This window comes from Scyliorhinus canicula, chromosome 3 (assembly GCF_902713615.1).
Source record: "Scyliorhinus canicula chromosome 3, sScyCan1.1, whole genome shotgun sequence".
Lineage (NCBI taxonomy): Eukaryota > Metazoa > Chordata > Chondrichthyes > Carcharhiniformes > Scyliorhinidae > Scyliorhinus > Scyliorhinus canicula.
In genome coordinates, this window is record NC_052148.1 from 3832269 (window position 1) to 3904357 (window position 72089).

Genomic DNA, 72089 nt, shown 5'->3' on the forward strand with positions numbered 1-72089 from the left:
TCTTTCTCTGCAATTTGGAGTTCTAATTCAAATTTCAGGGTCCTGGACGGTGTGGGGTTTCCACTTACAACCGTGTCCCGCCAGGAAGTCGCCACTAAATGTTGCACTAAACACAGTTCCTCAACGTCACAAGTATTCCAAAGTCAAGTTCAAAGTAATAAAGACGATACACCGATTAGTAAAGTTCAAACGATCAATATTTATTATACAGTTATAATAAATACTCATGCACACACTAAGAGACTAAGCTATAACTAAACTTAAGTGAACAGAATACTTATCTAACAGGAACAGGCAAGGTCAGAGAACGAGGCCTTCGTCCTGGTCTTGTACTGCAGCCTTCAGCAAGCGTTCTGGTACTTGGGAGTCTAGTGGGCTTGGATCGCGTAGCGAGCGTTGAACTTACGGTTTCGGCGGCTGGTGCTCAACGGCTGGAGTCAGGATGCAAGATGTCAGTCAGAGCCGGAGCACGAGTTTAACAGACCGGGCTCTGTGGGGAATTTGCTTTTATACCCCTCTCTAATGTCCTTGCCCCCTTCTAGGCGGGCTCTACCTTTCGGTACCGATTGGAACGTTTCCAAACGGCTACCTTCGAAATCCTCCAATGCGGGGGCTTCCCTCGATGTTGGGGGGTGGTTTCGATATTCGTTACTCTGGTGCCATCCTGTCTGCTCCACCAATTAAGTGCTACATTGAGATGGAAATGTTGCCATTGTGTGTGCCTGGATCTGGGCTGCCTCATCAGAATGTTAAGCGCTTTGCCATTAACACCTTTGGCTTGGAGATCTGCACCTGGCCAGAAAACTGGTTTGCTGCTTGCAAAATGCTAATTAGTTGAGAGCAGGCTGTCTGTTCTCACTAAACAGGCTTTCCCTGCTGTCTTCCATTTTAGTTTGGCTCAGTGTCCATTTTGCGTGGCCAGCATGGCTACAAGTAACTCTGCTGCCGATCTACCATGTGACTATGGTTACGCTTTGTGATGTGATTTGGCGAGATATGAATCAGATTGGCTGTCCATTGCCTTCTGTAATGATTGTTTCACACTATGTACTTCTTTGTTAAGATCTTTGGGATCCATCCCCATCCAAGCATCACCATTTTTATTGTTTCACACATACCATGGAATTTACCCCATTGGTAGGTTCTTCTATCTTCTTGATAACTTGTGGCTTCATATTGGTACGGGTGGTAGTGTAGAAATCAGATTGACACGCAGATCTACATCTTCAGCAATATCACTACAATTAGTTTGTATCGGTGCTTTAGATAATGTATCTTCTTTAAATTGTATCTCATTGGCGAATGGCAGCGCACTAAAATCGGTGAACACATCGCTGAATTTGCTGATAATGTTCTCTGAATCGTTGGAGTGCTGGTCCAATCCTTTGTGGATGCTACATACCAACTGCACTGGACCTAATTATTCACAGGACTGACAACCTAACAATGAATCCTAGCCTTTGGACACGATACAGAATGATGTGGAGATGCCGGCGTTGGACTGGGGTGAGCACAGTAAGAAGTCTTACAACACCAGGTTAAAGTCCAACAGGTTTGTTTCAAACACTCGCTTTCGGAGCGCAGCTCCTTCCTCAGGTGAATGAGGATTTCATAGATTTCACAGAATTTACAGTACAGAAGGACACCATTCAGCCCATCAAATCTGCACCGGCTCTTGGAAAGAGCACCCTACCCAAGGTCAACACTTCCACCCTATCCCCATAACCCAGTAACCCCACCCAACACTAAGGGCAATTTTGGACACTAAGGGCAATTTATCATGGCCAATCCACCTAACCTGCACATCTTTGGACTGTGGGAGGAAACCGGAGCACCTGGAGGAAACCCACGCACACACGGGGAGGATGTGCAGACTCCGCACAGACAGTGACTCAAGCCGGAATCGAACCTGGGACCCTGGAGCTGTGAAGCAATTGTGCTATCCACAATGCTACCGTGCTGCCCTCGCAGTGCTCCGAAAGCTAGTGTTTGAAACAAACATGTTGAACTTTAACCTGGTGTCGTAAGACTTCTTACCGTACAATACAAAATGGGATGGAATACACTGTGTTCTTCACTACCACAATCAGGTCACACGCACCAGAATATTTAATGCGTGAACTAGGATAATCTCTCAAAGGTAATTTGTGATTTCTTCTAATCGGCTGAATTTTTAGATTTGTAAATCAGTCATGCTGATTAAATTGACTTTGGAACCAGTGTCTAACTTCAATTGGATACCAGTGTCTAAGTTCAATTGGGGCTGGTTTAGCACAGTGAGCTAAATAGTTGGCTTGTAATACAGAACAATGCCAGCAGCGTGGGTTCAATTCCCGTACCGGCCTCCCCGAACAAGCGCCGGAATGTGGCGACTAGGGGCTTTTCACAGTAACTTCATTGAAGCTTACTTGTGACAATAAGCGATTGTTATTGTTATTACCATTCACTTCAAGTGGTAGCAGCCATTTGTCCTCATCAACCACATTTATTTTAAATGGAGTATCAGTTTGCATTTTTAAGCATTGGAGAATTTTTTGACGTCTCCAAAAAATGATCCTTCTCTGTTATTACTCCAACAAACAGCGATGTTTCATCACTGAAGACTGTGTCGTCCCCGGTGCTGACTGATCTGGGGTTGGGCTCAGAGTGACAATTCTGAGCAAAGTGATTTTTTCCTTTGCACCTGGAACAAAACTTGCCAAACGCTGGACACTGCCTTAATTTGTGCCTTTGACCACAACTGTTACACAGAAATACTTTGTCCTGATCTTTATCCTGTTTGTTGGTGAGTGAGGAGCTGCAGGAACTTTCCCGCCTTTTTTTGGAAGTTTCCCGCCTTTTTGGGGAAAGGGCGATAACCGGAATGCTTTCCTCCAAGAGGTCGCCGCCATTACTGAGAAACATTTCAGAATGCTGTGCTGCTGGCTCGGGAACCTGACAAATCCTAACTGTTTGTTCTAAAGAACAGCTCCGGTTCCCTCGGCAACCGTTACCTCAGCTGATTTTCATTCACACGCAACACAATCTGGCCCCGAATTAGGGCGAATCCACCGCAGAGAAATTACAGGTTTTAGCTTTTACCTTTAAATCAATGATGAAATGATCGATGGAGTTTTCTGTCTTCTGTAAACATGATCTAACCACACAGCATTCATCAATGTCATTCTTTCTGGGACTACAATGGGCATCAATCTTCAAATTACTTTGTTAAGAATTTTACTATCTTCATTGTTGCAAATTTAAACATATTAAACACAGCAATTGCTTCAGCCCGGCTGCTGTTAGGAGTATCGCTACCTTACGCTACTCTGATTGATCTCCTACATTTATTGCAGTTATCAATGATGTGTTAGGCAGGCTGGTTCGATGTGGATTGCGCTCGATGCAGGGAAGCTAGAAACAGACGTCTACCACTGGAGAAAATCCAACACTGTTTTATTCAGCGATAGAACTGCTATACATATTCAGCTGTGGGTCGACACTATACTGAATTGACTGGAGACCTTGTACTAGCCTGACCAGACTTACTAGCTACCGCATGGTGTTTGCACTGGCTAGCTCGTGGACTCTGACTGACTCTGTGGCTGGGTCCAGAGAGAGCGGGAAACCTAGTGACCTCTGGCTTTATAGTGGTAGTGTCCTGTCTGGTGATTGGCTGCTGTGTTCTGTGTGCTTACTGGTCATCCTGTGTGTCAATCAGTGCCTGTCTGCATCTCATTATATACATGCGTGGATATTATGACAAGAAACAGATTAAATTATTGTTTAAACACACGCCAGCTGCTATCCACATTACCATGAAATCTGAGACTCATTGGTGGCTTCTCTGTAGTTCATTCATGCAGTCTGCAAAATCTTTAGAGTTATGTGCACCTCGTGGCAAAGTAATAGTTTTTTTTCGGTGTTTAATACCATCCAAGCCTGATACCATGTAATGTTCTTGTTGGATGGCCTGATTTATATCACATGAACACTTGTAGCTCAAGCTACAACGATTTATGAACATTAAATGTGGGTCATATATATACGAAACAACAGATGAATAACAGTATGAATATGCACTGGCAACCTCTCTCCCAGCTCCCTCATCAGTCTGAGGTCACCTGACTCTAACATTCACTTATGTACTAATGAGACTCCAAGTGGTCAGCCGGTGAATTACAACATTTCAAGGGGTGCGGAGATGGGGAGGGGGTAATATGCAGGGGCAACCGGGGACACCATATAGCCTATTGGACCTGGTTGGGCACGGGGGGGGGGGGGGGAGTTACGCACCATGTTACCATGTCGGCCATCCACCCCCTGCAGACAATGGATATTGGAATTCAACCAGCAATGGTGGCCCTCCTGCTGGTTGCTGCAGCCCTGGGGGATGCCCTGTGGCTGTACGCGGTGGCGCTGCTCGAGGAGGAAGCTGCAGTAGCGAAGCGTGTCCCAGAGAAACAGGAGGCAGCTGCCAAGGATGTAGATCCAGACACCCAACAGGCCATGGAGGAGGTGCCAAGGAGGCACCGTCTGAGGCCTCGTGTGTACTGGCAGCGTCTGTCATTCAAGGACCAATTTAAATTTATTATGGACAAGGAAATAGACAAATTGCAGGAAACAGTCTTGGATTGGGAGAGAGCAGACATTTGTAAAATAAGGAAGGATCTGGCTAATGTATTTTGGAACAAGTTACTGATGGGGAGCTCTGCAGAAAAGCAGTAGGGGGAGTGGTGGTGTTCAAAGAGGAAATGGGGAAGGTACAGGTCCAACATGTTCCCCCCAGGGTAATAGGAAGCAGTAACAAGCCCAGAGAACAATGAATGGCCAGAGATATTCAGGATACAATGAGAAGGAAGACAGAGGCTTTTAATAAGTACACGGGGAGCAAATCAACAGAGGTATTAGTGAAGTACAGAAAGTGCAGGATGGAGCTTCAGAAAGTAATTAGGAGAGAAAAGAGGGGACGTGAGAAAGCTCCAGCTGGTGAACGGAAGGCAAATCCCATGATATTCAACAAGAATATCAATGGGAAGAGGATCACTAGGGAAAGAGTTGGGCCCATTAGGGACCAAGGGGGGGGGGGGGAATCTGTGGGTGGAGCCAGAGGACATTGGGAGGGTGGGAAATGAATATTTCACATCTGTCTTCACCCAAGCTGATGAGGAGGCAGATATGGAACCCGGGGAGAGAGACTGTGAGGTTATTGAGAAAGTTGTCATCGGGAGGTGTTGGCAGGTTGAAAAGTGGACAATTCTCCAGGTCCGGATGGACTGTGTCCCAGGATGCTGTGGGAGGCGAGGGAGGAGATCGCAGGGATCTGACCCAAATTTTTTATTCTTCTCTGGCCACGGGAGAGGTTCCAGAGAATTGGAGAACCGCGAGTGTGGCCCCACTATTTAAGAAAGGCTGTGGGGATAAGCCAGGGAACTGCAGACCAGTGAGTCTCACGTCAGTGGTGGGGAAACTAATGGAGAGAATTCTGAAGGAGAGAATCTATCTCCAGTTGGAGAGGCAAGGTTTGATCATGAATAGCATGGCTTTGTCACAGGGAGGTCACGCCTAAGAAATTTCATTGAATTTTCTGAGCAAGTAATCAAGTGTGGAGATGAGGATAGGGCAGTTGATGTAGTTTACATGGATTTCAGCAAATACTTTGATAAGGTCCCACATGGGAAACTTTTAAAGAAGGCAAATGCATATGGGCTACAGGGAACTTGATGAGGTGGATTCAAAGCTGGCTGAGCTGTGGGAGACAGAGGGTGATGACAGACGGCTGCTTTAGTGACAGGAAGCCAGTGTACAGTGACGTAGCACAGGGATCTGTGCTTGGGCCCGTATTATTCACCATTTATATAAACAACATAGATGACTATGTGGGGGTAGGATCAGTAAGTTTGTGGATGACACTAAGATTGGTCGGGTGGTTTACAGTGAGGCTGAGTGTCTTGGGTTACAGGAAGCTATAGACGGGATGGTCAAATGGGCAGATGGAATTTAATCCTGCAAAATGTGAAGTGTTATACTTTGGAAGGAGTAATTTGACGAGGAAATATTCAAAGAATGGCCCCACACAGGGAAGTCCTGGTGCGTTTGGAAATAGATCTCTGATGGCAGAAGGGCAGGTTGATAGGGAGGTGAAAAAGGCAGATTGGGCATTATCACTTTATCAATCAGGGCATAGATTACAAACGCAGGAAGGCCATGTTGGAGTTGTGGAGAACATTGGTGAGGCCACAGCGGGAGTATTGGGTGCAGTTCTGGTCACCACCTTATAGGAAGGATGTGGTTGGACTGGAGGGGCGATGTGCTGGAGGAGGAGGAGGGACACCAGGCCTCCTCCGCAGAGGAGGATGTGGGGGGAGGGCGAGGATGGACAGGACATGGAGCCCAAGCAAGCCCCTCCGTGATACATACCAGTCACACTACAGGGTCCGGGCCCTGGGTTGGCAGTAACAGCGGGTATAGTCCTTTGGATGGAGGATGATGCCAACCCGCTCTGAGCTCTGGTGCTCCACATCGTTTGACAATGTCTGACTCCTGCCCGCGGTAATACTTTCCACCGTCCACCTTGGTGATCACTGCACGCGAGCTGACCATTTCATCACATGGTCCCATTGGATCCCTCGGGTGATGGTAATGAAATGAAATGAAATGAAAATCGCTTATTGTCACGAGTAGGCTTCAATGAAGTTACTGTGAAAAGCCCCTAGTCGCCACATTCTGGCGCCTGTCCGGGGAGGCTAGTACGGGAATCGAACCGTGCTACTGGCCTGCTTGGTCTGCTTTCAAAGCCAGCGATTTAGCCCAGTGAGCTAAACCAGCCCCTAGTGGGGATGATTGGGAAGGGCTGGGGAGGAGCCCAGGCCAGCCCATCCCTCACTCCCATCTAACAGAGCACAGAGGCAGATTGAAACAATTTAAACATGTGTTTAATGTAACTATGTATATACAGATTTGTGCCCTCACCCCTATAACTAAACTATCTAGCGTCTAACTTCCTGGAGTATGGGCCCTAATGCTGTGTCCAGGTGAATCCCCAAACGGTACAGCAGTGGAGGTGGCCTGCTGTGATCCCTGCCCTGTGACCTGGCTCCCCCGTTGGCAGGCATCGTCTGGGCCGACCGGGTTTGGGTGGTCCCGGCTGCTGCTCGGATGTCCCTGGTGGCGTGGTGCTGCCCTGTTCTGCCCGCTGCCCACAAGATTCACCAGGGACAGGAAGGGGGTAACCGAGGTGCTGCAGTGTTCCAGCACCTCACCTGCAGGAGTCACCGACCCAACCCCATCTCCTCCCCCTCCCTCGGAGTGCCGTATTGGCCTCCGGGACACTCCATGGGATGGGGGTGTGAGCAGCGCTAAAACTTGAGGTTCCCCTGACACCTGACGCAACCCGTTCTGGAGGCCCGTTCTGGAGGCCCGTTCTGGTCTCGACCAGGGCCTGCATGTTCGCAGCCATGGAGCACAGGGAGTGGACCATCTCCCTCTGGGACTGGGACACCTCCCTCTGGGACTGGGCCATCTCCCTCTGGGACTGGGCCACCTCCCTCTGGGACTGGGCCACCTCCCTCTGGGACTGCACCATCTCCCTCTGGGACTGGGCCACCTCCCTCTGGGACTGCACCATCTCCCTCTGGGACTGCACCACCTCCCTCTGGGACTGGGCCACCTCCCTCTGTGACTGGGCCACCTCCCTCTGGGACTGCGCCATCCCCCTCTGGGACTGGGCCACCTCCCTCTGGGACTGGGCCACCTCCCTCTGGGACTGGGCCACCTCCCTCTGTGACTGGGCCACCTCCCTCTGGGACTGGGCCACCTCCCTCTGTGACTGGGCCACCTCTTTCTGGGACTGGGCCACCTCCCTCTGGGACTGCACCATCTCCCTCTGGGACTGCACCATCTCCCTCTGGGACTGGGCCACCTCCCTCTGGGACTGGGGCACCTCCCTCTGTGACTGGGCCACCTCCCTCTGGGACTGGGCCACCTCCCTCTGGGACTGGGCCACCTCCCTCTGGGACTGGGCCACCTCCCTCTGGGACTGGGCCACCTCTTTCTGGGACTGGGCCACCTCCCTCTGGGACTGCACCATCTCCCTCTGTGACTACACCATCTCCCTCTGTCACTGGGCCACCTCCCTCTGGGACTGGGCCACCTCCCTCTGGGACTGGGCCATCTCCGTCTGGGACTGGGCCACCTCCCTCTGAGACTGCACCATCTCCCTCTGTCACTGGGCCACCTCCCTCTGGGACTGCACCATCTCCCTCTGGGACTGCACCATCTCCCTCTGGGACTGGGCCACCTCCCTCTGTGTCTGCGCCATGTCAGCCAGCGCCTGGGCAATGCTGCCGATGCTCTCAGCCAAGGCCTGCTGTGATTGGGCCACGCTCAGGAATGCTGCTGCGATATCCAGGTGGTGCTTGGACATGACTGCCTGTGAGGCAGTAACCTTTCCCTGGTCCTTGGCCAGTGCCTGCACAGAATGACCCAGGCCTTGGACATGCTGATCCATGTGATGATATGCATAAGCAATCATGTATATAATGGTGTACACAACCTCCGACCAGCAGGTGGCTGTGTAAATCTGCACCTCGAGGAGTTGGGAGATAGTCGTGTTGGTGGATAGTCATACTTGCAGTAGCTCTCGGATAATTTATTCGTATCAGTAGTTTGTAATATATTTCTCACATTTATATTTACCACGCATTTATTTTATAATAAAATATTTGATTTTATTTGAGATATTGTCACATGTTCCAAAGCACAGTGAAAAGTTTCTGCGGCTGAGGAATGTACACAGTACATACATCGTCGACAGGGAATATTGACAAATTGACAAATGGTACATCGGCAAAACAGTGATTGGTTAGAGTGTGGAACAAGGGGACAGGGGACAAAAGAAAACGGACAGGGGGAGAGAGCTCGCAGAGTCGCCATGCTCCAGATTCAAATACGCCAACTCGTCAAGAACTAGATGTTCTGTTGTGCATCAGTCCTACCTGCCGTAGCACAATAACATAACATGGTACCAGGCCTGAAGATCGTCTGAGAGAAAGAAGATTCTTTCAAGATCTAAACAATTTTTAAAGACTCCGAAGAAGCTCAAGGTACAAAAAGAAAGAAATTTCATCTAACCTCGTGAACTACTGGTAACTAGTACTCAACGCACTGTAAGACTTCGAGTCCAGGGTGGAAGGTTTGAAGGCACCTCACCAGCACCTCACCAGCACGTCACTAGCTTCGAGTCACTGGTAATGGAGATGAGAATTGGCATGTGTTCAGACAGCAATTCATACTCTATGTTGCAGGTACATAGGTCTACAGGAATAACCTGATGAGAGACATATTGCATTGCTTCTCACTGTAACAGGTCCCCAGCAACAGAAATATTTAATACATTTTGATAATGAGGCGAATAGCAAGAACTTCAAGGAAATTATAAAGCACTTTGATCAGTATTGCTCTACAAAACAAAATGAGACGTTTGAGTGCTGCATATTTCGCATGCGCACCCAGAAGGCAGGCAAATCATTTGGATTGGATTGGATTGGATTGGATTGGTTTATTGTCACGTGTACCGAGGTACAGTGAAAAGTATTTTTCTACAAGCAGCTCAACAGATCATTCAGTACACGGGAAGAAAAGGGAATTAAACAGAATTCAAGAAAATACATGAGAATACATAATAGGGCAACACAAGATATACAATGTAACTACATAAGCATTGGCATCGGATGAAGCATACAAATCATTTGATAGTTTCCTGGCCGATTGAAGGTGCAGTCATGTAAGTTTGCTACCCTACAGTCGTCGATGAACCGCGCTCAGATCGTGTTCTTGATTTCGAACGTCAAAGTCCGCGAGAGGCTGTTAAGAAAATGAGCTTCAGCTTGATGTTCTATCAAACTTTGCCACGCTAGCGAGCTAGCAGCACAGCAGACTAGCAGTTGGAATCTGAAACATTTTGCAGCAAAGATAGAAGAGGCAGCCAACGCTATGAATGTAGTGACGCACACGAGTAAAAAAAACTTGATCCCAGTTTGGCGGCCATTTAAACGCCGACCCAATCCTCCATTTGCATTCCCACGATGCAGAAAACGACATTTGCCATGACAATATCCAGCGTTTGGAAAGATACTCTCCAAATGTAACAGCAAAAATCAAATTGCTAAGAAATGCTTTTCCAGTAAAAGTGAGGGACAACAAAATCAATCAACTTTGTTGATGAATAGGGTAGCACGGTGGCCTAGTGGTTAGCACAGCTGCCTCACGGCACTGAGGTCCCAGGTTCGATCCCGGCTCTGGGTCACTGTCCGTGTGGGGTTTGCACATTCTCCCCGTGTCTGCGTGGGTTTCACCCCCACAACCCAAAGATGTGCAGAGTAGGTGGATTGGCCACACTAAATTGCCCCTTAATTGGAAAAAATAATTGGGTACTCTAAATTTATTTTTAAAAACTTTGTTGATGAATTATGCCTCAAAGACAAGTTCTTCGTTGGCACGATTTCGAGTGAGGTCAAGCATAGTCAATATATGCAGAAAGACAATTCTTTCATGATGATTCGCAGCAATGGTGAGGTAAATACAATACTCCAAAAGACAAAAGGACAGTTCCATTAATGATTATTAACACATTAATTAACCGATAAGCTTGACCCGTGGTCCTGTGTCGAGTTTGAACACATTAATTAACTTCAAACTCGACACAGGAGCGCGGGTCAAGCTTACATAGAACATAGAACATAGAACAGTACAGCACAGAACAGGCCCTTCGGCCCTCGATGTTGTGCCGAGCAATGATCACCCTACTCAAACCCACGTAACCTGTATACCCGTAACCCAACAATCCCCCCATTAACCTTACACTACGGGCAATTTAGCATGGCCAATCCACCTAACCCACACATCTTTGGACTGTGGGAGGAAACCGGAGCACCCGGAGGAAACCCACGCACACACAGGGAGGACGTGCAGACTCCACACAGACAGTGACCCAGCCGGGAATCGAACCTGGGACCCTGGAGCTGTGAAGCATTGATGCTAACCACCATGCTACCGTGAGGCCCCAATTGGGAAAAAGCTGAGAATTAAACTGCAAGTATTAAATAAAGCAGTATTACTTAAAGACTATAACAGAAATAAAATTATCATGCAAAGAGTATGCATGCTCAATGTGAATGTGAAAAACAGAGTTCACACAATAACATTTTCCCTGCAGAGGTGCAACGCGAATCACTCCTCGGAGTTGAAGCTTGTGAAGCACTTGAGCTAGATAAGCAGGTTTACAGTGCAGGCAGATGTTCTATTGTGTATCATTCATCCTGGCCACAGCACAAGAACAATCAATAACCAAAACCATCACCCCCTGGTGCCTCCACCATGGACACCACCTGTGGGGTGTTGGCCTGGGTGGCACGCATGGTTGGCACCAGCTCCGGCTCCTGCACGAGGTTGGACTCCCCCAACTGCACCAGCAGGTATTGGATACTCGCCGACAACCCCTCATGGAGTCCCTGGTTCTGTGACTGCATCTCCACAATCGATGGGAGTGTCTGTCCCAGAAGGCCAAATCCCGTCTGGTTGGCAGCCAGTCCCTGGGATCGCCCTGCCCTCTGACAGACCACCCCCTTGGGAGTTCCTACCTCCACCTGCTGTACCGGACCGACTGTGTGGTGCGAACCAGATAGGGCCCAGGACCCATTTCACTGAAGTGCCCGACCGAGGTGAGTGTCTCTGGGAGTGTGGAGGGTGTTGGAGACAACTGTGATGGGAAGTCTCTGTCATCCTCCGACCCGAGCTCCGGGGTGTCCTCAGTCTCAGGCAGAGACCTCACGCCCAGGTTCCTCTCAGTGTAGGTGCTCTGCTCTGGGGGGGCTCTAGCCATTGTACTAGCTGGAAGAGCGGGGGGGGGGGGGGAACCAGATGGGTCCACCTCATCTCCAGCAGGTCCTGAAAGACACAAGACAAGACGCAGGATTACACCACGGGCCGGCAGGGACTGGGGGTGGCAGGGGTGAGCGTGGGGGTGAGCGAGCGGTGAAGGTGGGGGTGGTGTATGGTGGTGTGGGAATGGGCGCAGTGTGGGGATCAGAGTGTGGGTGGTCTGAGGGTCAGGATGGGGGTGGTGTGAGGTCAGGGTGGGGGTGGTATGGGGTCAGGGTGGGGGTGGTATGGGGTCAGGGTGGGGGTGGTCTGAGGGTCAGGGTGGGGGTGGTGTGGGGTCAGGGTGGAGGTGGTCTGAGGGTCAGGGTGGGGATGGTGTGGGTCAGGGTGGGGGTGGTCTGAGGGTCAGGGTGGGGATGGTGTGGGGTCAGGGTGGGGGTGGTGTGGGGTCAGGGTGGGGATGGTGTGGGGTCAGGGTGGGGATGGTGTGGGGTCAGGGTGGGGATGGTGTGGGGTCAGGGTGGGGATGGTGTGGGGTCAGGGTGGGGATGGTGTGGGGTCAGGGTGGGGGTGGTGTGGGGTCAGGGTGGGGATGGTGTGGGGTCAGGGTGGGGATGGTGTGGGGTCAGGGTGGGGGTGTTGTGGGGTCAGGGTGGGGATGGTGTGGGGTCAGGGTGGGGATGGTGTGGGGTCAGGGTGGGGATGGTGTGGGGTCAGGGTGGGGATGGTGTGGGGTCAGGGTGGGGATGGTGTGGGGTCAGGGTGGGGGTGGTGTGGGGTCAGGGTGGGGATGGTGTGGGGTCAGGGTGGGGATGGTGTGGGGTCAGGGTGGGGATGGTGTGGGGTCAGGCTGTAGGTGGTATGGGGTCAGGGTGGGGATGGTATGGGGTCAGGGTGGGGATGGTGTGGGGTCAGGGTGGGGATGGTGTGGGGTCAGGGTGGAGGTGGTCTTAGGGTCAGGCTGGGGGTGGTGTGGGGTCAGGGTGGAGGTGGTGTGGGGTCAGGGTGGGGATGGTGTGGGGTCAGGCTGTAGGTGGTATGGGGTCAGGGTGGGGATGGTATGGGGTCAGGGTGGGGATGGTGTGGGGTCAGGGTGGGGATGGTGTGGGGTCAGGGTGGAGGTGGTCTTAGGGTCAGGCTGGGGGTGGTGTGGGGTCAGGGTGGAGGTGGTGTGGGGTCAGGGTGGGGGTGGTATGGGGTCAGGGTGGGGGTGGTGTGGGGTCAGGGTGGGGATGGTGTGCGGTCTGGGTGGGGATGGTGTGGGGTCAGGGTGGGGATGGTGTGGGGTCAGGGTGGGGATGGTGTGGGGTCAGGGTGGGGATGGTGTGGGGTCAGGGTGGAGGTGGTGTTGGGTCAGGGTGGGTGTGGTGTGGGGTCAGGGTGGGGGTGGTGTGGGGTCAGGGTGGGGGTGGTGTGGGGTCTGGGTGGGGGTGGTCTGAGGGTCAGGCTGGGGATGGTGTGGGGTCAGGGTGGGGATGGTGTGAGGTCAGGGTGGGGATGGTGTGGGGTCAGGGTGGGGTCAGGGTGGAGGAGATGTGGGGTCAGGGTGGGGATGGTGTGGGTTCAGGGTGGGGATGGTGTGGGGTCAGGGTGGGGATGGTGTGGGGTCAGGGTGGAGGTGGTGTGGGGTCTGGGTGGGGGTGGTGTGGGGTTAGGGTGGGGATGGTGTGGGGTCAGGGTGGAGGTGGTGTGGGGTCTGGGTGGGGGTGGTGTTGGGTTAGGGTGGGGATGGTGTGGGGTCAGGGTGGGGGTGGTGTGGGGTCAGGGTGGAGGTGGTGTGGGGTCAGGGTGGGGGTGGTATGGGGTCAGGGTGGGGGTGGTCTGAGGGTCAGGGTGGGGGTGGTGTGGGGTCAGGGTGGGGATGGTGTGGGGTCAGGGTGGAGGTGGTATGGGGTCAGGGTGGAGGTGGTCTGAGGGTCAGGGTGGAGGTGGTGTGGGGTCAGGGTGGGGGTGGTATGGGGTCAGGGTGGGGGTGGTCTGAGGGTCAGGGTGGGGGTGGTGTGGGGTCAGGGTGGAGGTGGTCTGAGGGTCAGGGTGGGGATGGTGTGGGTCAGGGTGGGGATGGTGTGGGGTCAGGGTGGGGATGGTGTGGGGTCAGGGTGGGGATGGTACGGGGTCAGGGTGGGGATGGTGTGGGGTCAGGGTGGGGATGGTGTGGGGTCAGGGTGGGGATGGTGTGGGGTCAGGGTGGGGGTGGTGTGGGGTCAGGGTGGGGATGGTGTGGGGTCAGGGTGGGGATGGTGTGGGGTCAGGGTGGGGGTGTTGTGGGGTCAGGGTGGGGATGGTGTGGGGTCAGGCTGTAGGTGGTATGGGGTCAGGGTGGGGATGGTATGGGGTCAGGGTGGGGATGGTGTGGGGTCAGGGTGGGGATGGTGTGGGGTCAGGGTGGAGGTGGTCTTAGGGTCAGGCTGGGGGTGGTGTGGGGTCAGGGTGGAGGTGGTGTGGGGTCAGGGTGGGGATGGTGTGGGGTCAGGCTGTAGGTGGTATGGGGTCAGGGTGGGGATGGTATGGGGTCAGGGTGGGGATGGTGTGGGGTCAGGGTGGGGATGGTGTGGGGTCAGGGTGGAGGTGGTCTTAGGGTCAGGCTGGGGGTGGTGTGGGGTCAGGGTGGAGGTGGTGTGGGGTCAGGGTGGGGGTGGTATGGGGTCAGGGTGGGGGTGGTGTGGGGTCAGGGTGGGGATGGTGTGCGGTCTGGGTGGGGATGGTGTGGGGTCAGGGTGGGGATGGTGTGGGGTCAGGGTGGGGATGGTGTGGGGTCAGGGTGGGGATGGTGTGGGGTCAGGGTGGAGGTGGTGTTGGGTCAGGGTGGGTGTGGTGTGGGGTCAGGGTGGGGGTGGTGTGGGGTCAGGGTGGGGGTGGTGTGGGGTCTGGGTGGGGGTGGTCTGAGGGTCAGGCTGGGGATGGTGTGGGGTCAGGGTGGGGATGGTGTGAGGTCAGGGTGGGGATGGTGTGGGGTCAGGGTGGGGTCAGGGTGGAGGAGATGTGGGGTCAGGGTGGGGATGGTGTGGGTTCAGGGTGGGGATGGTGTGGGGTCAGGGTGGGGATGGTGTGGGGTCAGGGTGGAGGTGGTGTGGGGTCTGGGTGGGGGTGGTGTGGGGTTAGGGTGGGGATGGTGTGGGGTCAGGGTGGAGGTGGTGTGGGGTCTGGGTGGGGGTGGTGTTGGGTTAGGGTGGGGATGGTGTGGGGTCAGGGTGGGGGTGGTGTGGGGTCAGGGTGGAGGTGGTGTGGGGTCAGGGTGGGGGTGGTATGGGGTCAGGGTGGGGGTGGTCTGAGGGTCAGGGTGGGGGTGGTGTGGGGTCAGGGTGGGGATGGTGTGGGGTCAGGGTGGGGGTGGTGTGGGGTCAGGGTGGGGGTGGTGTGGGGTCAGGGTGGAGGTGGTGTGGGGTCAGGGTGGGGGTGGTGTGGGGTCAGGGTGGGGGTGGTGTGGGGTCAGGGTGGGGGTGGTGTGGGGTCAGGGTGGGGATGGTGTGGGGTCAGGGTGGGGGTGGTGTGGAGTCAGGGTGGGGGTGGTGTGGGGTCAGGGTGGGGATGGTGCGGGGTCAGGGTGGGGATGGTGTGGGGTCAGGGTGGGGGTGGTGTGGGGTCAGGGTGGGGATGGTGTGGGGTCAGGGTGGGGATGGTGTGGGGTCAGGGTGGGGGTGGTGTGGGGTCAGGGTGGGATGGTATGGGGTCAGGGTGGGATGGTGTGGGGTCAGGGTGGAGGTGGTATGGGGTCAGGGTGGGGGTTGTGTGGGGTCAGGGTGGGGGTGGTGTGGGGTCAGGGTAGGGATGGTGTGGGGTCAGGGTTGGGATGGTGTGGGGTCAGGGTGGGGGTGGTGTGGGGTCAGGGTGGGGATGGTGTGGGGTCAGGGTGGGGGTGGTGTGGGGTCAGGGTGGGGGTGGTATGGGGTCAGTGTGGAGGTGGTGTGGGGTCAGGGTGGGGATGGTGTGCGGTCAGGGTGGGGATGGTGTGGGGTCAGGGTGGGGGTGGTATGGGGTCAGGGTGGGGATGGTGTGGGGTCAGGGTGGGGATGGTGTGGGGTTAGGGTGGGGGTGGTGTGGGGTCAGGGTGGGGATGGTGTGGGGTCAGGGTGGGGATGGTGTGGGGTCAGGGTGGGGATGGTGTGGGGTCAGGGTGGGGGTGGTGTGGGGTCAGGGTGGGATGGTATGGGGTCAGGGTGGGAATGGTGTGGGGTCAGGGTGGGATGGTATGGGGTCAGGGTGGGAATGGTGTGGGGTCAGGGTGGAGGTGGTGTGGGGTCAGGGTGGGGGTGGTGTGGGGTCAGGGTGGGATGGTATGGGGTCAGGGTGGGAATGGTGTGGGGTCAGGGTGGGGATGGTGTGGGGTCAGGGTGGGGATGGTGTGGGGTCAGGGTGGGGGTGGTGTGGGGTCAGGGTGGGGATGGTGTGGGGTCAGGGTGGGGATGGTGTGGGGTCAGGGTGGGGGTGGTGTGGGGTCAGGGTGGGATGGTATGGGGTCAGGGTGGGAATGGTGTGGGGTCAGGGTGGGGATGGTGTGGGGTCAGGGTGGGGATGGTGTGGGGTTAGGGTGGGGATGGTGTGGGGTTAGGGTGGGGGTGGTGTGGGGTCAGGGTGGGGGTTGTGTGGGGTCAGGGTGGGGGTGGTGTGGGGTCAGGGTAGGGATGGTGTGGGGTCAGCGTTGGGATGGTGTGGGGTCAGGGTGGGGGTGGTGTGGGGTCAGGGTGGGGGTGGTGTGGGGTCAGGGTGGGGATGGTGTGGGGTCAGGGTGAGGGTGGTGTGGGGTTAGGGTGGGGGTGGTGTGGGGTCAGGGTGAGGGTGGTGTGGGGTTAGGGTGGGGATGGTGTGGGGTCAGGGTGGGGATGGTGTGGGGTCAGGGTGGGGGTGGTGTGGGGTCAGGGTGGGGGTGGTATGGGGTTAGCGTGGGGGTGGTGTGGGGTTAGGGTGGGGGTGGTGTCGGGTCAGGGTGGGGATGGTGTGGGGTCAGGGTGGGGATGGTGTGGGGTCAGGGTGGGGGTGGTGTGGGGTCAGAGTGGAGGTGGTGTGGGGTCAGGGTGGGGATGGTGCGGGGTCAGGGTGGGGGTGGTGTGGGGTCAGGGTGGGGGTGGTGTGGGGTCAGTGTGGGGGTGGTGTGGGGTCAGGGTGGGGATGGTGTGGGGTCAGGGTGGGGGTGGTGTGGGGTCAGAGTGGAGGTGGTGTGGGGTCAGGGTGGGGATGGTGCGGGGTCAGGGTGGGGGTGGTGTGGGGTCAGGGTGGGGGTGGTGTGGGGTCAGGGTGGGGGTGGTGTGGGGTCAGTGTGGGGGTGGTGTGGGGTCAGGGTGGGGGTGGTGTGGGGTCAGGGTGGTGTTCGGGGGGGTTGATACACGTGTCACGGGGAACTGCAACTCAGCAGGGTCTCAGTTCCTCGCCAGCCGACCACCTTCATGGCCCTCTGCTCCGCCATAAGACTGTAAGACATAGGAGCAGAATTAGGCCACTCGGCCCATCGAGTCTGCTCCGCCATTCAATCATGGCTGATATTTTCTCATCCCTATTCTCCTGCCTTCTCCCCATAACCCCTGATCCCCTTATTGATCAGGAACCTATCTATCTCTGTCTTAAAGACACTCAGTGATTTGGCCTCCACAGCCTTCTGCGGAAAAGAGTTCCACAGATTCACCACCCTCTGGCTGAAAAAATTCCTCCTCACCTCAGTCCTAAAAGGTTTACCCCTGATCCTAAAACTAAGACCATTAATTGTGGATTCTCCCACCATCGGGAACATTCTTTCTGAATCTACCCTGTCTTAGCCTGTTTCCCCTCTCAATCTTCTAAACTCCAATGAATATAATTTTCCAATGAATATAATTTAGTCTCTCCTCATATGACAGTCCCGCCATCCCAGGAATCAGCCTGGTAAACCTTTGCTGCACTCCCTCCATAGCAAGAACATCCTTCCTCAGATATGGAGACCATAAATGCAGACAATACTCCAGGTGTGGCCTCCCCAATGCTCGATACAATTGCAGTAAAACACCCATTCCTGTACTCAAATCCTCTCGTTATGAAGGCCAACATACCATTTGCCTTCTTTACTGCCTGCTGTACCTGCACGCTGTTGTGAATGTAATTCCGTAATTCACACTGTATTGTATACATGACACCATGCATTTGTAAGCGCAGTTGCGTTGCCCGACCACTAGGGGGAGTAGCGCTGGGAATGCTTAGGAGTTTGTACAGGGCTCCACCCTTGGCTCCGCCCATGACTCCTCCCCCTGGACTGCTTTATAAATACCAATGCTCAGAGCCAGTCGTTCAGTTCATCGAGAGTTCAACGCGGAACAGGCTGGCTCTGGTGTAAGTAGATTAAAACCACTGTTCATATCTTAAAGCACGTGCCGAGAGAATTGATGGTTCCATCACACGCTTCCTTTCGGCAACTGATGCACGAGGGCACCAAGATGTCGCTGAGTATCCACCTCTCTCAATTTACACCTATTCAAATAATAATCTGCCTTCCTACTTTTGTTACTGAAGTGGATAACGTCACATTTACCCACATTATACTGCATCTGTCATGTACGTACCCACTCACATATCCTGTCCGAATCACAGTGAAGCATCTCTGCATCCTCCTCACAGCTCACCCTCCCTCCCAACTGTGTATCATCTGCGAATTTGGAGATAATACATTTAGTTCCCTCGTCCAAATCATTAATATACAATGTGAACAGTTGGGGTCCTAGCAATGTGAACAGTTGGGATCCTAGCACAGATCCCTGCGGTATCCCCACTAATCACTGCCTGCCAATCAGAAAAATAACCATTGATCCCAACTTTTTGCTTCCTGCCTACGAGCCTGCTTTCTATCCATCTCAAGTCACTATTTGTCATCCGATGCACTTTAACTTTACATTAATCTGCTGTGTGAGACCTTGTCGAAAGCCTCTGAAAGTCTAAATAAACCACATCCACTGGTTCTCCCTGGTCAACTCAACTAGTTACATCTTCAAAGAATTCTGGTAGATTTGTCAAGCATGATTTTCCTTTCATAAAACCATGCTGACTTTCTCTGATTACACCACTGCTTTCTAAATGCTGTGCTGTGAAAACATTGATAATGGACTCCAGCAACTTCCCTCCTATCGAGGCTCACTGCTCTATAATTCCCTGTTTTTTCACTACCTCCCTTTTAGATTAGCGGGATTACATTCACTAACCTTCCAACCTGTAGGAACTATTCCAAAGTCCAAATAATTTTGGAAAATGACCAACAATGGATCTACTATTTCTCGGGCCACTTCCTTAAGTATTCTGGGATGAAGATTATTAGGCCCTGGAGAATTATCTGCCTTCAATCCCATTAATCTCCCCCATTCCCATTTCTTTACGAATACTTTCCTTCAGCTCCTAGCTAAAACCTGTGTTTCTCAGAATCTCCAGTACATTATTCATGTCTCCCTTTGTGAAGAGAGAAGCAAAGTATGAATTTAATTCCTCAGCCATTTCTTTATTCCCGGTTATGAATTCCCCCATCTCTGACGGTAAAGGACCTGCATCAGTTGTCAATATTTTTCTCTTTACATAGCGACAGAAACTTTTACAGTTAGTTTTGATGTTTCCCACTAGTTTAGATTATAAATTGTATGTTGCCCTTCGTAATCAATCCTTTGCCCTGCCTTTGCTGTTTTTTTCTTGCTAATTTTTTGCCTCTTCTTTGAATCTAACACTATCTCTAATTTTCCTTGTAAGCCATGGCTTGGCCGCAGTTCCCTTTCTACTCTTGCGTCAAATCAAAATAAACAACTTTTGGAGTTCATCTTTTTGTTCCTTGAATGTCGCCATTGCCTGTCCACTGTCCTTCATTTCAGTAATGTTTCCCAGTCCGTCACAGCCAGATCATGCCTCATACCATCATTATTCAGGCCATCTCAGAATCAACTACCTCACTATTCACCTTGATAATAATTCCACCATATTATGGTCACTCATCCCCAACGGTTCTCTCACAGTGAGATCGGCAACTATTCCCTGATCATTACTAATCACCCAGTCTAAGATGGACTGTTGGTTCCTCAACATACTGGTTCGGAAAACCATCCCGTACACACACCAGACATTCCTCCTCCATTGTACTGTGACTAACTTAACTCACCCACTCTATATGCAGATTCTAGTCACCCATAATCACAGATGTTTCTTTAACACATGCATCTCTGATTTCCTGTCTACTGCTATTCCCAACATTACCGCTGCAGTTTGGTGGTCTGTATACCACACTTACTGATGTTTTTTTGCTCCTTGATGTTTGCTATCTTGACCCAGACAAATTCCACACCATCTGTGCTAATATCTTCCCTCAATATTGTATCAGTATCTTTTTTAATCAACAAAGCAACTCCACCACCTTTTCCTTTCTGACTGTCCTTCCTAAATACTGAACAACCCTCAATGTTTAGTTCCCATAACTTATCTCTGCAATCCCAACTACATCACATCTATCTACACCACTAATTCATCCATTTTATTTTGAATGCTCCACGTGTTCAGGTACAAAACCTTCAGACTTGTCCTTTTAAAGCACCTAGTCCCATCCCTACTATTTTTAAAGAGTCATTATCTGATACAGGCCCTTCATATCTCTGCATATCGCTTTCCTTATTCACCTTTCTGTCTTTTTCTCTTGTTCTTGATTCCCCCGGCTCTGAATCCTTACATAGATTACCATCCACGCAGTGATTGGCGTTGTTGCTTCACAGCGCCAGGGTCCCAGGTTCGATTCCCGGCTTGGGTCACTGTCTGTGCGGAGTCTGCACGTTCTCCCCGTGTCCGCGTGGGTTTCCTCCGGTTTCCTCCCACAAGTCCCGAAAGATGTGCTGTTAGGTGAATTGGACATTCTGAATTCCCCCCTCAGTGTACCCGAACAGGCGCCGGAATGTGGCGACTAGGGGCTTTTCACAGTAACTTCATTGCAGTGTTAATGTAAGCCTACTTGTGACAATAAAGATTATTACCATTATCCTCCTGACATATTAGTTTAAAACCTCCCCAACCGCTCTCGCATGTACCTCACCCAAGGACTCAGTCCCGGTTCAGGCGTAACTCACCCAGACTGTTCAGGTCCCACCACCCCTAAAACCAGTCTCAATGCCCCAGGAATCTGAAACCCTCTCCCTCACACCATCTCTTCTGTATTTTTTTATACCTATGTCGTTGATATCGACGTGTACCACGAGCACTGGCTGTTCACCCTCCCCTTCGAGAATATCAGTAACCGCTCCGAGATATCCTTGACCCTAGCACCAGGGGGGCAACGTACTATCCTGGAGTCTCATTTGCAGTCACAGAAATGCCTGTCTATTCCCTTTACAATCTAATCCCTATAACGGTGGCTTTTCCACACATTTTACCCCTCCCCGCTGTAGCAGATCCAACCGTGGTGCAGCGAATGTATCCGATGTTGCTTTCCCCTGAGAGTTCATTCCCCTCAACACTATCCGAAGTGGGATATCTGTTTTGCAGGGAAATCATCCTAAAAAGGTCCGAGGATTATAATCCACTTCACAGATACTGACAAAAACTGAAAAATACCGACAGCCAAACCGATTAACATTGACAGACAGTAATAGATACTGATTAATACTGATAGGCATTGGCAGGTACTGATGCCATAATGCTAATCTCAGCCTGACTCTCAAACCTATGAACACTGAATGCCAGGTTTATTGAAGATCTTTCTGGATTTTACTTTCCACAGATACATCTGGATCTGGAAAGATGATTCCAGGTAAGGCATCTTGACTTTGGGAACAAAGTAGATTTGGATGGATGGATGGATTTGTTTATTGTCACGTGTACCGAGATACAGTGAAAAGTATTTTTCTGCAAGCAGCTCAACAGATCATTCAGTACATGGGAAGAAAAGGGAATTAAACAAAATTCAAGAAAATACATGAGAATACATAATAGGGCAACACAATATATACAATGTAACTACATAAGCAATGGCATCGGGTGAAGCATACAGGGTGTAGTGTTAATGAGGTCAGTCCATAAGAGGGTCATTTAGGAGTCTGGTGACAGTGGGGAAGAAGCTGTTTTTGAGTCTGTGCGTGTTCTCAGACTTCTGAATCTCCTGCCCGATGGAAGAAGTTGGAAAAGTGAGTAAGCCGGGTGGGAGGGATCCTTGATTATGCTGCCCGCTTTCCCCAGGCAGCGGGAGGTGTAGATGGAGTCAATGGATGGGAGGCAGGTTCGTGTAATGGGCTGGGCTGTGTTCACGACTCTCTGAAGTTTCTTGCGGTCTTGAGACGAGCAGTTGCCGTACCAGGCTGTGATGCAGCCAGATAGAACAAAGAACAAAGAACAAAGACAATTACAGCACAGGAACAGGCCCTTCGGCCCTCCCAGCCTGCGCCGATCCAGATCCTTTATCTAAACCTGTCTCCTATTTTCCAAGGTCTACTTCCCTCTGTTCCCGCCCATTCATATACCTGTCTAGATGCTTCTTAAATGATGCTATCGTGCCCGCCTCTACCACCTCCGCTGGTAAAGCGTTCCAGGCACCCACCACCCTCTGCTTAAAAAACTCTCCACGCACATCTCCCTTAACCTTTCCCCCTCTCACCTTGAAATCGTGACCCTTTGTAACTGACACCCCCACTCTTGGGAAAAGCTTGTTGCTATCCACCCTGTCCATACCTCTCATAATTTTGTAGACCTCAATCAGGTCCCCCCTGAACCTCCATCTTTCCAACTAAAACAATCCTAATCTACTCAACCTTTCTTCATAGCTAGCACCCTCCATACCAGGCAACATCCTGGTGAACCTCCTCTGCACCCTCTCCAAGGCATCCACATCCTTCTGGTAATGTGGCGACCAGAACTGCACGCAGTATTCCAAATGTGGCCGAACCAAAGTCCTATACAACTGTAACATGACCTGCCAACTCTTGTACTCAATACCCCGTCCGATGAAGGCAAGCATGCTGTATGCCTTCTTGACCACTCTATCCACCTGCGTTGCCACCTTCAGGGTACAATGGACCTGAACTCCCAGATCTCTCTGCACATCAATTTTCCCCAAGACCCTTCCATTGACCATATAGTCCGCTCTTGAATTTGATCTTCCAAAATGCATCACCTCGCACTTGCCTGGATTGAACTCCATCTGCCATTTCTCTGCCCAACTCTCCAATCTATCTATATTTTGTTGTATTCTCTGACAGTCCTCCTCGCTATCTGCAACTCCACCAATCTTAGTATCATCTGCAAACTTGCTAATCAGACCACCTATACCTTCCTCCAGGTCATTTATGTAGATCACAAACATGAGTGGTCCGAGCACGGATCCCTGTGGAACACCACTAGTCACCCTTCTCCATTTTGAGACACTCCCTTCCACCACTACTCTCTGTCTCCTGTTGCCCAGCCAGTTCTTTATCCATCTAGCTAGTACACCCTGAACCCCATACGACTTCACTTTTTCCATCAACCTGCCATGGGAAACCTTATCAAACGCCTTACTAAAGTCCATGTATACGACATCTACAGCCCTTCCTCAAAGAATTCTATTAGGTTTGTAAGACATGACCTTCCCTGCACAAAACCATGCTGCCTATCACTGATAAGTCTATTTTCTTCCAGATGTGAATAGATCCTATCCCTCAGTATCTTCTCCAACAGTTTGCCTACCACTGACGTCAAGCTCACAGGTCTATAATTCCCCGAATTATCCCTGCTACCCTTCTTAAACAAAGGGACAACATTAGCAATTCTCCAGTCCTCCGGGACCTCACCCGTGCTCAAGGATGCTGCAAAGATATCTGTTAAGGCCCCAGCTATTTCGACCTCACTTCCCTCAACAACCTGGGATAGATCCCATCCGGTCCTGGGGACTTGTCCACCTTAATGTCTTTCAGAATACCCAAAACTTCCCCCTTCCGTATGACAACTTGACCGAGAGTATTTAAACATCCATCCCTAGCCTCAACATCCGTCTTGTCCCTCTCCTTTGTGAATAACGATGCAAAGTACTCATTAAGAATCTCACCCATTTCCTCTGAGTCCACGCATAAATTTCCTATTTTGTCTTTAAGTGGGCCAATCCTTTCTCTAGTTACCCTCTTGCTCCTTACATACGAATAAAATGCTTTGGGATTTTCCTTAACCCTGTTAGCCAAAGATATTTCACGACCCCTTTTAGCCCTCTTTATTGCGCGTTTGAGATTCGTCCTACTTTCCCGATATTCCTCCAAAGCTTCATCAGTTTTGAGTTGCCTCGATCCTATGTATGCTTCCTTTTCCATCTTAGCTAGTCTCACAATTCCACCCGTCATCCATGGTTCCCTAATCTTGCCATTTCTATCTTTCATTTTCACAGGAACATGTCTGTCCTGCACTCTAATCAACCTTTCCTTAAAAGACTCCTACATTTCAAATGTGGATTTACCCTTAAACAGCTGCTCCCAATCCACATTCCCTAGTTCCTGCCGAATGTTGTTATACTCTGCCTTTCCCCAATTTAGCACTCTTCCTTTAGGACCACTCTTGTCCTTGTCCATGAGTATTCTAAAACTTACGGAATTGTGATCGCTATTCCCAAAGTAATCACCGACTGAAACATCAACCACCTGGCCGGGATCATTCCCCAATACCAGGTCCAGTATGGCCCCTTCCTGAGTTGGACTATTTACATACTACTCTAAAAAACTCTCCTGGATGCTCCTTACAAATTCTGCTCCATCTATGCCTCCAACACTACCTGAGTCCCATTCAATGTTGGGGAAGTTAAAATCTCCCATCACAACCACCCTTGTCTGCTTATTTGTACCTCTACTTCACGCTCACTTTTGGGAGGCCTGTAGTAAAGTCCCAACAATGTTACTGCACCCTTCCTATTTCTCAGCTCTACCCATATTGCCTCAGTGCTCGAATCCTCCATCGTGCCCTCCTTAATCACAGCTGTGATATCATCTCTGACTAGTAATGCAACTCCTCCACCCCTTTTACCTCCCTCTCTATCCCTCCTGAAGCCTCTATACCCTGGGATATTTAGTTGCCAGTCCTGCCCTTCCCTCAACCAAGTCTCAGTAATACTCAGTAATACTCAGGATGCTTTCTATGGAGCATCTGTAAAAGTTGGTAAGGGCTAATGTGGACATGCCGAATTTCCTTAGTTTCCTGAGGAAGTATAGGCGCTGTTGTGCTTTCTTGGTGATAGCATTGACGTGAGTGGACCAGGACAGATTTTTGGAGATGTGCACCCCTAGGAATTTGAAACTGCTAATCATCTCCACCTCGGCCCCGTTGATGCTGACAGGGGTGTGTACAGTACTTTGCTTCCTGAAGACGAGAATCCCAAGGCATTTTGTATGTGTATAAAGAGCAAGACGGTAGCCAGGGAAAGGGTTGGCCCACGCAAGGACAGAGGAGGGAATCTGTGTGGAGCCAGAGGAAATGGGTGAGGTATTAAATGATTACTTTGCATCATTGTTCACCAAAGAGAAGGACCTGGTGGATGAGGAGTCTCGGGAAGGATGTGTAGGTAGTCTGGGTCACATTGAGGTCAAAAAGGAGGAGGCGTTGGGCGTCTTGAGAAACATTAAGGTAGGTAAGTGCCCAGCGCCTGATCGAATATACCCCAGAATACTGAGGGAGGCTAGAGAGGAAATTACTGGGGCCTTGACAGAAATCTTTGTAACACAAACTACTGCAGCTGCTGAAATCTGAATCAAAAACAGAAAATGTCAGCAGGTCTAACAGTATTTGTGGAGGGAGAAGGGAGCTACTGTACAGAGTCTGGGTGACTCTGTCAAACCGTGAATACAGAGTCATCCAGGCTCCAAACGCTAGCTCCCTTCTCTCTCTCCACAGAAATCTCTGTATCCTCACTGGCTACAGGTGATGTCCCAGTAGATGGAGAATAGCCAATGTTTTTACTTTCTTTAGGAAGGGTAGCAAGGTTAATCCAAGGAAACCTTGGTCTGGATTCCCCAATTCTGGGGCTGTGTCCCCCTTTGCCGGCATGGGAAGAGTGGCGTTTTACGGCAGGAAAACTGGCAAAGAATGGCCACCAATTCGCCCTTTTGCTGGGGGCTAGCACGGCGGGAGCGTCGAGCACCCAGCTCTAACTGCTGTTACGCCACGGAGAATTGGCGGGTCCATTATTGCGCATGGCGGCGTCTGCAATGGCCACGCTGTGCTTCATGACGGGGGCCGCTTGCAGACCTGGCCAGTGTAATATTCCCCGCCTTCAGCCGGCTCGGGCACACCGGACCGCCCCCCCACAGTGCCCCCCAACCCCGAATAATATCTTCCCTACCCACGGATCGGACCCCCGGCACGTCGAGTTCCCAACGGATGAGACCAACCGTGTCCCACGCTGTTGGGAACTCGGCTGGCCGGGGGCGGAGCATCGGGGGGAGGGTCTCCGATCTGAGGCTGTCGAATCGCCGCTTTGGAGTGGGCGGAGCTTTGGGGGGAGGGTCTCCGATTTGAGGCTGTCGATACGCTGCTTTGGAGGGGGCGGAGCATCGGGGGGGGTCTCCGATCTGAGGCTGTCGATACGCTGCTTTGGAGGGGGCGGAGCATCGGGGGGGGTCTCCGATCTGAGGCTGTCGATACGCCGCTTTGGAGGGGGCGGAGCATCGGGGGGAGGGTCTCCGATCTGAGGCTGTCGATACGCTGCTTTGGAGGGGGCGGAGCATCGGGGGGAGGGTCTCCGATCTGAGGCTGTCGATACGCCGCTTTGGAGGGGGCGGAGCATCGGGGGGGGTCTCCGATCCGAGGCTGTCGATACGCCGCTTTGGAGGGGGCAGAGCATCGGGGGGGGGTCTCCGATCCGAGGCTGTCGATACGCCGCTTTGGAGGGGGCGGAGCTTCGGGGAGTCTCCGATCTGAGGCTGTCGATACGCCGCTTTGGAGGGGGCGGAGCTTCGGGGGGAGGGTCTCCGATCTCAGGCTGTCGATACGCCGCTTTGGAGTGGGCGGAGCATCGGGGAGGGTCTCCGATCTGAGGCTGTCGATACGCCGCTTTGGAGGGGGCGGAGCATCGGGGGGGGGTCTCCGATCTGAGGCTGTCGATACGCTGCTTTGGAGGGGGCGGAGCATCGGGGGGAGGGTCTCCGATCTGAGGCTGTCGATACGCCGCTTTGGAGGGGGCGGAGCTTCGGGGGGTCTCCGATCTGAGGCTGTCGATACGCCGCTTTGGAGGGGGCGGAGCATCGGGGGGAGTCTCCGATCCGAGGCTGTCGATACGCCGCTTTGGAGGGGGCGGAGCATCGGGGGGGGTCTCCGATCTGAGGCTGTCGATACGCCGCTTTGGAGGGGGCGGAGCATCGGGGGGGGTCTCCGATCTGAGGCTGTCGATACGCCGCTTTGGAGGGGGCGGAGCATCGGGGAGAGGGTCTCCGATCTGAGGCTGTCGATACGCCGCTTTGGAGGGGGCGGAGCATCGGGGGGGGTCTCCGATCTGAGGCTGTCGATACGCCGCTTTGGAGGGGGCGGAGCATCGCGAAAGCGGCGTCACCCCCAATTCGGTCGGGTAATGTGATTCTCCAGCAACCGGAGAATCCAGCCCCTTACCTCAATGGCAGGGAAATTATTGGAGAGGATTCTTAGGGATAGGATTTACTCCCATTTGGAAGCAAATGGACTTATTAGCGAGAGGCAGCATGGTTTTGTGAAGGAGAGGTCATGCCTCACTCAGTTGATCAAGCCTTTTGAGGAGGTGACGAAGATGATTGATGCAGGTAGGGCAGTCGATGTTGTCTTTATGAACTTCATAAACTTTGTCAAGGTCCCTCATGGTAGACAGGTGCAAAAGATGAAGTCACACGGGATCAGGGGTGAGCTGGCAAGATGGATACAGAACGGGCTGGGTCATAGAAGGCCGAGAGTAGCAATGGAAGGGTGTGTTTCTGATTGGAGGGCTGGGATTAGTGATGTTCCGCAGGGAACAGTGCTGGGACCTTTGCTGTTTGTTGTTTATATAAATGATTAGGAGGAAAATGTAACTGGTCTGATTATTAAGTTTGCAGACGACACAAAGGTTAGTGGGGTTGCAGGTAGTGAAGAGGACTGTCAGAGGATACAGCAGGGGTATAGACCGGCTGGAAACCTAGGTGGACAAATGGCAGACGGAGCTTAACCTGGACAAACGTGAGCTGCTGCATTTTGGAATGTCTAATACAGATAGAAATTATACAGCAAATAGCAGAACCCTTAAGAGTTTTGATAGGCAGAGGGATCTGTATGTCTAGGCCCACAGGTCACTGAAAGGGGTAAGTAAGAAGGTAGTCAAGAAGGCATACGGCATGCTTGCCTTCATTGGCCGGGGCTTTGAGTATAAAAATTGCCAAGTCATGTTGCAGCTGCACAGAACCTTCGTAAAGTCACATTGTGCACAATTCTCATTGCCACACTCCCAGAAGAATATGGAGGCTTTGGAGAGGGTACAGAGGAGGTTTACCAAGATGTTTCCTGGTCTGGAGGATGTTAACTATGAGGAGAGATTGGATAAAAGCAAATTGTTTTCACTGGAACAATGGAGATTGAGGGGTAACCAGATGGAGATTTACAAAATTTACAAGGGGCGTGGATAGAGTGGATAGTCAGGCGCCTTTTTCCCAGGGTAGAAAAGTCAATTATTGGCGACATAGATTTTTGTGCAAGGAGAAAAGTTTAAAGGAGATGAGTGAAGCTCAAAGTTTAAAGGTGATGAGGGTGCCTGGAACTCGCTGCCAGAGCAGGAGGAGGAAGCACTGGGAGAGAGATGTTTACACGGAGGGTGGTGGGTGCCTGGAACTCGCTGCCGGAGCAGGAGGAGGAAACACTGGGAGAGAGATGTTTACACGGAGGGTGGTGGGTGCCTGGAACTCGCTGCCGGAGCAGGAGGAGGAAGCACTGGGAGCGAGACGTTTACACAGAGGGTGGTGGGTGCCTGGAACTCGCTGCCGGAGCAGGAGGAGGAAGCACTGGGAGAGAGACGTTTACACAGAGGGTGGTGGGTGCCTGGAACTCGCTGCCGGAGCAGGAGGAGGAAGCACTGGGAGCGAGACGTTTACACGGAGGGTGGTGGGTGCCTGGAACTCGCTGCCGGAGCAGGAGGAGGAAGCACTGGGAGCGAGACGTTTACACGGAGGGTGGTGGGTGCCTGGAACTCGCTGCCGGAGCAGGAGGAGGAAGCACTGGGAGCGAGACGTTTACACGGAGGGTGGTGGGTGCCTGGAACTCGCTGCCGGGGCAGGAGGAGGAAGCACTGGGAGCGAGACGTTTACACGGAGGGTGGTGGGTGCCTGGAACTCGCTGCCGGAGCAGGAGGAGGAAGCACTGGGAGCGAGACGTTTACACGGAGGGTGGTGGGTGCCTGGAACTCGCTGCCGGAGCAGGAGGAGGAAGCACTGGGAGCGAGACGTTTACACGGAGGGTGGTGGGTGCCTGGAACTCGCTGCCGGAGCAGGAGGAGGAAGCACTGGGAGAGAGACGTTTACACGGAGGGTGGTGGGTGCCTGGAACTCGCTGCCGGAGCAGGAGGAGGAAGCACTGGGAGCGAGACGTTTACACGGAGGGTGGTGGGTGCCTGGAACTCGCTGCCGGAGCAGGAGGAGGAATCACTGGGAGAGAGACGTTTACACGGAGGGTGGTGGGTGCCTGGAACTCGCTGCCGGAGCAGGAGGAGGAAGCACTGGGAGCGAGACGTTTAAGAAGTGTCTTGACAAATACATGAATAAGATGGGAATTGAAGGATACTGACCATGAAGTGCAGGGCTAGACCACAATGAATGACAAGTTCAGGTTTTACATGGGTCCCGAATCGAAAGGAGAGGTTCTTCTGAGGCTGGGTTGGCTGAATGTTTCAGTTTTCTCCATCATTCCAGAGGTGAGACTTCCATGTGGGAAAAAGACAAGTCAAGTTGAATTGGTCACTCAGGAGTTCCCAGTATAGAACAGGGCCAGGCGATTGGGTATGAACAGATCTCCATCTGCTCCCACCCGGCTTACTCTCTCTTCCAACTTCTTCCATCAGGCAGGAAATACAGAAGTCTGAGAACCCGCACGAACAGACTCAAACACAGCTTCTTCCCCGCTGTTACCAGACTCCTAAATGACCCTCTTATGACTGATGTGTTCACACCTGTTCTGTACTGAACAGTACTACACTCCGTATGCCTCATCCGATGCCTGTGTCTGTGTATTTACAGTGTGTACTTTTGTTTGCCCTATGTTTTTTATTCCATGTATGGAATAATCAGTCTGAACTGAATGCAGAACAATACTTTTCACTGTACCTTGGTACACGTGACAATAGAACATAGAACATACAGTGCAGAAGGAGGCCATTCAGCCCATCGAGTCTCCGCGTCTGCACCGACCTACTTAAGCCCTCATTTCCACCCTATCCCCATAACCCAATAACCCCTCCTAACCTTTTTGGACACTAAGGGCAATTTATCATGGCCAATCCACCTAACCTGCACGTCTTTGGACTGTGGGGGGAAACCGGAGCACCCGGAGGAAACCCACGCAGTCACGGGGAGAACGTGCAGACTCCGCACAGATAGTGACCCAGCGGGGAATCGAACCTGGGACCCTGGCGCTGTGAAGCTACTGTGCTGCCCACGACATCAAATTCAATCGAATCCTTGAGATGTCAGGGACCAGCTGCAACCTCCTTAATAATTGATAATAACACGGGCCCATGCCGAGCCTATTGTGTCCTGTTGTTGATGCAATTCAGCTGGTAACCTGTGCCTGTGACTCAGCAAACTGATTAACCACACTCCGTCAATGCACGGACATGCACAGTTACCCTGATGTAGATTTCAATGGTTTCTCCCTTACACTGGGCCTGTTAATTACTTACTTTGCATTTTACCTGTGCTAGACATAGAATTTACAGTGCAGAAGGAGGCCATTCAGCCCATCGAGTCTGCACCGGCTCTTGGAAAGCGCACCCTACCCAAGCCCATACCTCCACCCTATCCCCATAACCCAGTAACTCCACCCAACACTAAGGGCAATTTGGACACTAAGGGCAATTTATCACGGCCAATCCACCTAACCTGCACATCTTTGGACTGTGGGAGCAAACCGGAGCACCCGGAGGAAACCCACGCAGACACGGGGAGGATGTGCAGACTCCGCACAGACAGTGACCCAAGCCGGGAATCTCCATTTCTCCGTGGTTGGTGCACATTGGAACTCCTCTCTGATCATTTCTCCTGGTTCCCTCACCCCTGCAGAGTTAGATTAAACCCTCCCCAACAACACTAACAAAACACCACTCGATTTAGGCACAATCCATCCGGTCTGGAGAGGTCCCATCTCCCCCAGAACCACCCCAATGGCCCAAGAATCTGAAGTCTGAGCCCCTGCCACAACTTTCCAGCCACTCACTCCTCTGCTTTATCCTCCGATATTAATACTCATCTGTACTTGTTTATAAAGAGTTAAATGGGCCACCGGCTGATTAGGGGATGAAATGTCCATGTGAACATAGATAAACTTGTATTTAACTGAAGTACCAAATGAAAAGTTAGTTTGTTGTTTCTGTTGGAAAGAAGATTAGGCTGCAGAGTGAATTGTGAATGAAACCACATCTGGATCATAGTGTGCAGTTTCTAACCCTCCTCACAAACAGGGTGTGACTGCCTGAGCTGCTCCAGTTTTGTTGACTGGACCTTGACCTATTTTTTTCTCCGTTCCTGCAGTTAAAATACATCCGGCTGTTCTGGCTGCTATCATAATGCCAGCTATGACAGTGCCAATTCTGGGCTACATATTCGTGAAGATGCTAATGAACAAGGCAACTGCAGCAAGTGCAAGATCTCTGGCAACTCGAGGAGGTGCTGAAGGCCCCAGGTAAGAATCAACTGGAAGTGAGACCAGGGAACTTTCAAAAGGAGAATCTGGTGGTCATCAGTAATACAAAGAACATTACAGCACAGGAACAGGCCCTTCGTCCCTCCAAGCCTGTCCTGGTCATGTTTCCACCCTTGGCCAAAACCCTTGGCACTACCTTGTTCCTCTACACCCATCCTATCCATGTATTTGCCAAGATGCCTTTTGAACGCCGTTAATGTATCTGCTTCCACAACGTCCCCATGTAATGTGTTTCAGGCACTCACCACCCTCTGTGTGAATGACCTGCCTCGCACATCTCCTCTAAACTTTGCCCCACATACCTTTAACCTATACCCCCAAGTGACTGACCCCCCCACCCTGGGAAAGAGTGCCTGCCCATCCCCTCTATCCATGCCCATCATAATTTTGTCCTCTATCAGGTCGCCTCTCAACCTCCGTCGTTCTAATGAAAACAGTTTGAGTCTATTCAGTCCCTCCACATTGCTAACACACCTCTTTAACCTGGTATCACCCCCTATCTCTGGATCTGTAATGACTTGATTACCCGCACATTCTCGCATTCCAAGCATTGTCTGGCATCTCTGACTTTGTCTATATAGATGTTTCTGGAACATACCTCTCCATTCACCTGAGGAAGGAGCAGTGCTCCGAAAGCTGGTGTTTGAAACAAACCTGTTGGACTTTGACCTGGTGTTGTAAGACTTCTTACTGTGGAAAGAGTAGAGAAGAGATTTACGAGGCTGCTACCAGGACTTGATGGTCTGAGTTACAAAGAGAGGCTGGATAGGCTGGGACTTTTTCCCCTGGAGCGGAGGAGGTTTAGGGGTGAATGTATAGAGATCTATAAAATAGTGAGGAATGTCGATAAGGTAGATAGTCAACATCTTTTCCCAAAGGTCGAAGAGTCTAGGACTCGAGTGCACAGGTTGAAGGGCCAAATGTGGGTAAGTGGGACCAGCTTAGTGATAGAAACTGGACAGCATGGACAAGTTGGGCTGAAGGGCCTGTTTCCATGGTGCAAACATCTTTGACTCGATGACTGTGGTCAGCCGGGACCAGCCCGCCGGAGAGAACACCGAGCAAGATTGTAACCGGGGCAACAGGTGGTTAATGTGACAATGCATGTTCAAATCTGTGGCCTCGCCCCTATAACTAAGTCTGCCCGACACCCATGCCAACTTAAATAGTGTCTAACCTCCTGGCCTTACTGGTGTGCGTGCCAACATGATTAGTTTGGGGCATTTTAGTTTGCACCGAGGAATAGGGCAACGAGGAATCAGAGAGGGAGGAACCAGGCAGCGAGGATCCAGGCAGGGAGGGACCAGGCAGCGAGGGACCAGGCAGCGAGGGACCAGGGAGGGAGGGACCAGGCAGCGAGGGACCAGGCAGCGAGGGACCAGGCAGCGAGGGACCAGGCAGCGAGGGACCAGGGAGGGAGGGACCAGGCAGGGAGGAACCAGGCAGCGAGGATCCAGGCAGGGAGGGACCAGGCAGGGAGGGACCAGGCAGCGAGGGACCAGGCAGCGAGGGACCAGGCAGCGAGGGACCAGGGAGGGAGGGACCAGGCAGCGAGGGACCAGGCAGCGAGGGACCAGGGAGGGAGGGACCAGTCAGGGAGGGACCAGACAGCGAGGGACCAGGCAGCGAGGGATCAGGCAGCGAGGGACCAGGCAGCGAGGGATCAGGCAGGGAGGGACCAGGCAGCGAGGGACCAGGGAGCGAGGGACCAGGCAGGGAGGGACCAGGGAGGGAGGGACCAGGCAGAGAGGGACCAGGCAGCGAGGGACCAGGCAGGGAGGGACCAGGCAGCGAGGGACCAGGCAGGGAGGGAGGGACCAGGCAGAGAGGGACCAGGCAGCGAGGGACCAGGCAGGGAGGGACCAGGCAGCGAGGGACCAGGCAGGGAGGGACCAGGCTGGGAGGGACCAGGCAGGGAGGGACCAGGCAGCGAGGGACCAGGGAGGGAGGGACCAGGCTGGGAGGATCCAGGCAGCGAGGGACCAGGCAGGGAGGGACCAGGCAGGGAGGGACCAGGCAGCGAGGGATCAGGCAGGGAGGGACCAGGCAGCGAGGGACCAGGGAGGGAGGGACCAGGCTGGGAGGATCCAGGCAGCGAGGGACCAGGCAGGGAGGGACCAGGCAGGGAGGGACCAGGCAGCGAGGTACCAGGCAGCGAGGGTCCAGGCAGCGAGGGACCAGGCAGCGAGGGACCAGGCAGGGAGGGACCAGGCAGGGAGGGACCAGGCAGCGAGGGACCAGGCAGAGAGGGACCAGGCAGCGAGGGACCAGGGAGGGAGGGACCAGGCAGCGAGGGACCAGGCAGGGAGGGACCAGGCAGGGAGGGACCAGGCAGCGAGGGACCAGGCAGCGAGGGACCAGACAGCGAGGGACCAGGCAGGGAGGGACCAGGCAGCGAGGGACCAGGGAGGGAGGGACCAGGCAGCGAGGGACCAGGCAGAGAGGGACCAGGCAGGGAGGGACCAGGCAGCGAGGGACCAGGCAGAGAGGGACCAGGCAGCGAGGGACCAGGCAGGGAGGGACCAGGCAGGGAGGGACCAGGCAGGGAGGGACCAGGCAGCGAGGGACCAGGGAGGGAGGGACCAGGCAGGCAGGGACCAGGCAGCGAGGGACCAGGCAGGCAGGGACCAGGCAGCGAGGGACCAGGCAGGGACCAGGCAGGGAGGGACCAGGCAGGCAGGGACCAGGCAGGAAGGGACCAGGCAGGGAGGGACCAGGCAGGGAGGGACCAGGCAGGGAGGGACCAGGCAGGGAGGGATCAGGCAGCGAGGGACCAGGCAGGCAGGGACCAGGCAGCGAGGGACCAGGCAGGGAGGGACCAGGCAGCGAGGATCCAGGCAGCGAGGGGCCAGGCAGCGAGGGACCAGGGAGGGAGGGACCAGGCAGGGAGGGACCAGGCAGCGAGGGACCAGGCAGGCAGGGACCAGGCAGGGAGGGACCAGGCAGGGAGGGACCAGGCAGGGAGGGACCAGGCAGGGACCAGGCAGGGAGGGAGGGACCAGGCAGGGAGGGACCAGGGAGGGAGGGACCAGGCAGGGAGGGACCAGGGAGGGAGGGACCAGGCAGGGAGGGACCAGGCAGCGAGGGACCAGGCAGGGAGGGACCAGGGAGGGAGGGACCAGGCAGGGAGGGACCAGGCAGCGAGGGACCAGGCAGCGAGGGACCAGGCAGGGAGGGACCAGGCAGCGAGGGACCAGACAGGGAGGGACCAGGCAGGGAGGGACAAGGGAGGGAGGGACCAGGGAGGGAGGGACCAGGGAGGGAGGAACCAGGCAGGGAGGGACCAGGGAGGGAGGGACCAGACAGCGAGGGACCAGGGAGGGAGGGACCAGGCAGCGAGGGACCAGGGAGGGAGGGACCAGGCAGCGAGGGACCAGGCAGCGAGGGACCAGGCAGCGAGGGACCAGGCAGCGAGGGACCAGACAGCGAGGGACCAGGCAGGGAGGGACCAGGCAGGGAGGGACCAGGCAGCGAGGGACCAGGCAGCGAGGGACCAGGCAGGGAGGGACCAGGCAGGGAGGGACCAGGGAGGGAGGGACCAGGCAGGGAGGGACCAGGCAGGGAGGGACCGGGCAGCGAGGGACCAGGGAGGGAGGGACCAGGCAGGGAGGGACCGGGCAGCGAGGGACCAGGCTGGGAGGGACCAGGCAGGGAGGTGCACTGTCCCAGTTGCATTTCACGCTGGTGATTGGGCCACTGGCAACGGCACTTCAGGCACGGACAGAGTGTTCTGGAATAGAGAGGAGAGGGTTGGAGCGCTGACAGGGAGGACAGGAATAGAGAGGAGAGGGTTGGAGCACTGACAGAGTGTTCAGGAATAGAGAGGAGAGGGTTGGAGCACTGACAGAGTGTTCAGGAATAGAGAGGAGAGGGTTGGAGCACTGTCAGAGAGGACAGGAATAGGGAGGATAGGGTTGGAGCACTGACAGACTGGACAGGAATAGAGAGGAGAGGGTTGGAGAACTGACAGAGTGGACAGGAATAGAGGGGAGAGGGTTGGAGCGCTGACAGAGTGGACAGGAATAGAGAGGAGAGGGTTGGAGCGCTGACAGAGTGGACAGGAATAGAGAGGAGAGGGTTGGAGCACTGACAGAGTGTTCAGGAATAGCAAGGAGAGGGTTGGAGCACTGACAGAATGGACAGGAATAGAGAGGAGAGGGTTGGAGCGCTGACAGAGAGGACAGGAATAGAGGGTAGAGGGTTGGAGCGCTGACAGAGTGGACAGGAATAGAGAGGAGAGGGTTGGAGCACTGACAGAGTGGACAGGAATAGAGAGGAGAGGGCTGGAGCACTGACAGAGTGTTCAGGAATAGAGAGGAGAGGGTTGGAGCACTGACAGAGTGTTCAGGAATAGAGAGGAGAGGGTTGGAGCACTGACAGAGTGTTCAGGAAGCGAGAGGAGAGGGTTGGAGCACTGACAGAGAGGACAGGAATAGAGAGGAGAGGGTTGGAGCTCTGACAGAGTGTTCAGGAATAGAGGGGAGAGGGTTGGAGCACTGACAGAATGGACAGGAATAGAGGGGAGAGGGTTGGAGCGCTGACAGAGTGGACAGGAATAGAGAGGAGAGGGTTGGAGCACTGACAGAATGGACAGGAATAGAGGGGAGAGGGTTGGAGCGCTGACAGAGTGGACAGGAATAGAGAGGAGAGGGTTGGAGCACTGACAGAGAGGACAGGAATAGAGAGGAGAGGGTTGGAGCGCTGACAGAGTGGACAGGAATAGAGGGGAGAGGGTTGGAGCACTGACAGAGTGTTCAGGAATAGAGAGGAGAGGGTTGGAGCGCTGACAGAGTGTTCAGGAATAGAGAGGAGAGGGTTGGAGCGCTGACAGAGTGGACAGGAATAGAGAGGAGAGGGTTGGAGCACTGACAGAGAGGACAGGAATAGAGGGGAGAGGGTTGAAGCACTGACAGAGAGGACAGGAATAGAGAGGATAGGGTTGAACACTGACAGAGTGTTCAGGAATAGAGGGGAGAGGGGTACATAGATACCTGGATACATAGACGTTAGGAGCAGGAGGAGGCCTTTTGGCCCTTCGAACCTGCTCCGCCATTCATCACGATCATGGCTGATCACCCAACTCAATAGCCTAATCCTGCTTTCCCCCCATAGCCTTTGATCCCATTCTCCCCCAAGTGCTATATCCAGCCGCCTCTTGAATATACTCATGGCTCAGTGGATCACTGAGTCTCCCAGTATGCAGACCATCTGCTGAAATATGTCACAGATCTGATTTCCAATATCGACCGGATTTTGGGGATACTGCGGATATTCGGCATGTTCTCGGGATTCAGGATTAATGTGGGAAAGGGCGATTCCCGGTCAATGCTCTGATACAGGGGCGGGGTATGGAGATGCTGCCGTTTTGGTTGGTTGGGATGAGCTTACAGTATCCGGGAATCTGGGTGGGAGATAATTGGGCAGTGACATAAATTAAACCTGACCAATCTGGTAGATAAACGATGAGATGCTCTCTGTCTGTCATTGACGGGAATAGTCCCAAACGTGAGGTTTGCCGTCCTTCCGAAGTTTCTGTCTGTCTTTTAGAACCTCCAGATCTTCTTGTCGAAATCTTGTTTTAAGAGGGTAAACTGGTTTATTTTGGACTTTCTATGGGCGGGGAAGGTACCTCGGACTCGGAGGGCATTTTGGAGAAGGACAGGGCGATCGCTGTTTTGGAGCCACTGAATCTGTTAAATTATTATTGGGCAGCGAACGTGGAGAAGGTTCGGAAGGGGGCTGGAGAGGAAGGATCAATGTGCAGAGAGATGGAGGAGACTTTATGAAGGAGGACAAGGGTATTGGCTCCCCATCCAATCTCGCTGGCGAAATATTCCACACGCCCAATGAAATGAAATGAAAATCATTTCATCTTGGGGCAGCAGGGTAGCATGGTGGTTAGCATAAATGCTTCACAGCTCCAGGGTCCCAGGTTCGATTCCCGGCTGGGTCACTGTCTGTGTGGAGTCTGCACGTCCTCCCCCTGTGTGCGTGGGTTTCCTCCGGGTGCTCCGGTTTCCTCCCACAGTCCAAAGATGTGCGGGTTAGGTGGATTGGCCATGCTAAATTGCCCGTAGTGTTAAAAGTAGGGTTAAGGGGGAGGTTGTTCAGTTACCGGTATAGGGTGGATACGTGGGTTTGAGTAGGGTGATCATGGCTCGGCACAACATTGAGGGCCGAAGGGCCTGTTCTGTGCTGTACTGTTCTACTGTTCTATGTTCTATGTTCTAATCGCTTATTGTCACAAATAGGCTTCAAATGAAGTTACTGTGAAAAGCCCCTAGTCGCCACATTCCGGCGCCTGTTCAGGGAGGCTGGTACGGGAATCGAACCGTGCTGCTGGCCTGCCTTGGTCTGCTTTCAAAGCCAGTGATTTTGCCCAGTGAGCTAAACAGCTCCTCCAGTGAGCTAAACAGCCCCTGATGGTTGCCATGTTGAGGTTCTGGAATCAGCTCAGGCCACATGTTAAGATAGAGGGCATGGCATTGTGGATAATTCCATGATTCTCCAGCTTCCACCCCAACCATGTTAAGAAGCCATCCCCTTCGGACAAGCCCTCGTACACAGGACCTGCTCGGTTGAGGAGGAGCATAACAGGCACCTACAGACGGTGAATGACGCCCTCATAAAAATGGGATAATCCGCTCGACTCATCGATCGACATTTCCAACGCGCCACAGCAAAGAACCGCCCCTCAAAAAACAAACACGGCACAGCAGCGACAGAGTATCCTTTGTCGTCCAGTGCTTTCCTGGAGTGAAGAAACTATGACATCTTCTTTGGTGCCTTCAACATGTCATCGATGACAACGAACATCTTGGCAAGGCGATCCCCACACCCCCACTACTTGCCTTCAAACAACTGCGCAATCTCAAACAGACCATTGTTTGCAGCAAATTACCCAGCCTTCAGAACAGCGACCACGACACCACACAACCCTGCCAGGGCAATCTCTGCAAGCCGTGCCAGATCATCGCCATGGACACCACCATTACACGTGGAAACACCACCCACCAGGTACGCGGTACATATTCGTGTGACTCGACCAACATTGTCTGCCTCCAACGCTGCAGGAAAGGATTGTCCGAAGCGTGGTACATTGGCGAGACCATGCAGACGCTGCAACAACGGATGAACGGACATCGTGCGACAATCACCAGGCAGAAATGTTCCCTTCCAGTCGGGGAATACTTCAGCAGTCAAGGGCATTCAGCCTCTGATCTCCGGGTAAGCGTTCTGCAAGGTGGTTATCAAGACCTATGATAATGCAGAATCGCCGAGCAGAAACAGGTAGCCAAGTTCCACACGCATGACCACGGCCTCAACCGCCATCTTGGGTTCATGTCACATTACATGTAACCCCCACCATTCTGCCCGGGTTTTCAGAACCTTACTAACTGTCCACCTTGAGACAATTCACACCTCGATTACAGGTGACTATCACTCACTCCACTCACACTGCTAATTTCTGTAATGACTGGTTTACCTTCTCAAGACTCACATTCCGATTCTTCACATGGCAATCTGTAATTATCTTGCAATTGTGTCTCTGCGAAATAGGCTGTGATTGTGAACCAGCACTTCAGCGGATGAATGAGCAGCGCTCAGAAAGCTTGACCTTTCAAATCAACCTGTTGGACTTCAACCTGGTTTTGTCAGTCTTCTGACTCTATAGTTTAAACTATAGCAGCAAACTGGGACAGATAGAGATTAAGACAAGGGTTGTTCAGAAATACTTGTACAAAGCTGATTACATTGTGCGTTTTGTCTATAAATGGAAAATTCGTTGACTATCCTTCTATTCCCATCCTATTCATGTATTTGTCAAAATGCCCCTTAAACGTCACTATCGTCCCTGCTTCCACCACCTCCTCCGGCAGCGAGTTCCAGGCTTCCACCACCTCCTCCGGCAGCGAGTTCCAGGCTTCCACCACCTCCTCCGGCAGCGAGTTCCAGGCTCCCACCACCTCCTCCGGCAGCGAGTTCCAGGCTTCCACCACCTCCTCCGGCAGCGAGTTCCAGGCTCCCACCACCTCCTCCGGCAGCGAGTTCCAGGCTTCCACCACCTCCTCCGGCAGCGAGTTCCAGGCTTCCACCACCTCCTCCGGCAGCGAGTTCCAGGCTTCCACCACCTCCTCCGGCAGCGAGTTCCCGGCTTCCACCACCTCCTCCGGCAGCGAGTTCCAGGCTCCCACCACCTCCTCCGGCAGCGAGTTCCAGGCTTCCACCACCTCCTCCGGCAGCGAGTTCCAGGCTTCAACCACCTCCTCCGGCAGCGAGTTCCAGGCTTCCACCACCTCCTCCGGCAGCGAGTTCCAGGCTTCCACCACCTCCTCCGGCAGCGAGTTCCAGGCTTCCACCACCTCCTCCGGCAGCGAGTTCCAGGCTTCCACCACCCTCTGTGTAAAAAACGTTCGTCATACATCTACCCTAAACCTTGCCCCTCACACCTTAAACATATGCCCCCTAGTAATTGACACCTCTACCCTGGGGAAAAGCCTCTGACGATCCACTCTGTCTGTGCCCCTCATAATTTTGTAGACCTCTATCAGGTCGCCCCTCAACCTCCTTCGTTCCAGTGAGAACAAACCGAGTTTATTCAACCTCTCCTCATAGCTAATGCCCTCCATACCAGGCAACATCCTGGTAAATCTCTTCTGCACCCTCTCTAAAGCCTCCACATCCTTCTGGTAGTGTGGCGACCAGAATTGGACACTATACTCCAAGTGTGGCCTAACTAAGGTTCTATACAGCTGCAACATGACTTGCCAATTCTTATACTCAATGCCCCGGCCAATGAAGGCAAGCATGCCGTCTGCCTTCTTGACTGCCTTCTCCACCTGTGTTGCCCCTTTCAGTGACCTGAGATCAGTACACCTAGATCTCTCTGACTTTCAATACTCTTTAGGGTTCTACCATTCACTGTATATTCCCTACCTGTATTAGACCTTCCAAAATACATTACCTCACATTTGTCCGGATTAAGCTCCATCTGCCATCTCTCAGCCCAAGTCTCCAAACGATCTAAATCCTGCTGTATCCTCTGACAATCCTCATCGGTATCCGCAATTCCACCAACCTTTGTGTCGTCCGCAAACTTACTAATCAGACCAGTTACAGTTTTGTCCAAATCATTTATATACACTACGAACAGCAAAGGTCCCAGCACTGATTCCTGCGGAACACCAATCGTCACAGCCCTCCAATTAGAAAAGCACCCTTCCATTGCTACTCACTGCCTTCCATGACCTAGCCAGTTCTGTATCCACCTTGCCGGCTCACCCCTGATCCCGTGTGACTTCACCTTTCGTAACTGTCTACCTTGAGGGACTTTGTCAAAGGCCTTACTGAAGTCCATATAGACAACATCCACTGCCCTACCTGCATCAATCATCTTTGTGACCTCTTTGAAAAACTCTATCAAGTTAGTGAGACACAACCTCCCCTTCACAAAACCGTGCTGCCTCTCGCTAATACGTCCATTTGCTTCCAAATGGGAGTCGATCCTGTCTCGAAGAATTTATCTGCAGTAATTTCCCTACCACTGACGTCAGGCTCACCGGCCTGTAGTTCCCTGGATTATCCTTACTACCCTTCTTAAACAAAGGAACAACATTGGCTATTCTCCAGTCCTCCGGGACATCACCTGAAGACAGCGAGGATCCAAAGATTTCTGTCAAGGCCTCAGCAATTTCCTCTCTAGCCTCCTTCAGTATTCTGGGGTAGATCCCATCAGGCCCTGGGGACATCTACCTTTATATTTTTCAAGGTGCCCAACACCTCGTCTTTTTGGATCTCAATGTGACCCAGGCTATCGACACACCCTTCTCCAGACTCAACATCCACCAATTCCTTCTCTTTGGTGAATACTGATGCAAAGTATTCATTTTGTACCTCACCCATTTCCTCTTGCTCCACACATAGATTCCCTCCCCTGTCCTTCAGTGGGCCAACCCTTTCCCTGGCTACCTTCTTGCTTTTTATGTACGTGTAAAAAGCCTTGGGATTTTCCTTCACCCTATTTGCCAATGACTTTTCATGACCCCTTCTAGCCCTCCTGACTCCTTGCTACTTTCCTTATATTCCACACAGGCTTCGTCTGTTCCTAGCCTTCTAGCCCTGACAAATGCCTCCTTTTTCTTTTTGACGAGGCCTACAATATCTCTCATTATCCAAGGTTCCTGAAATTTGCCATATTTATCCTTCTTCCGCACAGGAACATGCGGTCCTGAATTCCTTTCAACTGTCACTTGAAAGCCTCCCACATGTCAGATGTTGATTTACCCTCAAACATCCGCCCCCAATCTAGGTTCTTCAGTTCCCGTCTCATATTGTTCTAATTAGCCTTCCCCCAATTTAGCACATTTCACCCTAGGATCACTCTTATCCGTGTCCACCAGCACTTTAAAACTGACTGAATTGTGGTCACTGTTCCCGAAATGCTCCCCGACTGAAACTTCGACCACCTGGCCGGGCACATTCCCCAATACCAGGTCCAGTACAGCCCCTTCCCTAGTTGGACTGTCTACATATTGTTTTAAGAAGCCCTCCTGGAAACTCCTGACAAACTCTGCCCCATCCAAGCCTCTGGCACTAAGTGAGTCCCAGTCAATATTGGGGAAGTTAAAGTCTCCCATCGCAACAACCCTGTTGCTTTTAGTCCTTTCCAAAATCTGTCTACCTATCTGCTCCTCTATCTCTCGCTGGCTGTTGGGAGGCCTGTAGTAAACCCCCAACATTGTGACTGCACCCTTCTTATTCCTGATCTCTACCCATATAGCCTCGCTGCCCTCTGAGGTGTCCTCCCGTAGTACAGCTGTGATATTCTCCCTGACCAGTAGCGCAACTCCGCCACCCCTTTTACATCCTCCTCTATCCCGCCTGAAACATCTAAATCCTGGAACGTCTAGCTGCCAATCCTCTCCTTCCCTCAACCAGGTCTCTGTAATGGCAACAACATCATAGTTCCAAGTACTAATCCAAGCTCTAAGTTCATCTGCCTTATCTGTTATACTTCTTGTATTAAAACATATGCACTTCAGGCCACCAGACCCGCTGTTTTCAGCAACATCTCCCTGTCTGCTCTGCCTCAGAGCCATACTTGCCCTATTCCCTAGTTCTCCCTCAATGGTTTCACCTTCTGACCTATTGCTCCAGTACCCACCCCCCTGCCATACTAGTTTAAACCCTCCCGTGTGACTCTAGCAAACCTCACGGCCAGGATATCGGTGCCCCTCCAGTTTAGATGCAACCCGTCCTTCTTATACAGGTCACACCTGCCTCGGAAGAGCTCCCAGTGGTCCAGATAACGGAAACCCTCCCTCCTACACCAGCTGTTTAGCCACAGCTTTAGCTGCTCTATCTTCCTATTCCTAGCCTCACTGGCACGTGGCACAGGGAGTAATCCCGAGATTACATCCTATCTTTTAACTTTCTGCCCAGCTCCCTGAACTCCTGCTGCAGGACCTCATGCCCCTTCCTGCCTATGACGTTAGTACCAATTTGTACCACTACCTCTGCCTGTTTGCCCTCCCCCTTCAGGATGCCCGCTACCCGTTCAGAGACATCCTGGACCCTGGAACCAGGAGGGCAACATACCATCCTGGAGTCTTTCACGTCCACAGAAGCGCCTATCTGTACCCCTGACTATAGAGTCCCCTATGACTATCGCTCTTCTGTGCTTTGACCCTCCCTGCTGACCATCAGAGCCAGCCGTGGTGCCACTGCTCTGGCTGCTGCTGTTTGCCCCTGATCGGCTATTCCCCCCCCCGACAGTATCCAAAGGGGTATACCTGTTAGAGAGGGGGGCAATTACAGGGGATTCCTGCACTGACTATCTGCCCCTTCTAGTAGTCACCTATTTCTCTGCCTGCATCTTGGGTGTGACCACATTTAGATAACTGCTATCTATGCGGCTTTCTGCCACCTGCCTGCTCCTAAAGTGCATCCAACTGCTGCTCCAACCGAACCATCTGGTCTGTGAGAGACCCAGTTGGATGCACTTTCTGCAGATGAAGCCATCCGGGACACTGAAAGCAAAGTGCTGGGAAGTGGGATTAGTGTGGATTTAGTGTAGTTTTGTTGGTGCTACGTGGATGGGCCAAAGGGCCTTATCTGTACTGTGTGACTCTATGACAGTACCGATACCGGAGAGAATGGATCAGCCAAGACAGCACAGTTCACATCTATATGGGGTTCACAGTTGGCACCTGTGTTAACAGAATTGTGACTTGTCTTTTCATCGGTTGTGTTTATTTTCTGAGGCAAAGTGGAGAATACCTGGGGAAGGAGGAACGATAATGAGGGTTGTTTACAATCTTCTAACGCTGACTGAAATGGTTTGAAAAACACGTGTGTCACCTGCCCGATGTCCAAAGCGTGACTCTGCCAGCTCAGCACCTCACCTCCATCACATAGTTGTAAAATAACACTTTAACATCCAGAAAGATTCCCTTCCAAGTATTTCAACTCAGCTCTTCGGGAAGATGTTGAGTAACAGAGTGCCTCTTGAAGGAAGTGGAGGTCAACAAACAATATTCTTACTCGTTATCTGAAGCAGCACGGGTAGGTAGCACTGCGGCCTCACAGCGCCAGGGTCCCAGGTTCAATTCCCGGCTTGGGTCACTGTCTGTGCGGAATCTGCACGTCCTCCCCGTGTGTGCGTGGGTTTCCTCCGGGTGCTCCGGTTTCCTCCCACAGTCCAAAGATGTGCGGGTTAAGTGGATTGGCCATGATAAATTGTCCTTAGTGTCCAAAAAGGTTAGGAGGAGTTACGGGGATAGGGTGGAAGAGAGGGCTTAAGTGGGTTGGTGCACACTCGATGGGCCGAATGGCCTCCTTCTGCAATGTATGTTCTGTGTCCTATGTTCAGCTCCACATTGTTTGGAAATGAGTCTGGTCTGAATCAAACTCATTCCTTGCTCAGTGTTTAAGAAATGATGGAGAGAAAATGGTTTGAAAAGGGCCGGGGTGAAAAAGCAATACAATATAGCAATAGAGAACAGAGTCCTGCACCAAGCTCAGAGTGATTTATTCTCCATTTAGATCAGATATTGATGCTTCCACCAGCGTGCAGAGTCCACTCCCAAACAGCACAGACTGACCTTCGGAGCAGGTAAGTAACTGAACTGTTTCTAATCCACAATCATTGTTACAAAGGTCAAAGATTTGGCTGAAGCCAGCTGGTCAGAGGTTAAAGTGTTGCCGGTTAACCAGGGGGTGCTACAGAGGGTGTTTAAAGAGTTAAGCTTTATTCTGGAGCGCAAAATCTCAATGATAGAAATTTCAAGGTGCTATCTGATACAGCATGCTGGGTCAATTCAAACAAACAGATTAACAGAGAGAGTTGATGAGATCAATGCTGTTACTGTATTTTTATTCATTAGTGGGATGGATTTGGATTTGGATTTGTTTATTGTCACGTGTACCGAGGTGCAGTGAAAAGTGATTTTCTGCGAGCAGCTCAGTGGATCATTAAGTACATGGGAAGAAAAGGGAATAAAAGAAAATACATAATCGGGAAACACAAGGTAGACAACGTAACGACATAAGCATTGGCATGGGATGAAGCATACAGGGTGTAGTGTTAATGTGGTCAGTCCATAAGAGGGTAATTTAGGAGTCTGGTGACAGTGGGGAAGAAGCTGTTTTTGAGTCTGTTCGTGCGTGTTCTCAGACTTCTGTATCTCCTGCCCGATGGAAGAAGTTGGAAGAGTGAGTAAGCCGGGTGGGAGGGATCTTTGATTATGCTGCCCGCTTTCCCCAGGCAGCGGGATGAACTGGCAAGGCCAGCATTTATTACTCATCCCTAATGGTCCTTGACAATGTGACGGTCAGCACCCTTCTTGAATCATTGCCAGTCCATGGGGTGCAGCAACACACACACAGTTCAGGTTGGAAAGGAGTTCCAGCATTTTGAAGGAACGGTGATGTGATGTGTAGTGTAGTTTGGAGGAGAACCTGCAGGTGGCAGTGTTGCCATATGTCTGCTGCCCTTGTCCTTCTGGGTGGGAGAGGTTGGGGCTTTGGAAGGTGATGTTGAAGGAATCCTACTTAGTGCTTAGTTAGGCCACACTTGATTTTAGTTTAGATTTTAGTTTAGACGGGCATGGTTGGCACAGGCTTGCAGGGCCGAAGGGCCTGTTCCGGGTGCTGTACTTTTCTCTGTTCTTGTTCTTTGCCATAGTGATGCACACATATCCCCAAAAGTCACATGAAATGAAATGAAATGAAATGAAAATCGCTTATTGTCACAAGTAGACTTCAAATGAAGTTTGAAGCCCCTAGTCACTACATTCCGGCCCTTGTTCGGGGAGGCTGGTACGGGAATTGAACCGTGCTGCTGGCCTGCCTTAGATAGAGAAATACAGCACAGAACAGGATTTTCGGCCCACGATGTTGCGCCGAACTTTTGTCCAAGGTTAATCATAGAATTTTGGACACTAAGGGCAATTTAGCATGGCCAATCCACCCAACCTGCACATCTTTGGACTGTGGGAGGAAACCGGAGCACCCGGAGGAAACCCACACAGACATGGGGAGGATGTGCAGACGCCGCACAGACAGTGACCCAAGCCGGAATCGAACCTGGGACCCTGGAGCCATGAAGCAATTGTGCTATCCACAATGCTACCGTGCTGCCCTTAAGAAGAAGTTAGTCTGCTTTCAACGCCAGCGATTTAGCCCTGTGCTAATCCAGCCCTAAATAACACCACTGATTGGAGATAACTTTATAGTTCATGGAATAAAAGGGAAAGTGGCAACAGGAATACAAATTAAAGGAGGAAATGCTGGAATGACACAGCAGGTGTGGAGAGAGAAGTAAAGTGAATGCTTCAAGTCCACATGATTCATTTTTAGGAGGTAAAGAGAGGGACAAATCTGACAGATGTTGCCCTGCCTGAGAGCGGGTGGACCAGAGTAGGTCAGAGGGAGGCGAGAACGAGGAGAGATTTGAGAAAGAGAGAGTTCATGCTGAAGATGAAGAAGATACTGGACTCGGCATTAAGGTAAAAGAGCAGAATGTGTTCGGAACATAATAAAGTTAGTGCTCAGGGATGGTTCCACATTACTACACCCTGTCCGTGGCCCGACATCTGTTTCATAATATGATGATCAGAATTGTGTGAGCTCAAACCAAGGTTGAATTCAGGTTTAGCTGAGGGGCTGGGTTTGATAGCTACAGCCTTCAAACCCTGTGGTATAACCCTTGGTGATTGACAAGTTCCTCAGCTAGACTTACACATTCCAGGCAATAAGTGCTGCCTCTTTTTGAGCCAAAATATACCACCTCACATGGATCTGTGCTGAGCTTCATTTGATAATATTTGGCCATTCTGTAAGTTTGTTGATGTCCTCCTCGATATTCACTTTACCCCACCCTCAAATTTGACCTCAGCTGCAAATTTAGAAATTGAGAGTGGGATTCTCCCATTTTCCCGTGGAAATGGCGGGGAAGCCACAGGGCACGACAGCTCTCCCTGCTAAACCATCCAGGTCATAGCCACGGCCCAGTGAGACCCCCCCAGCAACGTGACTCAGTGAGACCCCCCCCCAGCAACGTGACTCAGTGAGACCCCCCCCCAGCAACGTGACTCAGTGACTCCCCCCCCAGCAACGTGGGTCAGTGAGACGCCCCCCCCCAGCAACGTGGGTCAGGGAGACCCCCCCCAGCAACGTGACTCAGTGAGACCCCCCCCAGCAACGTGACTCAGTGACTCCCCCCCCAGCAACGTGACTCAGTGAGACCCCCCCACACCCCAGCAACGTGACTCAGTGACCCCCCCCCAGCAACGTGGGTCAGTGAGACCCCCCCCCCAGCAACGTGACTCAGTGAGCACCCCCCCAGCAACGTGGGTCAGTGAGACCCCCCCCAGCAAAGTGACTCAGTGAGACCCCCCCCAGCAACATGACTCAGTGAGACCCCCCCCAGCAACATGACTCAGTGAGACCCCCCCCAGCAACATGACTCAGTGAGACCCCCCCCAGCAACGTGACTCAGTGAGACCCCCCCCCCCCCAGCAACGTGGCTCAGTGAGACCCCCCCCAGCAACGTGACTCAGTGAGACCCCCCCCCAGCATCGTGACTCAGTGAGACCCCCCCCAGCAACGTGACTCAGTGAGCCCCCCCCCAGCAACGTGACTCAGTGAGACCCCCCCCAGCAACGTGACTCAGTGAGACCCCCCCCAGCAACGTGACTCAGTGACTCCCCCCCCAGCAACGTGACTCAGTGAGACCCCCCCCAGCAACGTGACTCAGTGAGACCCCCCCCCAGCAACGTGACTCAGTGAGACCCCCCCACCCTCCAGCAACGTGACTCAGTGAGACCCCCCCCCCAGCAACGTGACTCAGTGAGACCCCCCCCCCAGCAACGTGACTCAGTGAGACCCCCCCCAGCAACGTGACTCAGTGAGCCCCCCCCAGCACCGTGACTCAGTGAGACCCCCCCCAGCAACGTGGCTCAGTGAGACCCCCCCCAGCAACGTGACTCAATGAGACCCCCCCCCCAGCAATGTAACTCAGTGAGACCCCCCCCCCCAGCAACGTGACTCAGTGAGACCCCCCCCCCCCCCCCCCCCCCCAGCAACGTGACTCAGTGAGACCCCTTCCATTTCCTCCGGGTCCCTTTCGGTGTCACTAATGGGGTCTCGGTGTTTCAACGAGCAATGGACCGAATGGTGGACCAGGTACGGGCTGCGGGCCACGTTTCCGTATCTGGACAATGTCACCATCTGCGGCTATGACCAGCAGGACCACGACGCCAACCTCCACCGTTTTCTCCAAACGGCACAGAAATTAAATCTCACTTATAACAAGGAACATAGAACATAGAACAGTACAGCACAGAACAGGCCCCTCGGCCCTCAATGTTGCGCCGAGCCATGATCACCCCACCCAAACCCACGTATCCACACTATACCCGTAACCCAACAACCCCCCCTTAACCTTACCTTTTATTAGGACACTACGGGCAATTTAGCATGGCCAATCCACCTAACCCGCACATCTTTGGACTGTGGGAGGAAACCGGAGCACCCGGAGGAAACCCACGCACACAGGGGGAGGACGTGCAGACTCCACACAGACAGTGACCCAGCCGGGAATCGAACCTGGGACCCTGGAGCTGTGAAGCATTTATGCTAACCACCATGCTACCCTGCTGCCCTGCAAAGAAATGCGTTTTCCGCACAAACAGACTGGCCATCCTTGGCTACGTCGTGGAGAACGGAAACCTGGGCCCAGACCCGGACCGTCTTAGAACTCCCCCTCCCTCATTGCCCCAAGGCCCTCAAACGGTGCTTGGGGTTCTCCTCATACTACGCCCAGCGGGTCCCTCAATATGCGGACAAAGCCCGCCCACTCTGTCAGGCCACACGATTTCCCCTGTCTGCTGAGGCGCGCCAGGCCTTCAGCTGCATCAAGGAGGACATCGCCAAGGCTGCCATGCGGGCAGTGGATGAATCCACCCCATTTCAGGTTGAGAGCGACGCCTCAGTGGTAGCTCTAGCAGCCACCTTAAATCAGGCAGGAAGGCCCGTTGCATTTTTCTCCCGTACCCTCTCCGCTTCAGAACTCCGACACTCCTCAGTCGAGAAGGAAGCACAAGCCATCGTGGAGGCTGTTCATCACTGGAGGCACTACCTCGCAGGTAGGAGGTTCACCCTCATCACCGACCAACGATCGGTTGCCTTTATGTTTGACAACTCGCAAAGGGGCAAAATAAAAAATTATAAAATCCTTCGGTGGAGGATCGAACCCTCCACCTATAGTTACGATATTAAATATCGACCGGGGAAGCTCAACGAGCCCTCGATTGCCCTATCCCGCGGGACATGCGCCAGCGCACAGATCAGCCGTCTGAAAGCCATCCACGTTGACCTCTGCCACCCGGGGGGTCACCCGGCTCGCCCACTACATCAGGGCCCGAAACCTGCCTTTGTCCAACGAAGAGGTAAAAGCGGTCACCAGGGACTGCCCGATCTGTGCAGAGTGCAAACCGCACTTCTATAGACCAGACAGGGCCCACCTGGTCAAGGCTTCTAGGCCCTTTGAACGCCTTGCGATCGATTTCAAAGGGCCACTCCCCTCCACTAACAAGAACATTTATTTCCTCAACATCATCGACGAGTTCTCCCGATTCCCTTTTGCTATTCCAGGCCCTGATATGACCTCCTACACAGTCATTAGGGTCCTGCATAGCATCTTCACCCTGTTCGGCTTCCCCAGCTACGTGCACAGCGCCCGGGGTTCGTCCTTTATGAGCGACGAGCTGCGTCAGTACCTGCTCGACAAGGGCATTGCCTCGAGCAGGACTACCAGCTACAACCCCAGGGGGAACGGGCAGGTGGAGAGAGAGAACGTGATGGTCTGGAAGACCGTCCTACTGACCCTCTGGTCTAGAAAACTCCAAGTCTCCCAATGGCAAGAAGTCCTCCCAGACACGCTCCACGCAATTAGATCCCTCCTCTGTACAGCGACCAATCAAACCCCTCACGAGCGACTCTTCATTTTCTCCAGGGACACTACCACGGGGGTCTCACTTCCGGCGTGGCTGAGGACACCAGGCCCGGTCCTCCTGAGGAAGCACGTCAGGGGGCACAAAACTGACCCCCTTGTTGAAAAGGTGCGCCTCCTCCATTCCAACCCCCAGTACGCATTCGTGGAGTTCCCGGACGGTCGCCAGGACACAGTATCCCTTCGGGACCTGGCACCCACTGGATCCAGCCCCCCCTACCCCCGCTGAGGAACCCCTTACCCCGTTCCCTATGCTGCTGCCCCCTCGTGCCCCCGATTCCGCAAGCTCGCCCCACCGGTTCCACGAGCCAGAACCAGCCCGCCCCCAGCACCCCCAGTCCCCGGTCGAGCCAGAGGTGTATAAAGTTCGGACGAGACCCGCCCCGGAGTCTGCCATCGTACCCCAGCTCGCAACACCCACCCAGCTACATCAAGAGGCTGCAACCCCGGTGCTCCGCAGATTGAAAACAACAATTCGTCCACCGGACAGACTAACTCTGTGAGCCACCACCCCCGCTGGACTCGATTTATTTCACAAGGGGTGAATGTGGTGAATGTGATTCCGGATTGTAATCTGTATCTACATGTGTCTATATTGTAAGTGCAGTTGCACTACCTGTCCTCCAGGGGGAGTAGCTCTGGGAATGCTCGAGTTGTACGGGGATTCTCCCTTGGCTCTGCCCAGGACTCCTCCCCGGAAGCTGCTGTATAAAGATCAGTGCCACATGGTCAGCCAGCCAGTTCACCGAAAGTTCAATGGCTAATAGGCTGGCTCTGTTGTGAATATATATAAACCGCTATTCTAATCCTACAAGCACGTGTCCGTAGAATTGTTGGTTCCAACAGCTAGCACTGCTGTCTCACAGTGCCAGGGACCCGGGTTAATACTGCTGTCTCACAGTGGCAGGGATCTGGGTTAACACTGCTGTCTCACAGTGCCAGGAACCCGGGTTAACACTGCTGCCTCACAGTGCCAGGGACCTGGGTTAACACTGCTGTCTCACAGTGCCAGGGACCCGGGTTAACACTGCTGTCTCACAGTGCCAGGGGCCCGGGTTAACACTGCTGTCTCACAGTGCCAGGGACCCGGGTTAACACTGCTGCCTCACAGTGCCAGGGACCTGGGTTAACACTGCTGCCTCACAGGGCCAGGGACCTGGGTTAACACTGCTGTCTCACAGTGCCAGAGACCCGGGTTAACACTGCTGCCTCACAGTGCCAGGGACCCGGGTTAACACTGCTGTCTCACAGTGCCAGGGACCTGGGTTAACACTGCTGTCTCACAGTGCCAGGGACCCGGGTTAACACGGCTGTCTCACAGTGCCAGGGACCCGGGTTAACACTGCTGTCTCACAGTTCCAGGGACCCGGGTTAACACTGCTGCCTCACAGTGCCAGGGACCCGGGTTAACACTGCTGTCTCACAGTTCCAGGGACCCGGGTTAACACTGCTGTCTCACAGTGCCAGGGACCCGGGTTAACACTGCTGCCTCACAGTGCCAGGGACCCGGGTTAACACTGCTGTCTCACAGTGCCAGGGACCCGGGTTAACACGGTGTCTCACAGTGCCAGGGGCCCGGGTTAACACTGTTGTCTCACAGTGCCAGGGACCAGGGTTAACACTGCTGTCTCACAGTGCCAGGGACCCGGGTTAACACTGCTGTCTCACAGTGCCAGGGACCCGGGTTAACACGGTGTCTCACAGTGCCAGGGGCCCGGGTTAACACTGTTGTCTCACAGTGCCAGGGACCCGGGTTAACACTGCTGTCTCACTGTGCCAGGGACCTGGGTTAATACTGCTGTCTCACAGTGCCAGGAACCAGGATTCACACTGCTGTCTCACAGTGCCAGGGACCCAGGTTAACACGGTGTCTCACAGTGCCAGGGGCCCGGGTTAACACTGCTGTCTCACAGTGCCAGGGACCCGGGTTAACACTGCTGTCTCACAGTGCCAGGGACCTGGGTTAACACTGCTGCCTCACAGTGCCAGGGACCCGGGTTAACACTGCTGCCTCACAGTGCCAGGGACCCGGGTTAACACTGCTGCCTCACAGTGCCATGGACCTGGGTTAACACTGCTGTCTCACAGCGCCAGGGACCCGGGTTAACAATGCTGCCTCACAGTGCCAGGGACCCGGGTTAACACTGCTGCCTCACAGTGCCAGGGACCCGGGTTAACACTGCTGCCTCACAGTGCCAGGGACCCGGGTTAACAATGCTGCCTCACAGTGCCAGGGACCCGGGTTAACACTGCTGCCTCACAGTGCCATGGACCTGGGTTAACACTGCTGTCTCACAGTGCCAGGGACCCGGGTTAACAATGCTGCCTCACAGTGCCAGGGACCCGGGTTAACACTGCTGCCTCACAGTGCCAGGGACCCGGGTTAACACTGCTGCCTCACAATGCCAGGGACCCGGGTTAACACTGCTGTCTCACAGTGCCAGGGACCCGGGTTCACACTGCTGTCTCACAGCGCCAGGGACCCGGGTTCACACTGCTGTCTCACAGTGCCAGGGACCCGGGTTAACACTGCTGTCTCACAGTGCCAGGGACCCGGGTTAACACTGCTGCCTCACAGTGCCAGGGACTAGGTTAGCACTGCTGTCTCACAGCTCCAGAGTCCCAGGTTCAATTCCAGCCTCACTCTGTGCGGAGTCTGCACGTTCTCCGCGTGTGTGCGTGCGTTTCCTCCGGGTGCTCCGGTTTCCTTACACAGTCCAAAGATGTGCAGGTTAGGTGGATTGGCCATGCTAATTTGCCCTTAGTGTCCAAAGGTTAGGAAGGGTTACTGGATAACGGCGATAAGGTGAAGATGCGGGCTCAGGTAGGGTGTTCTTTCAATAGCCGGTGCAGACTCGATGGGCTGAATTTCCTCCTTCATCACTGTCAATTCTATCATCTATGATTTAAACCTCACAGACCACTCAAAGTGGGCTAAACAGCTGGCTAGTAATTCAATTCCCGTACCGGCCTCCCTAAACAGGCTCCGGAATGTGGCGACTAGGGGCGTTTCACAGTAACTTCATTGAAGCCTACTCGTGACAATAAGTGATTATTATTATTATTATTATATCCCCCTTCAGCCTTCTCTGTTCGACCGAATACAATCCCAGCCTATCCAGTCTCTCCTTATAACTCAAACGCTCCAACCCAGGCAACATCTGGGTGAATCTCTTCTGCACCCCCTCCAGTACAATCACCTCCATTCTATAGTGAGGCGGCCAGAACTACACACATTACTCCAGCTGTGGCCTCTCTTCCTGAATATATCACAGGTTCATAAACACTACTACACACTGTAGGGCAGCATTGTGATACAGTGGTTGGCACTGCTGCCTCACAGCACCAGGAACCTGGGTTCAATTCCTGGCCTTGCGTAACTGTATGTGCGGAGTTTGCACTGAGGAATTGAACAAACGAATGTGATATAAAATAGTTAGTTAAAATATTAGTTACAATAATGTGGATGTGAGCCAGTCTGATAGTAGTGAGCTCACAAACAAAGGACAAAGGGATTCAGAAAGCATGGCCAGGAAGGGGGGAGGGGAGCCTCGTGCAGGGTGGTGAAAAGGATGCTGGGTAACAAGAGGCCCAGGGTTGAGGGATGCGAAGTGAGCCAATCAGGATATATGGCCAGGTTAGGAGGTGTATAGGACGACCTATGGGAATCTTGTCTGTGAAACTTGATGCCATTTGAATGATATTTGCAGAGATTTCTTTGTCTCCGATTTCACTCGGTTCGGGAGCTTCAGAAGACTGCCTGTGTGTTCTGAATCTCTATAGAGCGAGTCAGCCTTGCAAGTTGGTTAAAAATAAATAATACTATACCTACAGATCCCTCTCGAGTTTTATTGAGGCCGGACTGTCAGCACTTTCTCCCCGTTTCTGCGTGGGTTTCCGGTTTCATCCCTCACTGCAAAGATGTGCGGGTTAGGTGGATTGGTCGTGATAAATTGCCCCTTAGGGTTAAAAGATGTGCAGGTTCCCGTACAGGCCTCCCCGAACAGACGCCGGAATTTAGCGACTAGGGGCTTTTCACAGTAACTTCACTGAAGCCTACTTGTGACAATAAGCGATTATCATTATTAGGTTTGTTAAGGTTACTGGTTTAAGAGTGAGGAAGTGGGCCTGGCTGGGGTTCTCTTTCAGAAGGCCGGTGCAGACTCTGTGGGCCGAATGACCTCCTTCTGCACTGTAGGAATTGTATGGTTCCACACGTCCAACTCCTGATATTCCCACCATCCCAGCTCCCCGCAGGCGCTACCTGCAGAGCTGCGGTTGTGAGGAATGTGAAGCACAACTTCCATTGGCACAAAGTCCATCACTAAAAACAGTTTGTTGTTGGTAAAGGTATCTCTGCAGCCAATCAGAGAACTCACTCGGACGGGGGAAAGAAGTTCTAATCTGTCCTCAACTAAATCCTTCAACATTTATTAACACTTTTCCTTCTCCCCACAGATTCTGACATCTGGCAAAGAACTCCAACATCTTATCAATTATACAAAATTACCAAATGTACCCTTTGTAATCACATCTCAGTTCCGTGTTCAAACCCTCGACTGGGAAAGGTGCCGATCAGAGAGATTTCAATGAGCGAAATACTGTTTAATCAGAATGAAGAATCTAATCTCTCACTGAAATAATCATTCAACAAACAGTTGAATGTTTATGCAGGATATTTATTTCCCTTCACTTCTATGTTGTAAACTGTCTGATTAATTTCACAATGCAGTTATTCGCTCAGCTGTAAAATGTTGTTTAACATTATTACAAATTTCCAACTTTCCTGGGGATAATAATCCCGGCTATTACATGTGGCTTTAATTTTTGGTGAATAAAAAGACCGAAATTTAAAAGAAAAACAAAGCGAAGCAGCAATATTGAAAATATGTCATTGTTACGTGGCTAAAATTGTAGCCTTTGATTAAGAAATACTTCTCTTTTTCACTGAAACTGTCTGGTAAGATAAATATTTAGGATATTTTGTATGGCAGAGCAATTCAGGGTAACTAATAATATTACACATAACAAAATGTACTTCTATTAGATTTCAGTAAACATATTACCAATCCTGTCGCTTTACTTTTGACAATATGAAAATGCTTCATTTTATTGAATTCTGAAATAAATTCCCTAAAGGTTTGATTTTTCTTATTGTGCTCTTGGGCTGTTAGAATCCCTGAAAACACCAACACTTATTGTCCTTCCCTCATTGAACATGAACCAACGCTGGAACATTGTTGTGGGTCTGGATTGATATGAGGGCCAGATTGGGTGAGGACAGCAAATGACCATCTATTGGATTAATGATTTGAATTGACGAAAATCAGTTTACTGATGTACACTGCTGACAGACGGCCCTACCTCCCCATCACCTTGCTTAACTGCCCACTCTCTCTGGCTGTTTCCTATTTGAACCGCTGCAGTCCCTGAGGTGTAGGTTCACCCACTGTGCTGTTAGGGTTGGAGTTCCAGTGAAGGAACTTCGATATGTTTCCAAGTCAGGACGATAAGCATTTGGAGGCAACCCTCCACGTGGTGGGGTTCACGTATTAGTGATGCTTCACAGCGCCAGGGTCCCAGGTTCGATTCTCCACTGGGTCACTGTCTGTGCGGAGTTTTCACGTTCTCCCCGTGTCTGCGTGGGTTTCCTCCGGGTGCTCCGGTTTCCTCCCACTGTCCAAAGACATGCAGGTTAGGTGGATTGGCCGTGATAAATTGCTCTTAGTGACCAAGAAGATTAGATGGGGTTATTGGGTGATGGGGATAAGGTGGAAGTGAGGGCTTAAGTGGGTCAGTGCAGACTCGATGGGCCGAATGGCCTCCTTCTGCACTGTATGTTCTATGTTCTACAATAGTGGTCATGGGTTTGGAAAATGTTCCCTAAGATGTCTTTGTGAGTAGATCTTGTAGAGGGCGCACACGGCTGCCACTGTTTGTCAGTGGAGGAGGGAGTGAATGTTTGTGGAAGGAGGAGCGGGGCGGCTATGACATGTCTGGTGTCGAGTTTCCTGAGTATTGTTGGAGCTGCAGTCATCCAGGCAAGTGGAGAGTATTCCAGCACATTCCTGACCTGTGCCTTGCATTGGTGGACAGGCTTTGGGGGTTCAGGAGGTGAGTTACTCGCCACAATCTCTGACATGCTCCTGGAGCTCCAGTATTTATTTGGCCAGTCTAGTTCAGTTCATGGTTAACGGTAACCCCCAGGACTCTGGTCGTGAGGGATTCTGTGAGGGATTCAGTGACGGTCATGACATTGAATATCAAAGGCTGATGGTTAGATTTGCTTTTGTTGGAGATGGTCATTCTCTGGCACATGTGTGGTGGGAATATTACGGGTACCCTGTCAGGCCCAAGCCTGGATTTTGGACACAGGTTGCTTCTGTACCTGAGGAGTCATGAATAGTGCTGGACATTGTGCAATTGTCAGCGAACATCCGCACTTCTGATCTTCTGATGAAAGGATTGATGAAGCAGCTATGTTTGGGCCGATGGCACTATCCTGTGGACCAAAGCCATTCTGTGGGATTCTCCGTCAGCGAGATCCTCCCCTTCACTAACAAGGCACCCACTCCCCTGTATTTCCCAAAGGCGTGGGGATGGCCACAATGAGAAACCCCATCGGCCAGCTGCCGAAACGGCTGATCTCGCTGCCAGAGGGGGTGCGCCGATCCGGAAAACAGGGCTGGTGGGACGGAGAATCCCACACAACATCTTTAATCTCTGCAGCAAACCCACCTGTAGCCATTAACCCCATCTATTTCCTTGGCCCACCGTCTGGGCAAAATTCTTCCCTCTTTGCCCACCGTGTGTTCTGTGATGGGCAGGAGATCCCTCTTTGCCCACCGTGTGTTCTGTGATGGGCAGGAGATCCCTCTTTGCCCACCGTGTGTTCTGTGATGGGCAGGAGATCCCTCTTTGCCGACCGTGTGTTCTGTGATGGGCAGGAGATCCCTCTTTGCCCACCGTGTGTTCTGTGATGGGCAGGAGATCCCTCTTGCCCACCGTGTGTTCTGTGATGGGCAGGAGATCCCTCTTTGCCTACCGTGTGTTCTGTGATGGGCAGGAGATCCCTCTTTGCCCACCGTGTGTTCTGTGATGGGTAGGAGAGGAGAATCCAGCAACAAGCAGGAAATGGCCGGAGGACATATTCCCAATGGGGGGGTTCATAGTGGGTTAGTTATTCCAGCTGCCAGGATCCACAAAATCCAGTTACATGTCATGAATATTCATTAAAACAGCTGCTGGCCAGAATCTCTTCATGCCTTCCAACAGTGCGCCTCAACAGCAGGATATTACTCTGCCATCAAGCCTGCTTGACAATGAAATGAAAATCGCTTATTGTCACGAGTAGGCTTCAATGAAGTTCCTGTGAAAAGCCCCTAGCCGCCACATTCCGGCACCTGTTCGGGGAGGCTGGTACGGGAATTGAACCGTGCTGCTGGCCTGCCTTGGTCTGCTTTAAAAGCCAGTGATTTAGCCCAGTGAGCTAAACCAGCCCATACAAAATTTGGACTCAGTTTGCTTAAGACATCAAAGGCCATGAAACGTACAAAGCCCAATCACTGCACTGATCTTTTTGCACTCAAAGCCACACTCCTGATACTGCGCAGTTGATGCCCTCTTGTGCTATGCTGAGAATTTATGTAAGGACAGCACTATGCTGCAGTGCTAATGCAGCTTCTACTTTCAGACTCAGACCAGTATGTGGTGATAGAAAAGAGCTAATGTTTCGAGTCCGATGACTCTTTGACAAAGCTTTGTCAAAGAGTCATCGGACTCGAAACGTTGGCTCTTTTCTCTCCCTACAGATGCTGCCAGACCTGCTGAGATTTTCCAGCATTTTCCCTTTCGTTTCAGATTCCAGCATCCGCAGTAATTTGCTTTTATCCAGTATGTGGTGATATGCCTGTTAGCAATGTTGTAGATGGCTGGTGCTGCGACCTCCAACCAGCAGGTGGCAGTACAGAGCCAGCATGCGGTCACTAGACAGGGGTCATGTGACAAGAACTCAAATATAAGTGTGGGCACATCCGGTGATTGAGAGATGATTATAAGACGAGGCTCTTGCCTCGGGATAGTTACGGGCGGAACAAAGAAACTCCATTGTAACTTAACACATGTGATCTAATAAAGATTCTGGTTCCGACAAGTCACAAGTCGTTTGGCAGACTCCTGAACGACCCTCTTATGGACTGATCTGATCTCTTCACACATCTTCTCTGCTGAGGAGTACTACACCCGATGCTTGTGTTTATGTATTTACATTGTGCATTTATGTTTGCCCTATTATGTATTTTCCAATCATGTGTGGAATGATGTGTCGGGACTGTCTGCTGAACAATACTTTTCACTGTACCTCAGTACACTTGACAATAAAAGAATCCAATCCAATTGACATCTGATCTTTTTTCATTTCATTAATGGGTGTTTCCCGCTCGGCCGGGTCAGAATCCATTGTCCTGTCCGAATTCCCCTTGAACTGAGAGAATTGTGGAAGCTGTGAATCTGGAGTTAGATATCGGCAGACCAGGTGAGCTTTGCTTCCCCAAAGCAAGTTCATGAAGCAGGTGGGTTTTTACAAATGTTACCGTGATGCGGGATTCAAACCCAGGTCCCCAGAAGATTACACTGGGCCTCTGGATTATCAATCCAAACTGGACCCAACTCAATTCTGAGAACCATGCCCAAAAGCCCTTTATTGTTGGTCTGGGCACATACAGCTGCGGAAACAATGTGTAGAAGCCAGGTATTTTAAATACATTTAATATAGGTAAAAAGCTGCTTAAAGCATAAATATTAATTCCCAGATTTAAAATGAAAGAAACTATATATTTCCAAACTCAGTCATGAGTTTGCAAAACACAGAAGTCTGAGAAGATCATTACATTTTTCCAAGGACAGGGGTTGAATCCATGGCAATGAGGAATAAGAATGAACGATTGCACGATTCTCACGCCGTTTGAGATTAGGGTGAATTACATCCCATGATTATCCAAGCTGAAACATTTTAGACTGTGTTGCCTTGTTTTTAATAAATGGACAGTTAAAACATCGAATCAAATATAATATATATATTTGATTCCAACATTCTCATTGAAACAATCTTATAAAAGACAGTTTGAATTATATTTTCGGAATTATGCCTAGCATAGAATGACGAGATAACATAAGGTCTGCATTGTTGCAGCAGTGAGGTCAGCATGAGGTCTCTATTGTGGCAATAGGTAGGTCAGCATTAGACCAGTTTTTGCTGGTTTTGATAAAGCACAATATCCCATTCTTTAACATGCCAAAATAAGCAAGCAGGCAACAATTGGAAGTAATGTTACATCGTGAAGATGGACAGCTTGCTATCAAATCAAATGTGTTTGAGTCTAACCCAAACCAATTAGGATTATATTGGGGTGTGATCGGATCGCTTAAGACAGATATGAAATAGTATATCCATGGACGATTTGGCCACCATTTTGAGAAGAAAGAAAAAGAGCCAGAGAGAAAGGAAAAGAAGAGAGACAGGGAGAGGAAGGAAAAGGGAGAGACAGAGAGAGAAAGAGAAAGAGAGAGAGAGACAGAAAGGAAAGGAAGAGAATTAGAAAAGAGTTCTGTGTTCATATTTCATTTTCATACTTTGACTTCAGCCTTTGACTTTTAAAGTTGTGTTCGGGCTATTGTCTCAGAAGATAATTCCTGTGATTCTTTGAAGAAAATCAAATTGTCTACAAACTACCTTTTAAATGATTTTGAAGTTGTAACCAATGAACTCCAAATAAAACAATTCTTATTTGCACCTGACAAGTTTTTAACTTGAATTTCTACTGAGTTTCAGCAATGTACAAGAACAACCGGTAACCTTGAATTGAATAAACTTCACAATCCTAAGATCCTTCAGCTAAGATCCTTCACAGTGACTAATCGAGCAACATGCCAGGAATGTTTGACCCTGACAAATAGGTTAGAGTGCTGGTTAGCACACTGGGCTAATTCACTGGCTTTGAAAGCAGACCAAGGCAGGCCAGCAGCACGGTTCAATTCCTGCGCCAACCTCCCCAAACAGGTGCGGAATGTGGCAACTAGGGGCTTTACAGTAACTTCTTTGAAGCCTACTTGTGACAACAAGCTATTTTCATTTGAGGAAGTAGCAAGCAAGTTAGACAAAGGAGAACCAGTGGACGTGATTATTTAGATTTTCAGAAGGCCTTTGACAAGGTGCTGCATAGGAGACTGTTAAATAAGTTAAGAGTGGGGATAAAAGGGGTCCTTTTCATGATGGCAGCCGTTGACCAGTGGTGTGCCTCAGGGGTCGGTGCTGGGACCACGACATTTCATAATTCACATTAATGATCTGGAAGAAGGAGCTGAAGGCACTGTTGCTAAGTTTGCAGATGATATTGAGATCTGTAGAGGGACAGGTAGTATTGAGGAAGCAAGGGGGCTGCAGAAGGATTTGGACAAGCTAGGAGAGTGGGCAATGAAGTGGCAAATTAAATACAATGTGGAAAAGTGGGAGGTTATGCACTTTGGAAGGAGAAATGGAGGCATAAACTATTTGCTAAATGGGGAGATGCTCAGGAAATCAGAAGCACAAAGGGACTTGGGAGCCCTTGTTCACAATTCTCTTAAGTTTAAAATGCAGGTTCAGTCGGCAGTTAGGAAGGCAAATGCAATGTTAGCATTTATATCGAGAGGGCTAGAATACAAGACCAGGGATGTACTTCCGAGGCTGTATAAGGCTCTGGTCAGACCCCATTTGGAGTATTAGATACGGGCCCCATATCTATGGAAGGATGTACTGGCCTTGGAAAAGGTCCTGAGGAGGTTCACAAGAATGATCCCTGAATGAAGGGGTAGCACAGTGGTTAGCACAGTTGCGTCACAGCTCCAGCGTCCCAGGTTCGATTCCCCGCTGGGTCACTGTCTGTGCGGAGTCTGCACGTTCTCCCCGTGTCTGCGTGGGTTTCCTCCGGGTGCTCCGGTTTCCTCCCCCAAAGATGTGCAGGTTAGGTGGATTGGCCATGATAAATTGCCCTTAGTGACCAAAAAAGGTGAGGTGGGGTGACTGGGTAACGGGTATAGGGTGGAATTGTGGGCTAAAGTGGGGTCCTCTTTCCAAGGGCTGGTGCAGACTCGATGGGCCGAATGCCCGACTTCTGCACTATAAATTCGACAAAGAGCTTGTTGTATGAGGAACGGTTGAGGATTCTGGGTCTGTACTCATTGGAGTTTAGAAGGATGAGGGAGGATCTTATTGAAACTTACAGGATACTGCGAGGCCTGGATAGAGTGGACATGGAGAGGATGTTTCCACTTGTCGGAAAAACTATAACAGAGGACAGCATCTCAGACTAAAGGGACGATCCTTTAAAACAGAGATGAGGAGGAATTTCTTCAGCCAGAGGGTGGTGAATCTGTGGAACTCTTTGCCGCAGAAGGCTGTGGAGGCCAAATCACTGAGTGTCTTTAAGACAGAGATAGACAGGTTCTTGATTAATAAGGGGATCAGGGGTTATGGAGAGAAGGCAGGAGAATGGGGATGGGAAAATATCAGCCATGATTGAATGGAGGAGCAGACTCAATGGGCCGAGTGGCCTAATTCTGCTTCTATGTCTTCTGGTCTTATGTCTTTACCGTATCACTGTCCCAGTCTACATTCAGGGAATTAAATTCCCCCATAAAATTGCTCTATAGTGTTTGAGATTTCCCTTCAAATTTGTTCCTCAACATCCTTGTGACTGGTTGACTACACCGAGCAATGTAATTGCAACATTTTGATCCTTAGCTCATAGACTCATAAAGTCATAGAGTTTTCTAGCACAGCAAGATACCCTTCAGCACATCATGACTGTGTCAGCCATCAAACACCTATCTATTCTCATCCCATTTTCAAGCTCTTGGTCTGTAGCTTTGAATGGCCTGCATTCTGATCCCAAACCTGCCATCAACAGTGGCTAGGATCCTGGGCCAAATAGTTTAGTTTATTCGTGTGGAAAGAATGATTCGCTCCAGGCGTGATTGCACGAAGATTATGGTTATGTTTAAAACAAAACTTTATTGTGACTACAATATTAAACTTTGTTAACTTCACATCCAAATAGAACAGCTTGCAATTTACACCTTAAACACTCCTTCTCAATTTCCGATCAACCAACAAGACAAAGAACATACAGCTCTCACTCAATCTTACTGTGGGACAACTGTGAACTCGGCAACGGGCAACTCAGAATTCCACTCCTCTCTCCAAAGTTTCCCCACTAACTTCCTCTCTAATGCTGTTAAAATGTCTCTCTACCTTCCTTAGCTACACCCAGCAATCACCTCACCTCCCCAAGCTGCAAAACAAATTATCGCTGCAGGCTGCAAAGCACGTTAACTCCTCCAAAACCTAGCCCAGTCAAAACACAGTCCAATAGTCTTCGACCGAAAAACAGGTTTCCATTCTTAATTACATCTTCTGTTGCGAAAAGCAGCCAGGCACTGAAAACAGAATTATTTCCCCAAAAATATGTGAACATTGCAGTCAAACACATTCTCACCCCAGGCTTTTAACCCTCAATTTGCCCAATACTTCAAACCCAATATTCTTAAACTCTTCCAGTCACCAGGTGAAGTGGTAGTAGGAGTAACAGAGAAACTATCTTGTCCAGGAATACAGTTTATTTTGGGTAATGATATAGCTGGATCGCAGGTGGGAGTGATGCCTACTGTGATTGATAAGCCAGTGGAAAATCAAACAACAGAATTGTTGAAGGACGCATATCCTGGGATTTTTCTGGATTGTATCACAACAAGGTCGCAAAGTCAAAGGTTAAGACAAGAGATGAAATCAAAGAGTGAAGATAAAGTTGAAGTTCAATTATCAGAAACGATTTTTGATCAGATGGTTGGAAAAGAGCATGAACAGGTGGAGGATGAGGCGGATATTTTTAGTTCAGGGAAATTGGTGAAGTTACAACAGAAAGATATAGAAATAAAACAGAAGTATCAGAAAGCATATACGGAAGAGGAATTTGAGTGCATACCAGAGTGTTATTACCGTAAAAATTATGTCTTAATGAGAAAATAGAGACCTTTGCATATGCAGGCAGATGAAAAGTGGGCAGACGTTTATCAAGTAATATTGCCGGTAGGGTATAGAAAGGAGGTGTTGCAAGTTGCACATGAGGTACCAGTGGGAGGTCATTAGGGAGTAAAGAAAACTCAAACTAAAATCCAAATGCATTTTTATTGGGCTCGACTACATAAAGATGTAGTTACATTTTGTCGATCATGTGACACCTGTCAAGTGATAGGGAAACCTCAAGCAGTGATAAAACCAGCGCCCTTAATACCCATTCCAGCATTTGAGGAACCTTTTACAAGGGTCTTACTTGATTGCGTAGGACCGTTTCCTAAAACAAAATGTGGGAATCACAATCTTTTGACTATAATGGATGTGTCTACTAGGTTTCCAGAGGCCATTCCAGTACGCAATATTACAGCTAAAAAGATTGTGGAGGAATTACTTGAATGTATTAGGAGATATGGACTGCCCACAGAAATACAATCTGATCAATGATCAAATTTTTCCTCGAGGTTATTGAAGGAAGTTACGGATAGCTTGGGAGTAAAACAATTTAAAACAACTGCGTACCATCCAGAATCGCACGGAGCGTTAGAAAGGCAGCATCACACATTAAAGACAATGTTGAGGGCTTATTGTCAAGATTATCCAGAGGATTGGGATAAAGGAATTCCATTCGTACTGTTTGCAATTAGGGATGCACATAATGAGTCAACCAAATTCAGTCCTTTTGAACTAAGTTTTGGTCATGAGGGAAGAGGATCACTTAAATTGATTAAGGAGAAATTGGTGAGTGAGCCGTCGGAACTTACACTATTGGATTACATGTCAAATTTTAGGGAATGATTAAATAGAGCAGGTGAATTGGCTAGACAACATTTTAAAGTTGCACAGCATGTGATGAAACAGGTAGCGGATAAGAAAGCAAAAGTTTGTAGTTTTGCCAGTGAAGATAAAGTTTTAGTGTTGTTACCAGTGGTAAGTGAAAGGGAAGGAGAGCAAAAGGAGAAGGTTTTAGTGATTCTAACTCAAAGTGACGAACCAAATCCAGAAGACTGTGAATTTGACATTCCTCAAATTCCCGGCTGGGTCACTGTCTGTGTGGAGTCTGCACATCCTCCCCGTGTGTGCGTGGGTTTCCTCCGGGTGCTCCGGTTTCCTCCCACAGTCCAAAGATGTGCGGGTTAGGTGGATTGGCCATGCTAAATTGCCCGTAGTGTAAGGTTAATGGGGGGGATTGTTGCGTTACGGGTATACGGGTTACGTGGGTTTAAGTGGGGTGATCATTGCTCGGCACAACATCGAGGGCCGAAGGGTCTGTTCTGTGCTGTACTGTTCTATGCTAAATTGGAAAACGAGGATGTTCTTAAAAATTGGGATATATTATTGAGTTACCTTCCAGAGAAAAAATGGACTGACCTGAAAGATTTATTGATATCACATGCGCAGGTTTGTGGAGATAAATTGGGAAGTACTAAAATCTCTATATATGATGTAGATGTCGGAAATGCTGTTCCAATCAAATAACATCCATACAGGCTTAACCCTTTAAAATTGGCACAGCTTCAAAAATAAATTGAAACTATGCTTCAAAATGGCATAATAGTAATAATAATAATCACTTATTGTCACAAGTAGACTTCAATGAAGTTACTGTGAAAAGCCCCTAGTTGCCACATTCCGGCGCCAGTTCGGGGAGGCTGGAACGGGAATTGAACCCGCGCTGCTGGTCTTGTTCTGCATTACAAGTTAGCTGTCGTAGCCCACTTTGCTAAACCAGCCCCAATTAAAGTGGGTTGCAGCCAATGGAGCTTACCTATAGTGATGGTACCAAAACCGGATGTTATCCAACGATTGTGAACTATAGAAATGTTAATGCAGTTACAAGAATGGACTCTTATCCTATCCCACGTTTGGAGGATTGCATTGAGAAAGTGGGACAATCAGCTTTTATTTCCAAACTGGATTTACTTAAAGGTTACTGGCAGGTACCTTTATCCGAAAGGGCAAAGGAGATTTCAGCTTTTGTCACTCCAGTTGGTATATACCAATTGAACGTTATGACATTTGGCATGAAAAATGCCCCAGCCACATTTCAACGGTTAACTAACAAAGCCATTTCAGGATTACTCAATTGTGCGGTACACATTGACGATCTGGTGATTTTTAGTCAGACATGGAAAGAACATTTAAAGCACCTTGTAACACCATACAACCATAAGACATAGGAGCAGAATTAGGCCACTCGGCCCATCTAGTCTACTCCGCCATTCAATCATGGCTGATATGTTTCTCATCCCCGTTCTCCTGCCTTCTCCCCATAACCCCTGATCCCCTTATTAATCAAGAACCTATCTCTCTCTGTCTTAAAGGCACTCAGTGATTTGGCCTCTTATGTTCTTATGGTCTTATAACTGAAAGTGGCAATATGTGTGGATAAGGTCGTCAAAAAGGCTTACGGCATGCTGCCCTTCATCGGTCGGGGCATTGAATATAAAAATTGGCAAGTCATGTTGCAGCTGTACAGGACCTTAGTTAGGAATATTGGAATATTGGAATTTGGATCATTTGGAATATTGCGCACAATTCTGGTCGCCACACTACCAGAAGGATGTGGATGCTTTGGAAAGAGTACAGAAGCAGTTTATTTTCAGAGAATTTACACTGCAGAAGGAGGCCATTCAGCCCATCAAGTCTGCACCGGCCCTTGGAAAAAGCACCCTACCCAAGCCCACACCTCCACCCTTTCCCCGTAAACCCAGATAACCTTTTTGGTCACTAAGGGCAATTTAGCATGGCCAATCCACCTAACCTGCACATCTTTAGACAGTGGGAGGAAAACGGAGCACCCAGAGGAAACCCACGCACACACGGGGAGAACGTGCAGACACCACACAGACAGTGACCCAAGCCGCGAATTGAACCTGGGACCCTGGCACTGTGAAGCAACAGTGCTAAACACTAGGCTACCGAGCTGCCCAAGGATGTTGCCTGGTATGGAGGGCATTATCTATGAGGAGAGGTTAGATAAACTCGGTCTGTTCTCACTGGAATGACGGAGGTTGAGGGGTGACCTGATAGAGGTCTACAAGGTTATGAGGGGCATGGACAGAGTGGATAGTCAAATGCTGTTTCTGAGGGCTGGAGAGTCAAGCACTGGGGGGGCGACATAGGTTTAAAGTGCGGGGGGAAAAGTTTAGAACAGATGTGCGAGGCAAGTTTTTTACACAGAGGGTGGTAAATATATGGAACGCGCTGCCTGGGGAGGGGGTGGGATCCGGTACAATAGCGGCATTTAAGGGGCATCTAGGCAAATATATGAATAGGGTGGGAATGGAAGGATACGGACTCTGTAAGTGCAGACGGTTTTAGTTTAGGCAGGTACCATGGTCTGTGCAGGCTTGGAGGGCCGAAGGGCCTGTTCCTGTGCTGTATTGTTCTTTGTTCTCAATTAGACCTCCTTTGCCTACCTCTGAATTTCTCATTTCCCCAGTTTCTATCCTTAACAGATTGAAATTGATGTCGAAAACCAGAATTTGTGAACTAATTAAAAACCATCTGCCATTCCTGCAGCCAGTCGAGCAGTTTTAACCCTTTGCTCTTCTGCATGAATTCTCACTACTGTGCAAAGTAAATCTTTAGGTTCCTCTAAAGTAATTGTTTCCCCAAGAGCGTTATATTTTTGGTGTATTTTTAATGTTCTTGTCTACCTATCACAATTATTTGTTTAATTTACTACTTAAAATTCAAAACCTGAAAATAACAACTGTTCCCCACCAACTGGTTTAGCACAGTGGGCTAAACAGCTAGAATAAGGCCAGCAGCGCGGGTTCAATTCCCGTACCGGCCTCCCCGAACAGGCGCCGGAATGTGGCGACTAGGGGCTTTTCACAGTAACTTCACTGAAGCCTACTTGTGACAATAAGCGATTATTATTAGTGTATTACTATTTCACAGTCACTGCTGAAGTAGGACATTTTTTAAGGCTATATTGGATTCATATTAATATTTACATCATCAAAGCATTCTTCATTTATTGGACTGTTTGGCACCATTTATGATGTAAAGGGATGGGCATTCGTTTGAATCCCATTTTTGCACAGCTGAGAAACCTTTTCGAACAAAATGGAGAATCTATAATCTGCCTAGCAACAGCACGAAGCTGCATCTTAAAACGGCACCATGGCCAGAAGATCGGGATATCTGCGAGTCAAGACCCTGACAGTGGGGCAGATGTATATATATTTTGATTAAAACTAAGACTTATAAAATGAAATGTTATAAAATGAAATGTTGTAAAACCAAAATGACCCAGGTAGGCAAAAGAAACCTAAGGATTAAATATATTGATTAGATTAGTTTTACACACAGACACAAATCCTATCAAACAGGAGGCTGACACAATAGATTCCCAGGTTAACCCAGGAACCACACTCAACACCTAATCAAGGTACAACATAGAGATAATGGGACCCCATTGTAAGTCAAGGGAACACCTATTAAAACCAAGCAGATAAGGAGACATTGACGTCAGAGTTAGGAAGCCCGGGAAATCATGTATCTGTACTATTTATCTGTACTATTCAAATGTAAAATGGCAAAAGCCCGCCAAAACCTTGCAAATGCTTGTACTCTCTATAAATATTGAACCTCGTCTGCATATCGGGGAGATCACCGTGGTCAAGCCATTGTTAGGAGCTGGCTGCGTAGGTCTCCCTGAAGGACTTCAGGACTTGTACAACACAGTAAAAACGCTTTGAACCTTGCCTTGAGACTCGACCTCTTGAATTTTTCACGACAACACTGCCTTTTAAATTCAATAATCCCAAACCAAACAAGGAATGATACATTAGGATTACGGAAAAGAGCGCCCAATCTTATTATGATACCGGATGAGCCAGCAATTGTATTCTGATCCCAGACCAAAACCCAACAGTGTCGAGGACACTGGGCAAGTGGACATCTCGGCTCTCAATCCACTGTTAAATAATTATCAGCACTCAGGAATAGCTGCATTTCAGTTTGTCTGGATACGCTACTTTGGGACAAATAGATAATTCAACGCTGCTTTAAAGAAAAGATCTGAATTCTCCCAGAAATGCAGAAACTATGACTGTATTTCTCTGGAAGACGCTTCACAACTTGTTTCAGCTCACTTTCTAATCAGACAAAACTGAGCTGATTGGAAAGACTGTTAATCTGTCCACAGGAACATCTTTAACTGAACTGCAGTGAGAGAAAACTGCTTGTCTTTTTACGGCAATATTTATTGTCACAAGGCGGCTTCAATTAAGTTGCAGGGGAAAAACCCTAGTTGCCACATTCCGGTCCCTTCTGCTCACAGCTTAGTTATACACACCATTAACACTATTTTTCTGCAGAATGCCGGATACCTTGGCTGCTTCCAGCAATCACATCCTCTTACCAAACTGAAATTTAATTAACTCTACAGGGAAGCCCCATAATCCAAACAAAATTGCATCGGCCCAAGCTTTTTACGATACTTTAATGGCACCCCAGGCCTCCGGAAACCGTTTAAAACAGGGTCAGTCCATTGTGTAGGACATGCACGCAATGCTGCAGCCACTTGTGGGCATCCAAGATTGCCAATGCCAGAGGATAGTGGTGTTTCTGGAGCTCACTCCAGCTGCCCCTCTATCTGAAGGAGGAGGCCAAGGACTCTTGGGCACCCACAGGGAGGATTAAAAGCTGATGCACCCCCGGGAACATTGACCTAGCTGATCCTGGAAGTGTCCGGCCCATCCGAATTCACTCTTCTGTGACCACGTTAACGCCAGCCCTTTGGGCAAGGAGGATGACACTGACACAGTCCATCACCTGGGCCTGGGACCTGGGATCTTTCAAATGATGCTCAACGAGTTCATCACATTTACCAGGGCACGGCAGACACCATGTTACCTCCACCTCCACTGTGAATCCTGCCGATAGACCATGGTGTAATGGCAAGGTTAGAAATGTCAAGGTCAGTTGTACAGTGCGGGCAAGGGGATTATTGGGGTATTGGACACCATTATATATTGATTATCTCTGTAAATAAACTCTTACAAACTCTGTTGGATTGCATTGGATTTGTTTATTGTCATGTGTACCGAGGTACAGTGAAAAGTATTTTTCTGCAAGCAGCTCAACAGATCATTCAGTACATGGGGAGAAAAGGGAACAGAAGGGAACATGTGACATAAAACAGGCAACTAATAGGTCAGTTGGCTTAACAGCTGTCATTGAGGGCATCACGGTAGCACAGTGGCTAGCACTGTTCACAGCTCCAGGGTCCCACGTTCAATTCCTGGCTTGGGTCACTGTCTGTGCGGCGTCTGCACGTTCTCCCCGTGTCTGCGTGGGTTTCCTCCGGGTGCTCCGGTTTCCTCCCACAGTCCACAGATGTGCAGGTTAGGTGATTGACCATGATAAATTGCCCTTAGTGACCAATAAGGTGAGGTGAGATTACTGGTCAGGGATAGGGTAGAGATATGGGCTTGGGTAGGGTGCTCTTTCCAAGGGCCAGTGCAGACTCGATGGGCCAAATGGCCTCCTTCTGCACTGTACATTCTATGATTGAGAAAATGTTCGAGCCTACTATAAACAATTTATCTGGCATAATATAATCAAGCAGAGTCTACATGGCTCGACGAAGAGGAAATCATCACTGACAAATCTGTTAAAATTCTTTGAGGTGGGAATGAGAAGGGTAAATAAAGGGGAAGAAATAGATGTAATATGTTTGGATTTCCTAAAAGGGTTCAATGAGGTACTGCACAAAAGGCCAGTTAATAAGATTAGAGCCTGTAGTTTTGAGGGTAGTTTATTAGCAGGCATAGAGGCTTGGTTAATTAATTAACCAATTAATTGGGGAGTTTACAGAGAGTGCACCTGACTGGAAACAGAGTCGGAGAGCGGAGTTCCAGTTGGTCCACGAGGCAGCGACATTCTGTAAAGTAAGAGGGGATGGAGGCTAGGGCAGTTGCATGCTCCTCCTGTGGGATGTGGGTGGTGAGGGAAACCACTGGTGTCCCCGCTGACTATACCTGCGGGAAGAGCACCCAACTCCAGCTCCTCAGAGACCGTGTTAGGGAACTGGAGCTGGATCATCCGGGAGGCAGAGGGGGTTATAGAGAAGAGTTACAGGGAGGTAGCCACACCCAATGTACAGGACAAGAGTAGCTGGGTTACAGTCAGGGGAAAGAAAACTAACAGGCAGACAGTGCAGGGATCCCTCATGGCCATTCCCCTTCAAAACAAGTATACCGTTTTGGATGCATTTGGGGGGATGACCTACCGGGGGAAGGCCCCAGCGGCCAGGTCTCTGGCACTGAGTCTGGCTCTGGGGCTCAGAAGAGAAGGGGGGGATAATAGAAAATGAATAGTGATAGGAGACTCAATGGTTTCGGGACTATATAGGAGACTCCCGGAAGGTATATTGCCTCCCGGGTGCCAGGGCCAGGGATGTCCTGGATCGAGTCTACAGGATTCCTAAGGGGGAGGGGGAGCAACCAGAAGTCGTGGTGTACATAGGCACCAACGACATAGCTAAGAAAAGGGATGAGGATCTAAAAAGTGATTTTAGGGAGTTAGGTTGGAAGCTAAAGAGCAGGACAAGCAGAGTAGTGATCTCAGGATTGCTACCGGTGCCACGTGCAAGTTAGGCAAGGAACAGAGAGCGAGTGCTGCTCAACACGTGACTACAGGGCTGGTGCAGGAGGGAAGGCTTCAGATATGTGGATCATTGGGATACATTGTGGGGAAGGCGGGACCTGGACATGACGGATGGATTGCACCTAAACTGGAGGGGCACCAATATCCTGGGTGGGAGGTTTGGTGAAGCTCTTCGAGAGGGTTTAAACTAGTTTGGCAGGGGGATGGGAACCAGGGTTATGGATCAGAGGATAGTTGAACAGGCAGAAATAGTATGCAGCAAGTCTGTGAGGAAGGATAGACAGTTGATAGGGCAAAGTTGCTCTCAGTGGAATGGGTTAAAGTTTGTCTGTTTCAATGCAAGGAGTGTCAGGAATAAGGGAGATGAACTTAGAGCATGGATCAGTACTTGGAACTACGATGTAGTGGCCATTACGGAGACATGGATTTCACAGGGGCAGGAATGGTTGTTAGATGTTCCGTAGTTTAGATGTTTTCCGAAGAATAGGGAGTGAGGTAAAAGAGGAGGGGGTGTGGCACTGTTAATTAGGGAGCACAGCACAGCTGCAGAAAAGGAGGCAGTTGCGGTGTGTTTGTCTACGGAGTCGGTTTGGGTGGAAGTCAGAAACAAGAAAGGAACAGTCACTTCATTGAGAGTTTTCTACAAGCCCCCCCAATAGCAACAGAGAGTTAGAGGAACAGATTGGGCGGCCGATCTTGGAAAAGTGCAGAAGGAACAGAGTTGTTGTCATGGGTGACTTCAACTTCCCTAATATTGACTGGAACCTCCTTACTGCAAATGGTTTGGATGGAGCAGATTTTGTCAGGTGTGTACAGGAAGGATTCCTGACTCAATATGTAGATAAGTAGACTAGAGGGAGGTCATATTGGACTTGGTGCTCGGCAACGAACCAGGCCAGGTGTCAGACGTCTCGGTGGGAGAGCATTTCGGTGACAGTGACCACAACTCTTTGACCTTTACCATAGTCATGGAGAGGGATAGGAACACACAGTATGGGAAGGTATTTAATTGGGGGGTGGGGGAAATTATACTGCTATTAGACAGGAGCTGAGGAGCATAAAGTGGGAACAATTGTTCTCGGGGAAATGCACAACAGTAATGTGGGCATTGTTTAAGGAGCACTTGCTGCGAGTGCTGGATAGTTTTGTCCCATTGAGATG

General features: G+C 50.9%; 1 long non-coding RNA gene across 1 annotated transcript; it reads left to right on the forward strand.

The window, feature by feature from the left end:
- Positions 1 to 31511: 31511 nt before the first annotated feature.
- Positions 31512 to 55336, forward strand: LOC119963789. The gene is made up of 3 exons (XR_005460171.1): positions 31512 to 31659; positions 44725 to 44794; positions 54653 to 55336. It is a non-coding gene; the product is annotated as an uncharacterized LOC119963789 (long non-coding RNA).
- The last annotated feature ends 16753 nt before the right edge of the window (positions 55337 to 72089 follow it).